This window comes from Siniperca chuatsi, linkage group LG15 (genome assembly GCF_020085105.1).
Source record: "Siniperca chuatsi isolate FFG_IHB_CAS linkage group LG15, ASM2008510v1, whole genome shotgun sequence".
Taxonomy (NCBI): Eukaryota; Metazoa; Chordata; class Actinopteri; order Centrarchiformes; family Sinipercidae; genus Siniperca; species Siniperca chuatsi.
The window spans coordinates 28,634,356-28,701,861 of NC_058056.1; the positions used below are offsets into that span (position 1 = coordinate 28,634,356).

The window sequence follows — 67,506 nt, forward strand, 5'->3', positions numbered from 1 at the left end:
TAATCGAAATAGTTGCAGTTTTCTGTCGATCAATCGATTAATGGCCTAATGGTTTCAGCCCTTGTGCTGTTAAAGTTATAATTATAAGATTTTCCTAAAGTCAAACCCCATTTTTGAGTCATTCAGCGTATTTATACTGAGTGATTATCTCTCTTTTATAGTAGCTTTTATTGGTAGTGGCGGAGTCTGCCATTCACGAAATGTCAGGAAACAACGCAGCGTGTTATCTGTCCCTGTTCACTCTCCTGCTGCCGCTTCACATTAAAACACTGGCTTTTATTGTGAAGCAGCCACAGGAAACACAGTGTGTTTGTCACTGAGCTCAGCGCTGACCACGTTTATCAAACTATCATTTTCACATTTCTGCAAAAACTAAAGTTTGCTGCCTGTCCAGATGTGTTCGTCACTAAGTGATCAAGAACTGTACTTAAGTACAAACATGAGGTACTTGTACTTTACTTGAGTCTTTTCTTTTCATGCTACTTTATACTTCTACTCCACCACATCTCAAAAAACATGAAAAGTTTATAAAATATGATGTTTTGTTATAAATTAACAGTTTATACAAGTACAAAAATATTTCACGGGGCCATATAACCGCAACGTCACCGATTTGACTCCAAGTGGCGACCTTTGTTGCACGACATGCCGCTTTCTCTCCCCCCATTTCCTGTCTCTTTACTCTCATCTGTCCATTAAAGGTGGAAAATACCCAACAAATATCTTTAAAAATCACTTCCTGGTTCTCAGATGTGCAGATCTGCTGCTTTTCGTCTGAACGACTGTAATAACTGTGATGTTTGTTAATAACGTCGAGCTTCGGACTGTCGGTCGGACACGACGACACGCTGAAGGCGTCGCTTTGGGCTCTGGGTCGTCGTGACGGCGTTTCTCACCGTTTTCACCAGTTTTCCAAACCGATCGATCGATCGACGGATCGACGGAGAAAAGAATCGGCAGATGGATCCAGAATGAAAAGCATCATCAGCTGCAGTCCGATACAAACCGGTTCAACATGAGCTCCAGCTCCACCAGCTGCAGCAGCAACATCCTGCTTTACATTAATGCACGAGGAATAATAACCTGATGATAGAATATATAACAGCACAGCAGCCACAGGGACGCTGCACTGCTTTAATGCTTTAAGGGCTTTTTCCTGATCACACTCTCACACTTTCACTGCAGCAGAGGGTTTCACAGAGTGTGTGTCAGTGCTTTTACTGCAGTACGGGATCTGAATACTTCCTCCACCTCTGGTCAGTTTCCTGTCTTTCTCTCTGGTAGATGGTGATGGAGGGAGTTCGAGGTTCTGGTATCGAGGGAGATATCGCCATCGATGATGTCACCATCGAGGAGGGCGAATGTAAAGACCCGCCCCCCAACAGTGAGTTCACTTACACTGTGATGAAGACATGGTACACAATTAATCCTCCATTTACCCTTGAAACATCCCAAACAACTTAATCCTAATGGAGGTGTTGGTATGGTAGCCAGAGATCCCTCTAAAAGGCGAAAACTAAACTTCTTAAAACGCCTTAATTTTAGATCTTAAGGGCCACGTGGCTTCCCCCTTTACTTAATTAATTTGAAACATTCGGCAAATCCATGCTTGTCTTCTTTACATTTACAGTACGTAAGATCAAACAGTACTGAACTAAAATGCGATGGTGACGATTTGGCTTTTCGGGTCTCAAACCTTCAGCCTGTTGAGGTGTTCGATCCCAGCAGGCTGTGATCATCTCACGACCCCTTTGCACGAGCCCAAACCTCACGTTGGGAACCACAGCTTTCCAGAAAACCGTCAAAAGAAAATGTGAATTAACGCTCTGATTCTTTTAAAACTTCAGCAGTATTTTCTCCTGTCTCATTAAACATGTCCTCTCGCTCTCTCTTGTTTCCCACACAGATCTAAGGTCGCTCGCCCCGCCCTCATCACCCCATATATGGCAGCTGTGCGTCACTCTGAGTCTAGCTCTGATTGGCCGGCAGAGGTGACCCCTCCTCTTTACGGGACGCCACGACCTTTGACTCTACTGCCCGTCCTCACCCATCCAATCCCATCTCTCTCCCCCTCCCCCCCCCCCCAACTACCAAAGATACAGTCAGAACTACAGAGAGACTTCCTGCCAAGATGGCTGACAGAAAAGGTCAAGAGATCACATGAAGAAGTGATGACTTAAAGGAGCAGTCCGACATTTAGTGAACTCGTCTTGTTCTCCGGCTTCTCCAGACTCCGATCTTTCAGGTGGATATCAGAGATAGTTTAGCACAAAGACTGGAAGCAGTCGGGCTAGCTGTTTCCCCCTGCTTCCACTCTTTATGCTAAGCTAACTGACTCGCAACACTTAACATATCCACCTGAACATCTCGCTCTCCTTTAACTGTAATGATTTGAAAGCTTATTTTTAGGAGCCCATTTCTGCCAAGAAAAGAAAAACATGGATTAAACGTTTGGATGATAGAAATTAAAATACTCATTGTAAGTAGTCATGAATGAAAAAGTCACACATTTGACTTACTAATTTTGGGTTAATTTCTCATTATTTTGACTTGGAATGTCCTAGTTTTATGCTAACTTTATGCTAAGCTAACCCCATCCTGACTCCGGGTACTTAACATATCCATCACAACATCTCAGAAAGAAAGAGAATGAGGAAGTTTTCCCAAAATGGTAAGCAATTTCTTTAAATGTAATAATTTGAAAAGGTCACTGTTCATGCAGGTGACGTGGTTTTCCTGTCTTACAGAACCAGCACCTGTAATAATTTAACTCTACAGAAACCAGGTGTTTACACGATGATTTCAGATTACAGCAGAAAGTTGACAACGCTGGTTACTTAAAAGCATGTAACCACGACAACAGTTAAAATAGAGACAGCGGGTTGGCTTAAAGAAGAGGTTTGTGAAAGGTAGACAAGCTACTAATCATCCGTCAGCGTTTTTAATGTTTCCAAAGGATCTTCTGAAGCTTTTCTCCAGTGAAACTTGTCGACCTTTTGTTTTCATCGCGGCGCCACAAAGCACAGAAAATCAGGCGCTTCAGTCAGAGAAAGGAGGAAATAACAGCTTGAATGTCATCTTTCCTGACCTCCCCTCCATCCCGCCATCCCCACTCATAAACCCTCCCAGCCCCCAGCGCCCCCCCCCCCGTACTCCCCCTCCACAGATCATCAGTACTGTACCGCGAGCTGGACGGACAAACGGCAGTCTCTCTTTTTCCGGGGGAGGTAACTTTTTACAGCGTGCGGACCGGCAGTTTTTAAAAAAAATACTTTTAGATCTTATTTTGACGTCTGTCTGTCTGTCTGCGTCGAACCGAGGAGGCGAGTTCACCCTCTGCCATGACATCAAGTGCCTTCAGACTCACAGAGGAAAAAGATCGCCGGGCTGAGGAACGCCGTCGTCACGGAAACAAAACAAAAAGACAAAGCGCCGGATCATTATGTCTTAATGGCCGAGGAGAAAATCACCATGAACAGAAATATCTCCCGGTCTGATTATGCAGAGAATCACTTTCTTACAGATTTTCTTCAGACCTTCTGGTTTTGTTTTTTTTTATTTTATTTTGAGAAGAAAATGTTTCTGATGACAAGAGGATTCTGGGAAAAAGGAAGCCATGTTGGATGGCGACGAAGAAGCCATGGACAGGAAGTAGACTCTGGATACAGACAGGAACTTCTTTGATTTATTTAACAGTTTAAAGAACAACATGCAATCTGTGACTTGATATTTCAAAATAAAAGACTTCCTGTTGGACGATTTTCAGCCCTAAGCCAATGGGATTTGAGCATTTGGTCTCTCCGAACTATTTTAGTATTTCAAAATAAGAGTTTTCAGAAGGAGGCGGAGACTTTGACGCTACCTGAGATCATCAGTTACCTTAAACTATAAAAACAGCCGGAGCTTTTGGAAAAAGGAGGAAGAAATATGTATCTTGGATTGTTCCTATGATATTATAAAGATGGGGGATCTTTACACTTTTATTCTCTCCCCATCTCTTTTGTTTTGTTGGTTTTAACGAGGGTGGGACTTTCAGTTCAGGTTTCTTTATTTAGCTTTTTTATTTGTGGAAAAACTCCAGGGTTAATGTTTTTGTTTTTTAACTTTAGGGAGTTGATGGTTTGAGTCAAGAGCAAATGGATTTGATACACGTCCCGCTGACAAAACATTTCTACTAAAATCCACGGTGAGGATTCATTTAAAAAAAAAAAAAAAAAGCACAAAAAGACAAAAATGTGTTTAATTAAACAGAGTCGACACATGAACAACACACCTGCACACACCTGTATGGAAACTCCTTGAGGACAAATGTTCAGGTTCATCACCTCTGCATCATGTATCATGACAAAGCTCATTTCTGCCAAGAAAAGAAAAGTTAAGATGATAGAAATTAATTGTAAGTAGTCATGAATGAAACAGTCACACACTTGACTTATATTTCGTCATATTTGTGACAGTTTTTTCGTCATTCTTAACATTTCATCCATTTAAAAAAAAAAATCTTTTTCTGGCAGAAACGGGCTTCCGTACTTCCGCTCGTATACATGCTGTCGCATGAAAAAACCATCGACTGCCGTTCTGATTCACGTGGGTTCACAGCAAAAAAATAATTTACCTTGAAAATACATTTAAAGACGGTTGACAGGTTCTGTAATATGACGAATTTGAGGTAAACAACATGTGGATGCAGCATCATTTTCAGGATTTGATTAAATTGAATTTAAATTGATCTGACTGACTGAAAGTGGATGTGACTCGGTGAGCAGGGAGTCTCCGGAGAGCCACAGTGAGATAAAGTCGAGAGCGGTTTTATATGATTCACTGTGTCTTTAAAAATGCCTTGTGAAAAAACTTTTCTATTGGATTTTTCACTACACGATAATGAGCCTGATGTCCCTCTCAGCCACTGTTACACACTAAAACTGAAACTCTGATGAGAAGTCATTCGGCAGAGGATCCATTAGATAACTCATACCCTCAGATAAATATCATTTCTTTTTAATGTTTTGTTGATTTTGTTTCCTCCCTGTGGCGACACTTTTCCTCTCAGTGTGTTCTTCCGCTGCAGCTGATAATCAGATTTTTATTAAAGCTCCTCTGGGTATCAGTTTATCCTCCGCTGCATCATTATCACATTAGCTCTGTTTGGTGGAATCACTGGGGACGATCGGTCGCCTCTGACGAATGCCACTGGGTTTATTTATTCATTTTTGCAAATGTTTTTAAAAGTGTCCAAATCCAAACTGTGCATTAGTGATTACAGTCCAGTCAAAGAAATAAGCCGCTGTAAATTCGTATGGAAGCCAATTACAGCCAGGAAAAGAAAGAAAATCAAAAGTCAAAATTATGAGACACAAAGTCAAACTAAATTGAAATCAAGTCAGAACTATAATACAAAATTAAAATGGTCACTTTTTTTTACTTATCTCATAATTTTGATTTGCCATGAGTACTTTTGTTTTTGTAATTCCTAATATTTCATCTAATTGTTTTTTATTTATCCTGGCATAAATGGGCTTCCATACGTGTGGGTCCAAACAAAGATGGCCGGGAGCTGTAGTTTTTTTTGTTTTGTTTTTTGTTGTGCCAATAGAATAATCATTGTTTAACTTTGTTTGTAGTAGATACTAATTTATCTGAACAGTAAACATCAGGAATATGTTTCCCTGATGAAAAAACGACTGTACTGAGTTACAGAAGCTAGCCAGAGTTCGGACATGGCCGTTGATTGTCTCTTCAGATTTAGAGACCACATTTCCCAGAAGCCCTTTGGATGCATTTTTAATTTATTAATTGTGGCTCTTATAAAACAAACTTTTTCCCTCTCTGTTTGCAGTAAGACCCTCAGAAATGGTCACATGTTGATTTTATATAACAGTTGAATCACTCAGGCTCCCATAGCGGAGTAAAACATCTTAATTCATCTACATTTCAAATGTTCCTTCGATGTGATAAAAGTCGTCTCCGCTGGTCAAAGCTTCGGTTGTCAACTCTCTGCAGTGGAAAAACACGTCCTGATATTTTCCCCAGAGGGCTCCGATCGCTGTGTTGTTTATATTTGGATTATTTTTTTTTTTTTTTTTTTTTGGGGGGGGGGCAATAAATAAAAGTTTTTAAAAAGCCACCAACACAACTCTGTGGACGCGTGAAGAAAGATATTTTTATAACTGTGATTATTCTCTGCAATACATTCTCAGATCAGTTGGACTGACTGAAAGTTACACTGCATTCTGGTTATTATTATTATTATTATCATTATTATTATTATTATTATTATATTAATAAATACGCTCCAAATGTAACGTTTAACGGTTTTCTGTCATGCCGTCTTCATGCTGCATTATGTGTGTGTTTGTATTCATCACCTTGTGGGGACTCGCCTCTTAGATGGTCCTCACAAGGTTACAAATTAAACTCTCGGGTACAGACAAAGCATTGTCCTCACAAGTGACAAAAACAAAAAGTGTGTGTGTGTGTGTGTGTGTGTGTGTGCCTGTACTTGTATTCATGATGTTGTGGGGACAGGCACCTGTTTACACGTTGTGAGGACTCTGCTCCTAATCAGGTCCCTTCAACACTAAACGTCACAGTAAATTGAATATCTTCAGGTTTTAGACAAAACAAGTCGCCTCTGAGAAATTGTGAATGCCGTTTTTTCACTATTGTTTGACATTTCATAGACTAAACCATCAATAATCAGCAGATTAATCAATAATGAAAATAATTGTTAGTTACAGGGCTGTGACTATGATCTGGGGGTCTGTGGGTCTGAAAGCACTTTTTTATTTGTGAAGCTAAAACTGGGCGCTCGGAATCTCTTTAATATTCAGAGTCTAATAAAACATAAAAACTTGGCTGTAAACGTCAGAGATGAGAGAAGCTGCTGCTCCTGTTTGAATTCAGTCTGCCTCCGAAAAATGGAAAATAAAAGAAAAACCGAACGTAATTTCTCTCATTTAAATAGAATGATTGACAGCTCAAAATGAAACCTATTAATGAGAGTTTGTGGAGGACGAGAGGGAACTGAATGAGAAACTTTCACCATCTGGATGGAAATTACAGATTATAAAGACCCGACTTCAAACAGACCTGCTGCGTTTCTGTTGAATGAAGTGAAGCCCCGCGTGATAAAATGACTGACAGCGCAGAATTAAACCTAATTTTAGACACATTTCCCCAAAATTCAGTCTGACATGTTCGGTATCTTTGGAAATTAAAATAAAGTTCTGAGAGTGATGACCCTGAAGACAGTTAGGAGCTGGAGACATCTCCAGAAGGAAGGGGGAGGGGGGGAGTATTCAGATCCTGATGGTAGCAGTACTGCAATACAGAGTACTCCAAGTACAGCAAGATGTACTTAAAGTATCAGCAGGCTGCTCGCAATTCAATGCATCAGTGTATAAGCGGCAGTTTAATCTACAACAGTGCATCGTATTTATATTTTGTGAGATATGTTAAATATTAATCTGTAAAGAAACTAGTGACTCCAGCTGCCAAATAAATGTAGTGAAGTAAAATTACAATATTTCCCTTTGAATTGTTGTGAAGTATAGAATGGGACAAATTGGAAACACTCAAAGTACAAGTACCTTTGTACTTAAGTAAATGTACCTAGTGACATTCCTCAGTATATTGCATTACTTTCAAATTAAACACAAAGGTCCTGTAGTTAACGTTGGCCCTGGGGCGGGGGGGGGGGCCCAGTATACCCACCACACTGCTGGTCCTGCAGAGCTGCAGAGGTTTTAACAGACTGGATCTTCTTTGTTTTCAGCTCAAAGTTTAAAGTAACGTCTCTCTTCCGCAGTGAATAAATGAGGAGTTTTTTGGAGATGAACTCTTCCTGGTTCTGGTTCTGGTTCAGGACTCTCAGGTGTCCCTCGGCGTGCTGCTGCCGCTGTGGATGATTTGTGTTTCTCCGTTAAGTTAACATTGGAAATATAATTTATAGTCTTCGGGGGTCTACTCAGAGCTGGACCATTCATCAGCTGTGACACGTTGCTGCCGGCTAACGAACGTCTCCGACGCAGCGCTCGCCTTGTTTATCGCCGGCCGTTATTTACTGAATCCAGCCCGGCGCCACAGCAGCCGAATGGCCGCCATTCATCATCCCTCAATTGATTTTCAATTGCAGCGCTGCAGCGTGTTAAGCGGATCAGAGTCGGGCCGGTCTATTTTCTGGAGTGGATATAAGTGGGTTTGTCAAAGCCCTGAGGAGAAGACTGCCGTTATGTGGTGGGTTGGAGACTTTAATGTGTTTTTGACTTTTTTTCTACCGAATCCATCCTGCACTGGCCTGGTTCGGCCCAGCACGGCACGGTTTTCAAATATTTATCACGTAGCAACACTTGCACGGTGTCGCGTTGTGATGGATCCTTAAGTTGCCTGAACATCAGAACTCCTGCCTGCCGCAGTTGAGGGTTAGATTATGATTTAAAGCCGAGATTTTCAAGTTGTGAGTTTTATTTTTCATGATCTCTAAATAAACGCACTCCCTCCCTGTCTCTCCTCCTGATGTTGCTCTTTAATTTCAAACTAGAATTAAATGAATTAACCTATTTTTAACTTACTTTGTCAATTTGTTTGTTTGTTAAACTAGACGAAATTTGGACCGGCAATCATTTGACTCGTCTGAACTCAGAATAGAGGCAGATAGTTGACCCCCACCTCACCCCTTCGGTCCGCTAGACCAGTCTAAACTTGCTTGTCCCCACATCTGAAAACATTAGAAACCTGATTTAAAGCATGTCTACCTACCTGTAAACCTGAGAGGTGATGAACTCGAGCGTTGCTTCTCAGGATTCAACCCCATCGCCAGAATACAATATAGCCATTTTACGTTTCTGCAAACCACGGATACGTTGAATCTCTACGTTTCAAACGCTGTGGATAAGGTCTGGCTGTGTTTAGGCACAAAAACCACTCGGTTAGGCAGGAAAAGATCATGATTTGGGTTAAAATACCGGTTTCGTCGCAACATGAACGGTTACAAATGTCCGGTTTTGTCAGTTGAAACAGGAAGCTGACAGTGGCGTCGAACCACAGATCACGCCATCGACTCTCCTCCACCTCCACGTATGGAAGTCTGCCCTGGAGGATGTCATCTGAACTACGTCACTTTCCGTATGAGAGGTATTGATATGATACGTATTAAAACGTAGACATTCAACGTATCTGTGGTTTGCAGAAACGTAAAAATGGCTACATTTTATTCTGGCGACTGAGCTGCAGGATTGAACGAATTCAAGAAAGGTCTCGATGTATTAAGAGAACTGGACAACATGTTCCAAGATGGCGTCCCATTCCTTCCAGTGAAAGTTGCTCACCGGGTGCAAACGCCCAAAGTAAATTTCAGGCTTCTGCATTTTTGGGCAAACCAAGTTTTATTTCCTGTTGCATCTGTACTGAGATGCCTCTTTGAGACGTTTATTGGACCCAATGGATCAAATTTTGATAATACAAAGAGTCATCTCAGGGTTACGGCCCTGTTACGTGAGAAACAGCCATTTTGGGGCAGATCCCAGAGCTGCTCCTGGGGGGGGTCGGTCTCTTCCATCAGAGTCAACACAAACCAACATTTAAAATGACGAAACTTTGTGTCAAATTCAACTCGTTCCAGCTGAATCATGTCATGTTTTGGGGGTTTTTGTCCTGTTATTTCCTGTTTTATTTTGTAATATTTTCCCTCCCTCTTGTGTCTGGTAGTTTTGCTTCCTGTCTTTGATTGCTCTCATTGTTTTTCACCTGTGTGAATTGGTTTCACCTGTGTCTGTTGTCTCCCAGAGTGCATTAAGTCTGCGTTTCCTTTGTTTGGTGTCAGATCGTCGTTGTACCGCGCGCCTGTGGTTGTCCTCACCGGTTCAGCGTCAGTCCTGTGTGTTTCCTGTTACTTACCTGGACTTCTCAGCCGCTCTAAGTTGTGTTGTTTTGCCATTTAAGTGAGCAATAAACTCATCTTTTGTTCTTCAGCCTGCATGAGTTGCATTTGGGTCTTTTGAACTGAACGTGAGAAATCACTTCACCTGCAAAGTAAATCCACACACATTCTTTGTGTCCAGCTCAACTTTTGACCCGTGAATAGTCGCTGTTAACCAATCGCATCCTGACAGAGCTGACCTCGTTTATTTTATATTCTTTTTGCATTTCTGCTTTATTGTGATAGTGACAGCTGGAGAGAGATGACGCGCAGCAAAGGGCTGGAATCAAACGCGCTGCGGTAATGACTCAGCCTTAGCGCGTGGTGCACGCTACCCGGGCGCACCACGCGCCACACTGAAGCTCCTCAGCCAGTAGAAACTGGTTCACACACAGAGACAGGAGGACTTCATGCTGACACAGCTTCAATACACTGTGGACACTATTAGCAAGCTAACACTTAGCTCGTTAGCTCAGATTACTTTACTTTCCCTGTCTAATAACTTTTTTTATTTGGAGAGAATGGTGACGGGGGAGCAAACGGCCGAGTAAAAGAGAAGCTCAGAGCTGTTGTAGCTGACGAGCGCTAGCCCAGCTGGCTAGCGTGTTAGCAGTTAGCTCGCCAGCTAGCTTACAGCAGTTCACTAACTTGCCCTGCAAATAAAAGGGAATAAATTCAACATCCTTCCTGTGACAAGTTTTATGAGCAACTACAAGGAACAGGACTGAGTCTGTCTTCCTGTAAACATGTTCTGCCTTCATGCAGCCTCATGCTGACAGGAGAAACCAGAGTCTTGACTCCGTGGTGAAAGTGTCTGCTGACGTGGGAACAATCGGCTTCCGCTTCTTTATTTCCATTTGAATAGTGAGTTCAAACGGCAGCTCGTCTCCTCGTGGCGTCGACAGATCTCTGTGAAATCCCGGTGGAGGCGGAGGGCGTCTCCTTCGCCTCGTTCAGATCAGAACAGCTTTTTACGGCAGCACAGTTCAGCTATCAGCCGAACACAAAGCTGCTCTCTGATCTGTCAGTTAACCTGAGTGAACCTGACGCTTTATAAGGCGGAGAAGGTGTGACTGTGTGAGGATCAGCTGTTCAGACAGTCTTCATTTAAACTCTGAGGCTGAAAAGACTCAAAACACTCTGAAGCCACCAGAATCCCCCTAAATCAGAGGCGGAGGAAGCACTCAGATCTTTTACTGTAGTAAATACTGTTACAAGAACTAAAAATACATAATTATTGCTGCATTGATGTTCATCGCTGTAATGTTGCAGCTGGTGAAGGTGGAGCTCGTTTTAATGACTTTATATTCAGCTGGATGGATGTAAACATCTCGATCGAGCAGCGGACGGAATATTTTTTAATCCAGATGGTTCGAAGAGTCTTTGAGGATTCAGGAAACGCCGTGAGAGCAGCAGGAAGTGTTTATAAAAGACCTCCTGGGTTTTTCAAACATCGCCGGTTAATCAGAGAAACTGATGGTTACCTCTGTGTTTACATGAGAGGCACAAAAGCTGCTTACATATATTTTTCATATTTGTTCCCAAACTGTAATTTTACTGTGTCGGTCCACTCTGTCCACACGACATCTACTTCCTGTCTGTCCGTCCTGAAGAGGGATCCCTCCTCTTCCTGAGCTGTCGAACATTTTAAACCCCTTTTTTAAAGGGTTTTTCCTGATCTGAGTCGAGGCTCTGAGGACAGACGGTAAATGTGTGACTTGTGTTATTGGGCTGAATAAATAAAACTCGACAAACTGGAGCCGACAGAAACACGTTCAAAGCCGAAAACTCAAGTCCCAACGCTGTTTGGTTTTGTTCTAATGTTTTTATAAAAATTCAACATATCAGACTTTGCAGGGACGATAAAGTCGTGGAGTTATTTCCAGCTTGTACCTGGTGTTTACACGTCAGGTGTTTTACTGCGTCATTAAAGTTACTATCCCAGGTTTGCAGCAGAGGTTTTACCATCAACATCCGGGCAGCATTTGATGACGCAGTGACGGTAAACGGCTGCATATCTGATGCCTGAAGCAGACGCCTCAGCATACTCGGCCTTTCAAAGCGTGACAGCTTCCCTTTTCCTTGGGTTTAATCCTTCCAGACAAATGTTTCCAGGCGCTGCCCGGCAGACGGCGCCATTTATGAGCGTATGAAAAGCTTCGTTTCCCGTCACTAAGCGGGATCCTGGCTTTTTCTCTTCCTGCTGCACGTGGACAGACACTCCTTTATCCATTTTAGTCGCTTTAGTATATGAATATATTCTAAAATGACAATAAATAAGGCACAAAATCCAGTAGACAATTCCAATACAATCCTGCAAGAACAGGAAAAAAGGAAGGTAAAAGACAAAACACTCATAATGAGACTCAACAAACATCTTAGAAGATGTTAAAAATCTCTTTAAGGTCGGCAGGGTCCAACAGATCCAACATGGGCCAGACGACGAGGACGAATCACAGAAACCACAAACTGCTAATGGGAAGCTTTTTTTCTGGTCAGAGAGTAAAAATCCCGGATTAAACAAAGAGACTCCCTCCGACTCGACGGGTTAAATGTTTCATTGTTTTGTGATTTCAACATTAATAAACTCCCATCACATTGTCGTTACTGCACAAGACGTTAAACTCGCCACATAATGCCTCAGCTGTCACTGACTCAGTGGATCACAGAGGATGTTTTGCATTAAACACAGTTTTAGTCCCAAAGCATCCCCCCACCGAGAGGCTGCTGCTTTCCCTGTTTGATAAAGACTAGAACATAATAACAGAAACTGTCTTCACTTTATTCTTGTAGTAAGGCTTTTGTTAATTGAACCCCCTTTGTTTTTATGTGTTTTATTTCTCTGAATGTTTACATTTATTTGTAGTCTTCTTTATTCTCCCCACGTATTTGTATAAAGTTAAATGATGGCAAATCTTTCCCCTCGTTATTCCTTTTCTTACATTCAAATAAAAGTGCTGTAATTGTTTGTGAACAAAGTTGGAAAAAAACACGCAAACTTTCTTTTAAATTGAAAACAATCAAATTACAAAAACACATGAACATGAATCGAGCGGGCTGATGCCTGTTGCTCCACTTTAGTTTGATCGGCTGTGTAACGTCGTCGTTTGCTCGCAGTAACTGTGAGTGAAAATCTGCCCGTTGAAGAGAAACCTGACATCAAACGCTTCCCTCGGTTATAACATTCACCGGTTACATTTTTCCAGAGCTTTTCACTGTATCTCATGGCCTTCTTCATTAAGCAGAAGTGACTGAGGCACAGCCAGGTGAGTGCAGAATCAGAAATCTGAATTTCAAAGCTACCAGGACTGAACTTCTTCAATACAAATTTAAAGATTTTAAGTCTGAAAATACTGGAAGGAGCCAATAAAACAGCCGCCGAGGGTCAGATTAATTAATTTACTTATTTATAACGAAGAACTGTATTTACCGTTGAAGCTGCTCAACCTGATAGTTTCATTCCTACAGAAGTTTCACCAGAAAAACTTCCCAGCAGTTTCAACTCAAAGTCAACTTTTCTTTGCGCTCCAGAAGGTGAATCAACATTTTTAATGGATTCTGGTTTGGAGAGACTGTAGAGACCAGCAGGGACACGCGGGGCAGGTCCAGGAAGTTCAGGGCCCTAAAGTGCTGTTTGCATTTCATAATTTAAAGTTAATGGGTTTTTAAAAGGCAGAAACCATTTTTAACTGTCCTGGCAGAGTAGGAAAAACTCTTTCAGTAGCAAGGCCGTCGTGTAGAGAAACTCTGGCACATAAAGTTGTTTGTAAATGAAAGATTACAGAAAATAATACAACAGTTGAAAAGATAATAAAGAAACCGTTGACTGGACTGTTATTTTCTTAATGTCTGTTCAACTGCTCCATGATGTGCCCTTAGAATAAATAACTCATCCAGATGCTAAAACATTTAAGCATATTTTACTTTTGTTTGTTTGTTTGTTTGTGGATTATTTTGGCATCTTTGCCGTTATTTGACACAGTCGCCTGCTAGAGGTCGCTGTCAGGAAAACATCCAGAAGACATTCACAAAGGCCCGAAACCTAATCGTCCCCTCACAGGACAAACTCTGAGCCGAAGCAGAGTTTGACTGGAGTCCCTGGTGGGTGATTGCTTGTTATTGTAATAATAATAATTAAATCAATTCATTAATAAAGAAGAACATCCTGTCAGTTCATCCACAGACACGTGATGCCGCCAGTTCTGCAGGCTGAACAGTTTCCATTAAACAATGTCACAAATATTGTAAATCTCAAATATTTTATTTTCATCTTCATTAATTCACCTTAGACACTGACACATACAATAATATATAATAATAATACAATATAATACTATAATATACAAGATTTATTGATCATTTTACAACATGGGGTTGAATAACGAGACTTTGATTGCAGTTCCCTTTCTGCTAGGCAGTGGAGATGGCATCCTCTGTGGATGTGTATATATATATATATATATATATATATATACAATACTACATACATTGTAGTGTATCAAGTGTTTGAGACCAGTCTTATGTAAACATAAAATAATTGGGCTCTAGAGCAACAAGTAGTCCCCTGTCTTGGACACACTCAGTTCCTCTCCATCACACTTTTCTGCAACATGTGAAAAACCTTTTGTTCTAATAAATATCCGTGAAACAGCAAACGCCGCACAGCCTGCTGCATTTTCCCCAGCGGTCTACTCTCCGTTTACCGCTCCAATATGGCGACCGCGCAGACGCACTTCAAATCGCGAGCGCAGGATCCACGTTTCTCTGCGAGCGCCAGTCTCCGGTCCGTTTACCTGCGGAAGGTTTCAAACTCGCTAGCAGAGCGTTTTTGAAAATAAGTTTTTACGTTTTTACCCGCATTCTGCTTTCCGCCATTTCTTCTTCTTCTTCAGTCGCGACCAAAGTGTAACGCGACGTTAACGGCTGTAACGTTGTAATAATAAGGTGAAGTTACTTCCGAGCAGTTTAATAACGTTACAGGAGAAGTGTTGTTTTCCTTGTTGTGACGGGCGAGCAGGCGAGTTTAAGCCCTAAAGGAAGTGAAGGGTTTGCGCCTGTTTTTAGTAGTTCAGCAACATGTTGACGTGTTTGTGAATTTCTGAAATAACTTAGTGTTTCATCTAATTTTACTTTGTGGAAACATTTAATTTTACTCTGTGGAAATGTGTGTTACTTAGGTTAACACACTGTTTAACTAAATCTACCATTTTGAGTCAAAGTGAAATTAAAGTTATTGAACCGGACCTCTGAGGTTAATGAGTAAGTTACTGTTACTGGGCTTGTATCTGCTGAATATTACAGTACTTCACCTTGAGCTGTTTATCTCGACTGCCAGCTTCTTACATGTTCTGGTCTTTTTTACAGGAATGGACTACAAACCGTCCTTTGTGTACCTGCCTGGGTCCACCCAGCTGCGGCTCCAGGCCAGCCCCGAAGCTGCCAGGGCGGCCCGGCAGAGCAGACAGGAGGCCAGCGAGCCCCTCCACCTCAAGTCCGCACAGAGGGCAGAGGCAGACGCCTGGGGGCGGGTCACGGCCCTGGGGGGGGATCCGGCTGACCGGAGACACATCCTCAGCAGGACTGAGGTGCTGTTCGGTCGGTACAGGGGCCGGACCTTCCAGTGGCTGCTGACCCACGACGTCGGCTACGCGGCGGCAGTGCTGGCTAGCCACGAGAAAGAGTGTGAGGGGGGAGACAGCAGCGGCACCCCCGTCAAGTGCAACAAGGACTCCCTGCTGGAGTACGCCCGACTCTTTCCTGCTATGGCTGCCGCCATAGCTGACAAGCAGAGGACGGACGCAGAGGGCGACCGGCTGGTGGGCTTCGGCACTTACAGATCCCTGACCTACAGGCAGCTGTATGAGACAGTGAATGCAAAGCTCAGCAAGTAAGGAAATGTGTGATGTTGGTTTTCTTCACAAGGTGTGTAGACACAGTTGATATTTAGTCGAACTCTTGTCTCTCTCAGCTACAGGAACTGGGTCCGGCAGCTGACCGTCAACGCCGGCTGCCAACTCGCGCAGCTGCAGCAGTATGTGGTGAGGAGGGACGAGGAGCCGCAGCAGTCTGTGGTCAGGAGAGACAAGAAGCTGCAGCAGTCTGTGGTCAGGAGGGACGAGGAGCTGCAGCAGTCTGTGGTCAGGAGGGACGAGGAGCCGCAGCAGTCTGTGGTCAGGAGGGACGAGGAGCTGCAGCAGTCTGTGGTCAGGAGGGACGAGGAGCTGCAGCAGTCTGTGGTCAGGAGGGACGAGGAGCCGCAGCAGTCTGTGGTCAGGAGGGACGAGGAGCCGCAGCAGTCTGTGGTCAGGAGAGACAAGAAGCTGCAGCAGTCTGACTCCGCCTCCTCAGCTGTTGCCGCCTCACCTCCATCCTCCACAGCCCGCTCCACCGGCCGGTCCCCCTCAGCCAGACCGGCATGCTCCAGCAGGGCTGTCCTTGCTCCGTCTGCACCCTCCACCTCGTCCTCCACCGCCCAGCGGGCTGCTTCACCACCTCCTCAGCGCCCCCGGTCGTCCTCGTCCACTGCGAGGAAGAGAAAGGCCAGGGTCCTGTCAAGTATGTATCCAGTCAACTTCTTCACTCAGCAGCAGCAGTTTTACTGCAGCCTGCGGTTCTCCACAGTGTTGTGTGACTGTTTTTAATTGTGGCTCCAGATTCCTCGGAGGATGAGGACGACCGGCTGGAAGCTGCAGGTGCTGAGCAGGAGACGGCTGCTCCAGGTGAGTCTGTGTTTCACACAGCTGTGCATAAGGGCAGCACCGGCGTTGCCTTTCATGTAATGTAGATAATACTGTAGGTGGTGCAGCATGTGAGCTGTGTCACGTGTGCTTGTACAATAAACAACTGTTTTATTGTTGTTACTTCAATGTGTGTAAAACAGCATCTTCTCCACCACCACTACCACCACCACCTCCTCCTGTGCCAGGAAGGGCTCCACCTCCCCCGCCTGCTCCTCCAGCTCAGGTTTGTGTTGTAGTTGTGAACATTTGGTAGCAGTGTGTCGTTTAAAGCTGCAGGTCAGTGAAGTGTGTGTTGTTGTGTGGTTACAGCTCCTCCTGCCTGCAGCTTGGAGGAGAACCCTGCCTGTAGAGCAGCAGGAGTGGGTCAGCAAGGCCCTGTTTGTTAAGGACCAGACAGGGAGGGCAGTCCTGTCTCAGGAGCTCCAGCTGTGGTACAACCCGCCTGGTCCCCAGTTGGTCTACAGCCAGCGTCCCTCCACCCCTGACGCCTTCTTCCAGCGGCCCTTCTTCTTCTGGGCCCCGTACCGCATGTGGCAGTACCACCTCAAGTGTCCAAACTGCGCTCACAAACTGACGGGCTGTGGCATCTACAAGACTGTCCGCAAAGTCCTGGACCTTGACGGCTGGTACTACATGGCCACAGAGTACCTGGAGTGCAGGTACTACTCAGTTGTCCTCAGTTGGTGTTTGAAGCTTTATTGCATTTGGCCGGGGAGAGTGTCATGCAGCATGCAATACACAACAGTCTCCAGGAAGAAATAACTACAGATTTTTATAGTTTAGGGTGAAGCTCACACACACCACTCTACACTAACTGATGACTGAGGTCACTGAGACAGAAAAGGCTCAACAGAGAAAAAGTACATAAGATACAACCATGCAGGAACAGTGTGTACACTGTCCTTTAAAATGCATTTTCTCCCACAGGTCCTGTAAGAAGAAGGTAGCCGGCTGGGCAGAGTGCGTCAGGAAACAGCTGGACGTCCACCACCAACAGCTCTTCCCTGCAGTGCTGGCGTACAAGTAAACATAATGAAGTACACAGGCCTCTGTGTGACAGTGAGGTTCAACGTAATGTTTAACTGTGAAACTGTTTTTGTGCTGCAGGATCTCGTGCGACAGGAAGGTGCTGGCTCAGATGAAGGGGCGCACACTGGGCAACAGCGTCAGCCGCCTTCGCTCGTTCCTCGTGGAGCAGCACACGGCAGAGTGGATGAGGCGGGGGACTCACTACCTGCACACCTGCTGGAATTTCAAGGTCCCTGGAGTGCAGATGCCCCGTCTTCCCGCGCTGCCGAAGATGGAGCCTGTACCCAGCAACAGCTGGCTCCTGTCCACCTACACCAGGGACTCCTTCACCAGGATTGAGGAGCTGAGGGCGAAGGTGACCTCAACCTTCGGCTCCATCCTGAAGATGAACTCCACCAAGAAAGTGAGAGGGTTTGAGTCGATTAACAACACGTTTAAAGTATATGATATTATCTGACACTGCTGGTTACATCTCCAAGCTGCGCCTTTACTGACCGATGAAATACACCTGTCCTCTGCAGGTGACCAGGAAGCTGGCCGGGGCGGACGCTGGTACCACTCAGTGGATGACCAGTGTGGGCAACGAGCTGGGGCAGGTGCTGATGTCTGTCCTGACGGCGGCCGAGGGCTACGGGCTGAGGGACATGGCGAAGGGCCTGCAGGAGCGGTACCAGCGAGCAGGGAAGGACCCTCCACATGTCCTGTACGTGAACAGCGGCTGCTGCAGCGGAGACGGAGGAACCTGTGCAGCAACCGCTCTGTTCCCAGCGTGGGCGCAGATGTCCATCAGGCTGGACATCCGGCACTTTTTGCGCAGGCTGGCGGCAGGTGTGACCTCGGAGAGCCACCCCCTCTACCCAGATTTCATGCGGAGTCTCTCTGGCTGCATCTTCGAGTGGGACCCGGAGGACCTGTCCCGCTTGAGGAGGACAAACGTGATGTCCGTCAAGGAGATGTCTCGGCATTGTCGCCGCCGCACACGTGGGGCGCAGGAGACCGAGCGTCTCCTCGATGAGACGGTGGAGGCGTTCATGGGTGCCACCGACACCATGAACATCCCACTGCTGGACCGGGACCGGATGAAGGAGATCTGGAGCACCCAGAGGAAACACATCACCTGTATCCAGGTATGGCTGCATCCCGTCTGACAGTAGATTATGTTTAAAAGTGTTTCATCTCTAGAACGTTTTAGATAAATTAACTGCAACTTGGGACTGAAGGTAATAATTAAACACAGTTAAATCCTCAGACCAAAACAATAAATTAACATTATCGCTGTACTGACTTTCTCCTCGTCACCACATCTAGGATCCTCCTGGTGTCCACCTCCACACCAGGACCGGTCAGGTGACCAAGGGTGGGGTGACTCTCCCCGTCTACCGCTGTGCCCGAGGGTCAGCGTCGCTGGAGTCGTTCCACATGCACCTCAACAGGTTCATCCCGGGTGAGTCAAACCACATGCTGTGTTTTTCACTGTGTTTCTTCTTCTTGTGTTTAAAATCCTGACGTTTCTCTCGTGTTGCAGGCACCACTGCCAGAGAATGCTACTTCCAGATATACCTGTTGGAGGGGTTGACACGGTGGAACCAGGACCGGGCCCAGGCGGCTGCGGGCGGAGCCAGCACCGGGACGAAGTGCTACAGCGGCCAGGAGCAGCACAACTTCAACAAGCTGACTCAGCACTTCTACGGGCTGCCGCTGGCTGAGAGCTACACCGAGCCGCTGGAGTACACGGGTAAGTGTGACCGTGCTCGCTTTAGCTTCACTTCATATCAAAGAGCGTAACGCCACATTGTGAACTAACTAACCGGGAAACCGTAACACTACTATACAGAGGCTGTCAGGGAGGATCCTCCAGCTCTGTGTTTGCCATTCGGAGGCAGCGACACTACAGGAGCTAACGTGGCTCACCGGGCTAAGCCGACTAGCGTGCTACAGCTGATAGACAGCAACTGGTGCTCTGCCAAAATGAATTTTGACAGTAACAGTTTGGGTCACGGGGCGCACCAATCCGAGGGAGTTGCACACCGAACCGAACGTCCTGTACCGAACGGTTCGGGGCGATTACACATACCGTTACACCCCAAGTTAGAACAGATGAACAAAGGCTGAAGGTTTCCATTCCTGTCTTTGCATAAGAAATAGTTATAACAGAAGAAAAGAAAGCAACAAAAGCTACTTTGATTTATTATTTACGTTATTTTTCTTCTTCAGGGGAGCTGATCGGGATCAGCTACCTCTACGGGCAGAGCGGACGGACGCTGCAGGACTTCCCCGACGGCAGCGAGGAGCTGAACGTTGAGGAGGAGGAGGAGGAGGAGGAGCTGCTGGACAACTTGGAGGAGGTTGTTGGTGATGAGGAGTTTGATAACTTCCGCTTAGACTGCTTAGATCCATTACAGCAGCCTCCACCCCAGCAGCAGCTGCAGCCTCCACCCCAGCAGCAGGTGGAGCCACCTCAGCCTGAGCCCTCCTCCCAGCCGACCCCCTGAATCATCTTCTGGTAGTCGGGAGGAAGCAGTCAGCAGCTCTGCGGTTTGTCCTGTTCATATTTAGTGACGCTCCGTTTTTCACCACCGTCCCGAAAGTGAATGTAAACCGTCCCAAAATCAAAATGTTGTTTCTTTACTTTGTTATCATCATCTATAGTTGTCAGTGGCAAAATAAAAACACCATTAAAATGTTGAGGAAATAAATAATTATATTTATTTTTGCTCCATTCAAAGAAATAAGAATTAAATATCCTGCCAGCGAGCCCTCTGAGGGGGTAGATGCACCAGTGGCGCAGCATGAGAAGACATTTGCTAAGTGACAGTTACACAAACATCCCTTTCGTCCCGGGGAAGATCTCAAACACGTTTTATATCGCCCCCGGGGCGACGGGACGCCGTTAGTCTCAAGCCCTGGTGACGCTTCATTCTCCCATTGATCAGGTTGTTATTGTTTGATCCTGAACTTGGAACTGATGTGTGACCTCTTATTTCTGTGTATTACAGGTCCGCGTTGGCGCTGAAGGAGCTCCTGGTTACCAGCACGTGGTCCGGCTGGCCCAGAGTCTGGTGGCGCTCTGCAAGAAGGGCTACATCACCCAGGCTGAGGTGGAGGAGATCGTTGGTCTTTGGGAGAACCTCCCCGATGCCGAGAAGGGCCCTGTGGTGTATCCGCCACGCTGTAGGGCCCAGCTGGCAAAGGGGACGATTAAGAAGTCCCAAACCTACGCTCCCAACACAGTGGCCATGCCAGGGCTGGAGAGCATGAAACGGTACGTGTTGTACGTGTTTGCAGAGACCAGCTCTGTTCGCTGTCGCTGCGTATTTTCACTCCCCTTGTCGCTCTCCTTTGTCTGGTTACAGCTGCATTGTGGGAACTGGCAGCCAGCCCGCCGTGTGGCCCGACACCAGCCGGCTGGTGGAGGCCATCTTTGTCCAGCTGTGTGGCCTCCACCCTGGCAGCAAGAAGATGAAGGGATGCCTGGTGACCCGCTGGACCCTGCTTCTGAGGGACTACAACACCATCCGGAATGTGGTCACCACCCACCCCGCCCTCAGAACCAGGACCGCCCTGCAGCTCTTCGCGGTCAACCAGGCCACCGTCTCTCAGTGGTGAGACTCTCTTCTTTATTTACGGTCGTCTCACAGACGATCAGCTTCACAGCTCTGTGTTCGCTCTGCAGGCACAAAAGGTGGACCGCCACCCAAGAGAGGACCACCCCCCCCATGCAGGCCCCTCTTCAGGCGGAGGAGACCCAGCCTACCCCGAGGACCTCCGTCTACAAGGACCTACCACCACTGGAGGGAGAGGAGGAGGCTTTTCCTATCACCACCTCTGCCCCCCCTGCTGCCACCACCTCCACAGCCTCTCACACGGACATGCAGGTGACGGCGGCTAAGAAGGGACTCTGTTAAAATCCCCTCCATCAACCGCTGCAGCCAGTGTGGCCTGAGGAGGAGTCAAGAGACGGGCCACAACCAGCTGAGGAGGGCAAGCGGCGAGAAGGTGAACTACTGTCCTGCAGCTGCCAGAGGACGGGCTGGCTCCCTGAACTGACCCCTGCATGCTGCTGCTGCCAGTCCGGAGTTCCTGTCTGGCTTCCTGACGTGACCCCTGCACGTGTTCCTGCACGTAGTTCCTGTCCGTAGTTCCTGTCTGTACTTCCTGTACGTACTTCCTGTACGTAGTTCCTGTCTGTAGTTCCTGTACGTACTTCCTGTCTGTAGTTCCTGTATGTACTTCCTGTCTGTAGTTCCTGTACGTACTTTCCTGTCTGTAGTTCCTGTCCTGTCTGTAGTTCCTGTATGTAGTTCCTGTACGTACTTCCTGCACATAGTTCCTGTTCATAGTTCATGTATGTACTTCCTGTACATTTCTGACCATTTGCACTGTCTGACTGTCTCAATGGCTGCTGGCACATACCGGCTACACTACTGCACATAGCCTTACCTGCACTACTTATACTTTCATATACCCAAACATAGTTATAGTAATGTCCATACTATATATATCTGACCTGTAGTGTCTTCATATCATACCTGCAGCTGTTTATTCTGCATATTTGCACTCTATATTTTGCTGCACATGTTCTGCTTTAATTACTGTATATATCTAGCGTACTCATATCATACTGTTCATACTGTGTATAACATTTTTTTATATATATATATTTATATAGTATTATGTCATATATTCATATATATATCTGACCAAACATTGACTGCTGTGAGTGCAAACACATCTGACCATTTAAAGACATCAGTGTCAGTGTTTCCTTTCAGGGCGACACACACGTGTCAAGTGTTATAGCGCTCTGTAAAACATTCGGATCAGACGGTTCTGGTTCTGTTCACAATCATGTTATTCATACACTGTTTTATAACTACAGACTTTTATTGATCACTGAGTCGACTCTTAATAAAGTCAGTGGCATTTTCAAAACAAGTTTTTTTCTGTCTTCTTTCATATTTATGAACCTTACAAAACACCCGTAGTTCATACTGTGTGCTAATTACAATGATGACGTATGTGAACACATACAAGGAGTTTGACTCCAGTTTAAAGTTGCTCTCAGTGTTTCACAGTTTACAGGACGACAGAAGCGTGCAGCTAAAAACAAGGTCAAAGTAGACGAAGAACTTTTATGCACATACAAAAAATGTGTGTATGTATGAATATAAATAAAAAGCACAGTGTGTGTTTTAAACTGTTTATGTAATATTTGTATGTAAGTGGGTGTTTTAGTGTTGGGTCACAGCGGAGATGGGGGGGGTTCAGGTGAAAGGTGGCTGATGATTGGATGAGAGGTGTAGGTCTTTTGAACCGTTGCTCAGCATTTCCACACTCTCACTGTAACTCGGCCGCAGCTCCATCACCTTCATACCACGTCTTCCTGTTTCTGCAGAGATGGCCGACCACTGCCCCCCCCTCACTTTAACTTTCAGGAACCGTTCTGGCCAACAGGTTAGTTGCAGTTAATCTAAACACAAATCCAGTGTTGGGGAGCAGTGAGCTACATGTGGTTCAACTACATCCACGTTTGCAAAGTCACTCAGGTGGTTCCGTCACCACGATGTGTCGTTAAAAGCTGAAACTGCGAACTGTTTTGGGCCGTGAAAGGTATTTTTATTGCTTCTCTACCGAAACTCACCGCAGCACCGTGAACAGTGCGCCGTTTTATTTTTTGGGGTTCATGCGACTTATTTTGCATATTTAGTTCTAGTTCTGCATCACATGCACATTAATCAGCTCCATCATTTGTTTACAAAGAAGTCAGAGCTACTTTTTTAGTGAATGAACCAAACTGGCACTTTATCACCTGCTAACAACAGGTGTGACCCCGCCCCCCTATGACTCCTGCTCCTCCTGCCACTCCGGACCCAGAGCGGGGACCTCCGGGGACCTCCACCCCTCCCCCCAGCTTGTGGCAAGGCCACGTGCGTACAACAGGAAGAACTTAAAACAGAACTTCCGGTCCGTCGCAAAACTCGCTCGAGATGAGGCTGCGCAGAAGCGATCGCCCGCAATGCATGCCGGTTAGATTTGTGTCCGAAAAAATGCAACAAGTTCGTAAGATCGTATTGTCCAATGAATGTTTTCCTTTAAGAAGACGAAATATTAATATAAAACAGTTCAGATGTAACTGTTTAAAACTTCCTGTCCCACCCAAAGCTAAAGAGCTTCGTTTCAAACTGTTAAATAATGTTTATCCTGCAAAGAATTTTTACATTCAACATTTAATACTGAGGACAATGTTTGAACCTTTTGTTTAGCGAACATTGAAACAGACGAGCTTCTCTTTTTCTCTCTTGTTTATTCAGAGATATTCTGGGATAGTTTCTGTATTTGGGCTCAAAACAACTTTTGATTACAATGATGTTAAATTTGGCAGCACTGAACCTTTATTTAATGTTTTTATTCATGATGTGTATCTTTAAAAGAGTCTTTGAGTGTCTGTAAATCTAAGAATGCACTCTGGCCGTGTGATAGTGTGGAAGCTCTTTCTTTGAACCCTGTATTTACGGCTTTTCTTTGTTCTTTGTTTCATTTCTATTGTTCGACCTGCTCTACTTGAAATATTGAATGTTTAATAAGCCTGTATGGTTTTTGAAATAAATAAAAAAATGTTTTTTAAAAAGCTGCTCTGCACCGCAGGGCATGATGGGAAACGCCTGGCTGTCGCTGATTGGCTCTTAGCCTTGACCACAAACACCACGTTTTGTAGAAAATCCTAATTTTCTGTATAATTGTATATTTAACGCGGGATTGTAGGAAACGAGTCTGATGTTGTTCAGTGAAGGTTTAATGTTTAGTTGCTGCTTCACTTTCCAGTGAGAAGGGGGGGGGCGGTTCTGCTCTTGTGTATCTCCGATATTAACTATTGAAATCTAGCTGCCTGACCGGTCGAGAAATATGAAATCGGACAAATTTAGAATCGTCTTGCTTTTGTCACCTCCACAAACATGAATTAGGACTTTTTTTTAAATCGGGGGTTTAGACTAAGAAATTCGGCATACAACTGATACACCAATGAGCTCTTATTTACATTAGATCGATCAGGTTTTATGGATCTATCGATCACGGAGGTGTGTTAGCATGCTAACAGCCCAGCCGTGCTAACAGCCGGCAGTACAGAGTTGAATAAAACGGTTTAAACAGCATGAACGTTAGCTGGCTAACACAAAGCAATGACAGACAGTTTATATAATAAATTCCTCACAGTAAAACTAAAGTCTGACACTTTGAGCCGTAATAAAGCTCCGCTCTAACGTTACGCTGTCTCACAAAGTGCCGTAAAAACACGTCGGTGAGCCGTGACAGATATATGACGTTTCACTGCGCCGAACCGTGATGCTACAGGAGGCGGGGCCACGGGCAGAAATCGGAACAAATCCGCTTCTCCTATTGGACGCCAAACGTTTGATTCTCGGAATTGGAACAAATCTAGCCATCTGATTGGCTGCGTGTTCTCAGCAGTTGGAACAAATACGGTGCAATGATTGGACGGCGGGACATCACCGTCCGAAGGGGGCGGGCCTCTCCTGTGTATCTGCTGCGGAGCAGAAGGTCGGCGGTTCGATCCCCGGCTGCGGCAAAGCTGGAGGAGAGCTTCAGGGGCCGTGAAGCAGTGAAACAGACAGGATGACTGATGATGATGTAGTAATACATGTAGAACAGTAAAAGGTCTCAGTAATATGTCTCATGTTTGTATTACATTATACATGAAGAGCGTATGTAGACGAAGAGCCGCAGATATGAAAGTTTATCCCTGACTGGAAACACGACTTTCACAAAAACAACCAGACTGAAAATGTCCACTGCTCGTACACACGTTTAAAACCCACCTCCTCATCATATTTACTGTTTATTTGTACATATGTAATACAAACGTGATTCATATTTACTAAGACATGACACTATTCTACAGTCATTACCACGGCGTTCACTAAGACCTCAGACCTCATTCTGTCAGACGTAAACTGCTGTTCAACGGCCGAAGCTCTTCTACATCCTTGTTCCGGCCGGGGATCGAACCGCTGACCTTCTGCTCCGCAGCAGGTTCACAAACCTAGCTGCCATGTTGTTCGCGTCACCAAGCACCAAGCACAAAGGCCGCACCCCCTTTTAGGGGAAAGAATAGGCTTCAGCAAACATGAGAAAGTACAGTGAAACTAGAAACAACCAAAGCCTTCACAGCGAGATACGACTATTTATTTTGACAAAAACATTTCATCTGATCAGTATTGATCAGGTGTGGTGTTGGAATCAGTCCTGTATCGCTGACTCAGCAGCTTGGCTAACGTCCCGGGCCGGAGGCTTTGTCCCGGAGATCCTTCAGCCTGCAGCGTCTCCAGCAGCAACACTTTCTCTGTGATAACTCGCCTCTCACACAGATGCTTCACCTGCAAACACAACATCCGCTTCACTGTCCAGTTCATGAACCAGTTACACCAGTTCACTTGTTGCTCCATCAGAGGCGGGGGCCGTTTTAAAACTCAGAGATCGAGGGTTAAAAGTTGGAATCGAGCATGTTCGCAGCAGTCGACACACTCAACACAGACAGCTGTACAGTGATCCCATATTGCATAAGACTCTTTACAACAAACATTATTCTTCACAGAAATATTAATTCAAACTCAAAATCTACACATTATTGCAATGTACATGTACTGCAAATGGAAAATGGCTGCATTTATACACAGCACTGTCCAGTTTGCCCCGACCTGCTGCTGCTGCTGGCCAGCATCAGTCGTACCTGCAGGCTGATGTACTTTGTGTTGCAGCGTTCCTCCTGCGGGCTGCAGCCGCAGAGATGCAGCACTTCCTTCATCGTCCTACGTGAACACAGAAAACAGCTTTTTTCGATTGCTAACATGCTTTGGTCAAAACTGAAGTCAAAACTGTTCACACGGCCTTCAAACAGAAGTCTCAGTGGACCAAACTGAATCATTTTTCATCGCTTTCACACAAAATGCATTCAATGACCACATTTTCCTTTCTCATTCACACTCCACCTGCAAAACATTAGGCCTCTATATTTACAGCACATTTCAAATGCTAACACACTGTTTTCAAAACGGTTAAAAACACATTCAAAGCAGAATGATAACAAATTGAATGCATTTGTGCGGTAACCATGTTGTGAAGAGCTGGGTTCAGCCCTGCAGCCGAACTCTGGGCTCTCACTGCCAACAACTGTCACAGTGAAAATGTGAGTTGCTCTTAGTACATTTATGTTTGCAGTAACTTGATACTTGAGTTATTTATTTTAAGTTAGTTAATGATTGTACATTGTGTAAATTCTTGTCAGTTACAGGGTAGCCAGATATTTGCTCCCTATGAATTAAGTTTCCTGTATGGTGATTAAGGCGCCCACACATGATGAGCAGTAAAAGGGTTAGGGGTTACTTGGCTGAAGCGCGACCCTTAGCGGGCCGCACCGCTCAAATTTGCCACCAAGCGCTGCACTCAAAGTTCAAATTATTTCAACTTTGGCCTCTGTTGCCGCTGACCTTTCAAAGCGCAACCAATGAGATAACAGCTGTGTGTTATGTAGCCGGAAGCGACAGGTGCACGCAGGGAGGTAGAGAGCGATAAAGGAAAACTGTGTTTCACAGTTCTACAACAACAGTTTACTAAATCCAATGCTAAAGTTAGCTTAGTGCACTTTTTGATGACGTATACCTGCACTGCGCTTTGGCTCTAGGGCTGGGGCGACTCATTGACGTAATCGCTTACGGAAATACATCAATTTGCATAACATGCGTCGGCGTGTCACGATGATTATGGCTGCGCCCCGTCCAAGAATGGATTCCCCCAGAGAACAACTTTTCTTGTTACGGTCATGGTTTCAGGGTTTATGTATAGTATTTCCTGTTTTGTTTTGAAATGCTCCCCTCATGTGTCTGGTAGTTTTACTTCCTGTCTTTGTTTGCTTTTCCCGCCATTTTTGATCTGCCCCGCCCTGATTAGTTTCACCTGTGTCTCGTTATCTCCCCTCACCTGAGTGTATTTAGTCTGTGTGCTTCCTTTGTTCTTTGTAAGATGCATGTTGGTAATGCAGACTGTATGAAGAGTTTTGAAAAAGTGGCTTCAGTATTGACGCTTGTTAGCAACTGAAAAAAACTAATATATGATGTATTTATTTTCTTAAACAAACACAGTTCCCTCCTACCTGCGGACCAGCCAGTTGGATTCGACATCAACCCGCTGCAGCAGGAAGTCCTTCAGCTGGGCTGAAGTCACGCCGGCGCTCTGCAGCAGCCGCAGGCAGCCAGACGCAGCTCAGCCTCCTCCTCAGTCTCCACGCAGTGCAGCAGCGTCTCCTGCACGTCTGACGATGTTAAACCCAACGCACCCACAGCTGCAACAACAACACACAAGTTTACTGGTCAGTCTGTTTATTGGTCACTTTGGTCCCAAGTTTAATATCTTGAATGTGTTGTCATGAACCCGACCACACGTGTACGGTTTTCCGTTTGTTTGATGGTCTGTTGGTTGAGCGATGCGAGAGGGGGGATGACATGCAGCAAAGGGCCCGGGCTGTTGTGGTACCGACTCAGCCTTGATACGTGGTACACCAGGTGAGCTACCGGGCGCCCCACGATGAAAATATTTTAAATGAATTCCATCAAACAAAATTTTGTTTGCTGCATTAAACTGTTTTATATTTTAAGCCTTTTAGAAAATCTGGGTTCTAAAGAGGATTTGGTTTAATATTGTGACTTTGTTTCACAAACCACTGGATTGTGTGAGATATGACGGAACACAGCATGCACCTCTGATGGCCGACAGTCGAACCTCCTGCGCCGGGTCGTTCTCCACCAGCTCCAGCAGACGACTCACAACCTGTATTCAATAACCAAGTTTAGCAAAATTTATTTGCTCGATTGATTAAAATGATTTGTTTGTTTTGTTTGAAACCAAACCACGTTGATTGTTTAGCAATCTTTGCAGTAAACATTTCGCCTCGTCCGTTCTTACCGTCTCATCCTTCAGCTGCAGAGACTCAGCCATCAGACAGGCCTGTTTCCGGACTGCAGTGAACTCATCTCCGAGGCAGCTCACAAGAGGCTCGAGCAGCGTCTTTAACTTCAGGTGGCTGATTATATCCAGAGCCTCCATCCTGTCCTGAAGACCCTGCCCCTCCTCCAGCTTCAACCTGCAGCCAATAGGAGAGCTTACACATGATCTGATCCTCATCAGCGCAGCCGCCTACCTGCAGGATACCAGTTTTTTATCGGCCATAAGAAGACCGGCTGACCACGATCACTTTTATGATAGTAACAGTACTTGATACCAACATGGTAGAAAGAGTATCACAAATAGTCACAACATTCAGACATTCTCATATCAAATGTAGAAACGCTCCTGGTTTGCCATCAGAGCCAAATGAGCAATTAGAGGACTGAAGTATTTTCATTTCAAATAATCGTCTCAGGGAAAAGTAAAGTCTATTCATGAATCCCTAACTGATCATTTGATGGTTAGCAGTTTGCTTAAGGACTTCAGTCAGAGGATGAGAGGACAAGCGGCACCCTCCTGACCATCCATGAGCATGAAGTGATAATTGTTGTGTGTATTCTACTACCTTAATTCAATGTAAACATCCTGCATCTTTCCCAGCTTCATCAGCGCCTCTGCGGCGGCGAAACGCACCTGCCAGCACTGGTCGTTCCACATCAGGTGGATCAGTTTGTGCACAACATCCTGTTACAAAACAGTGACGCAGTTTAACCCGGGCTGGGGAGGAAGCAGTGCACCCGGTCCTTTATTATCTCATTACCTTATTAGTCGGCCCTTTGAGGCTCGACAGAGTGTTACAGGACAACAGTCTGTTTCTCCACTTAGAGCTGTTCAGCTGCTCAGCCAGCAGGGAGCGCACAAGAGTCTGAAGGAGAACACAAAGTTAATATTAGACTCATTTTACCAGAAATAAAACAAAATCAACACGTCCCTAAAAACATTTGACTGCTCATAGACACAAAGTTGCACGTGTCCACAGCTGAAAAAGAAAACAGTGCACATTCAAAAACACAGTCACCGTATAAAGTACAAGCAAAATTAAATAAATAAGCCTGTGTGGACAAAATATTGCATTAACAAAATCGTGCAAAACTTAAAATCTACAATACAAAACTCTTGCAGAAAATGTGCTGCAGTGAAATTTCACAAAGCTACTAGCTGCCTGCAACACAGCGAGATCCACTGGTTCAAACTCAGGTGGTCCCGCCTCTAAGCAGGCAGACAGCGAACACATTTACAGAAACAGCAGTACGTCCTCGTATTTAAAAATGGCAGCAAACTGAAACTAACACAAAGCTCCCACTGCTGGAAGTTTGGCTGTTGGCTGTAAAATTCAGACACATTGGCGGCGCGAGGAAAAGCTCCCTCTGCCTGTCGGTCTGCTCCGATACGAACACCCACACCCAAAAACAAAACGAAACGAAAGCCCGGACCTCAGGGCCGACACGGCGTCTCCAGTACAGTTTGAATCGGTCAGCCAGGCTTCCAAAACCAGGTCGGAGAGAAAGCTGACTGCCGAGCTGCTGCAGCAGCAGGTAAACACACTGACTGAAAACTGACGAGTCGGCTCTGAGCGTCTGGCCGCTGAGTAAGGTAAGCAGTGAAACAACCAGCCGGGTGTCGGGGGGTCGGTCCTGGGCGTCGGGCCGGTGGTCCTGGCAGAGGAAGAGTTGTGCTGAAAGTCTCTGGATGAGCACCCTGCTGTGGTCCCCATCCAGGGCTGAACACTGTGCAGCCATCCAGCCGTCAGCCTCTGAACCCGCAGAACCTGCAACACAACACACGACCAGATAGTTGAAGGAGCTCCAGTTTCAAGCGTGAGCCTGACTAACACAGAATAACCTTATGTGGACACACGTGTTAGCAGCGTGTTTTACATGCATTAGGCACACAGGGAAGGTTAGCACCAGCACCAACAGTTTCATTCCTGCAGGACAGATTAGTATCGTGCACAACTTTTTAGCGTCTTTTTAGTTACTAGTACTACCCCAAACATCATGTCGGTGGCTGGTAGGGCAGGTTAGTGCCCCGCTGTACCACACAGTGCCCTTGTACGACATGTTGGTACTGCGTGGGGCAGGTTAGTACCTCACAGGACAGGTTACTTAGCCTGTTTCCAGGTCAGCTGTTGCGCTTATTGACGCCTGCATGTTGTGGAACCAAAACAATACACCATTCAGATTGTTTGTAGGCAGGATTAAGAATCTAGGCTGAAGTCGGGGTTAGCCCACTCAGATTGTGCCAGTGTGAACGCTTTCGTAGCCCCAGACTAAGAAGGTTCAGAGAATGCTTTTAAGAGCAGCGTGAAAAGCCCTCCAGATACCCGATGCTTTCTCCCACCAAGAAACATGAACGCGCCATCGGGCTGAAGGAATGAACGAAGTGTTGTTTTTCAGTCGGTCTGTCTCGCGGAGCTTCATGCACTCTGTGGGCCGTGCAGTTTCCTACCCGACTGCGGTCCCGGTCCTGTGGGGGTGGAGGAAGGGATGACTGCTGTCTGGACCTGGTCAGCGAGGTCAGTCAGGTCTCTCTTTAGGCTCCCCGTGGTGACGCTCTCTGAAACACAAAGCTGCGTTCACAACCACCTAACGACAAGCTTAGCCAACTCACGAATGAACCAATACAGCGACGGCCCAACCTACCGTTGTTGGGGTGTGCTGCCGTCTTGTCCGGGCCAGTCCATTCCTTTGGGGCCGGGGAGGACCACCTTTGCAGGTTTTTGTGGTACTTGGACGAGTTATCCGCGATGATGTGGTCGTGGTCTCGACGAGCCGCCTCATGGACTGGTTTGGCTGAACCTGAAGCCCTCTTTTCTCGATAGCGGCCAGCAGAACTGACTGCTGTCGCTCTGGTTCTACCGCGGGAACCCTGCAGCAGTTCTACCGTCTGCAGCCGAGGAGCGACTGATTCACAGACTCAAGCGACTCCAGCAAAGGCAGCGAGTCCCTGAATCGCCCCGGAGGAGCCTGCCGGCCCTCTGGCCTCGTAGCCGGTCTATGGAGTTTCCTGTCTTGTGTCTTCCTCTTGGCGGACGGTTTCAGGGCTCCGTGGGCCTGAATAACTGTCGGAAGTTGGCCTGGCCGTAGGAGATGCTGCCTGCGCCGGGGTCCACCGCGCAGTCATGGGAGAAACTGAGGCCAGCTGCAGCATCAGTCAGAAAGCTCTGGTAGAGATGCTGGGATCTCTGCATCTGGACGGAGCCCGAGACTTTAGAGCCACAACGTGACGAATCCATTTCACCTGCAGGATCTGGATGAAGAGAGAGAAATGGGCAGCGGTGGGAAGAGTACTGAAGATCTGTACTCAAGTAGAAGCACTGTCGCATCACTGAAGTATTATTGCCCGATATCAAGACAGAATTGTCTGAAAAGTCGTTACACTCCATTTCCACCTTCAGTCTGACGTTGCCTCCATTTTAACCGTTTTCAGTGGGGGAGGGGGATTCAAGTTCCCCTAACCAATCACTAGAGACCAACGTATCCGCCTGCAAAAAGGCAGATGGAAGGTTTGGTTATAATTCAAACTGTAGGGCTACTCTAGGGTAGATTACATAGTGTAATGCATACTTAAGTGAGAGTAAAATTACAGGCTTTAAAAAAAATACCCAGATCTGTGAATACCCCCAAAAAACGACTTCATTAAAATCAGGTGGGTAGTTGTAATTCGTTGCCTCCGCAGAGATGACCCTAACTGCTGCACGCCAAGGTGGTTACTCTCTTTAAAATATAATCTGACATTTTTTTAGGGTATGGCCAGGTATGCTTAGGTTTACAGGTCAAATGGTGTGACCCCAGGAAAACATTGACAATTCATCAGAATTACAAAAATGAGTATTTACTTCACGAGGCCATGTGCTTACATAGCTGTCCGTGATAATGCCTGTCAAATTTGTAATTATTTAAACGTCAAATGGTGTCACCATTGAACCCATTTGACTCCTATTACAAGCCTTTCTGCCAGAGGCCAGTTTTGTCAAATGTCAGCAGTTCACGATGCTGATTACAGACGTATTATGAACTAACTAACGAACGTGGAACTATTTTCAACTTTATTATTAAAGCTCTGTAAGGCTAGGATAAAAAATCATTTTTATCCTAGCCTTACAGAGCGTTTTTGAAAAGTTTGAATCCTACTCGTTCTGTCTCTTGATGCAATAGAATCGTTCTTTTGCGGTTACCCCACTCGACATTTTCAGGCGCATTCAGTCTTACCTTTTGTAAAAGAAAAAAAAATGGCGCAAATGTAATTTCAAATGACACGAAACCAACATGCTTTTAAAACAGGTTTTCAAAGGATTTTTAAATTGGTCATCTTGCCCACCCTTAGGCCCTGTTCACACTGCAGGCAAAAGTGGCCCAAATCCGGGGTCACGTTTTCCCGGGTTTTTGGAGTCAAGTGACCAGGTCAGACTTCTTCAGAGGTAGTGTGAACACTCAAATCTTGCCCAGATCTGATTTTTTTTCAAATCAGATTTAGACCACATACATATGTGGTCCTGAATCAGACCCAGACCTGATTTTTTTCAATGTGTGAACAACCAAGGCGGATTTGATGCGACTTTTACGTCAATCTTCGTCGACATTTGTCACAATTATGCGCCGGCGAGTTAGCCCCAGACACAACAGACGCAGACAGTAACATTAAAAACTTGATGGAGCGAGTCAGTGGAGGGAGAGTGAGGTGTTAGACCTAATTAGTACATGGGGAGATACTTCAATTCAAGCTAAACTGGAAGGATCCTACCGTAACCGCTCCGTTTTTGAAGCACATGCTCATTAATGTTACGGCTTCCATTACACAAACATTTTGAAATAAAAGCGACAATGCTTACTTCCTCCATAACCTCCCGAACTTTAGTGCAACAGCGTGCTGCGTCTGATGTCATTGTTATTGTTCTTTTGCGCATGCGGGTTAGTTTGAAACCTCAAACAGTTCACACTGGAATCAGATACAGGCCACATTTTAAAAGGTAATGTGAACAGCCAAACAAAAAATCTGATCTGAGCAAAAAATCAGAAGTGAGCATTAAGACTTGCGGTGTGAACGGGGCCTTATTTGTCTGTGACCCCATAAAGTGATGGTCTGCAGAGAGCCGTGAGACAGGAGTGGGTGGTGCAGATATGCTCCCTCGAACAGACCGTTTTAACAAGTCCTGCAGCGGCTGAGCTAGCTAGCATGCTAACTGGTAGCATGCAAGTGTGGCTTGGTGAGCTACTTTGGCATGCTAATGGTTAAACTGCCAGCCACAGCAGCGTGTGCAAGAGACCCGCAAGCAAACAAACCTAAACCGGACTGTAATGAAAGTACTAAAAATGAAAGCAGCAGTTTAAGTGGATGTTGTTCTGTCTTATAATTCAGGCTGTATAAATCAGGAGTCGCCAAAAGACAGCGGAGGTGTTTTAATTTGAAAAAGCATTTCTTCTTTGGGTGGGTGGAGAACAATGAAATTCAGTTCTCTTTTCAAATCTAAAGATGTTCGGCTTCAGTTCTAAATAAATATCTCGCTATAAAAGGCCGTGTGTGTTATTTATTCCACGTCAAACGGCTAAGCTAAGCCCTGGTGGGAGTAAGTTGAAGAGTGAAAGCGTAGCAGCAAGTTAGCGGTTGAAAAGATGCTGAAACAGCGTCTAGGCTGGGAGCAGACTGAACTCTCACTTTTCAACCTGAATCTAAACTAAACGTCTAAGCGTTTGAACAGATGATTAAAAAAAAAGCAAGTTCAAGTATAAATTCAAGCAATTTATATCTGTAATAAACTAGTATGGGAGGATCTATCTTTGTGTGAGCAGTGAAGCGGAAGCAGACTCACGTCAAGTTTTCTTCAGTGTCAGCTCATCGACCGCTGCCGCTGACCGTTGTCATGGCAACAGGCCGCGATCATCCCGCCTTCCGGGATCAGTTTTTAGCTAAGCTAAGCTAAATGCTAAAACTGCTCAAGTGAAGAGTCAAACGCACCCTCCTGCCGCTCCGGAGCGGCCTCATTTTCACAAGTTGACCGTTAACTTGCTCCGAAGCTGCGAGTCCAAATCCAGCGAGCCTCAGAGGAGGCTGAACTGTGTTTGACCTGACGCCATTTTGAGAGGGCTTCTTCCCTCACCGTCAGCACGTTCCCGCCGCTCTCCGTCTCTACCTGGGCGTCAGGAACACCGGGAAACAGCGGCGGCCAGTAACCGAGAGGCTGCAGTGTTGAACGCTGCCTGTTCTGTGGCATTGTTCCCGCTCTCTCTCTCTTGACTGCGTGGCACCGCCGCCATGGCCGTTACAGCCTCGCCGTTACGCTGATTACGTGAGCGTTAACGTGACGTCACACTGGATTGGTGATTACGTTTGTGTATAATAATAATAATAATAATAATAATGGCCACTTGGCTAAATGTTTATTTCACATTTATCGGTTAAACAATAGGCCGCAGCCCTGTAAATATCTCCGTTTATTCACGAGAGCACTGCGTCACCTTCCTGCTCAGTTGTGATTGGCAGTTGCTTATTGTTCGGGCTGTGTGATTGGCTGTTTGTCTGGGGGGGGGCGAATCCAGCGGTCAAAGTGCTTTGATGTCTCCAGCGGTGGCGGTGGACACCATTTTAGGCCTCGCAGGAGTCCGGCCTAACCCTGCCGACCCCCCCCCCCCTGCACCGCGCCCACCTGTCTGGTAAAAATTCAATTCAATTCACTTTTATTTATCCTCATAAGCTGCGACTCGTAACAGAAGTTACCTCACTGCACTTTTCCTACAGAGCCGGTCCAGACCGAACCCTTTATAATGTTATTTACAGAGACCCAACACATCAAACCACGAGCATGCGCTTGGCGACAGCGGCAAGTGCGCGCTTTATACTCAAAGAGAAACTTTATTACAGTATAATTACAACAGTTTGAATGTGTCGTGCTGTGTATTTCGGTAGATGGTTGCAGAGATAACTAAGGTTGAAAAGTTGCCGTCTTTTTATTTATTTTAAAATGTGTCCTTTTTATCTAATGAGCTCGTTGGTGTGTGGGTTGTGTGCCGAATTCCCCAGCCTAAACCCCCGATTTAAAACAACCCTAATTCACGTTTGTCGAGGTGACAAAAGCAAGACGATTCTAAATTTGTCCGATCTTATCAATGGGATTTGGTTTTGGCGATTTCTCCGCATACAACATAATGGCGTGTTCCGTGGCTGAATTATTCCTAAAAATACAACATTTACACATCCTGTTCACAGTCGGCTCTTTAATCCTTCTCAGCAAAGCGTAGTGTCAGCTGTCTGTCCTTAACTTCTTGAAGCAAAAACAATCCACTGCACACAGTTTGGACAAGACAGCTGTCTGTAGACCGGACTGATTGGGAGACCGTATGGAAAAAATATTCTCTGTGCATCAAGAAATCCAAACCATCAATTAATTAATTTCAAATTCTGTCACAGATTGTACTGGACACCAAAGAAACGCTTCCTCATTAAATGATCTGCAAACCCCCGCTGTAGTTTCTGTCCCTGCCAACAAGAGGGAACATGCATGCGTATGCTCTGGGAATGTGAGAAGGTTTATGAGTTTTGGGGGGAAAGATCTCATCAATAATGTCTGATATGATGATGAAAAGAGATACCAGTGCAACCAGTTGTGCTCCTTCTAATCTAATTCTGTGACATGACTGGACTCTCAAACCTCTGACGATCTTTGTGTTAATTTACGTATTCTAAGTTTCTCATACTGCAGACTGTATCTGTTTCGTTTTATTATTTTTATTTTATTTTATTACGCAGGTGTATATGTGAATGTTATTTTGCTTCTATTGCAATTTTATGTCAAGGATCGATGGCTTGGGGACCGCTGGGGTGGGGGGGTTCAGAGGGTCACCTCCTTGTTTATGTTTTATTCTATGGACAACTTTATACAATAATCAATAAAAAATTGATTAAAAAAATACACCATTTCCAATCCTCGAGGGCAGACAAATGCATATAAGTGAATGCAGCTGTTGTGACTCGTGCTGTGACTCGTGCTGTGACTCGTGCTGTGACTCGTGCTGTGACTCGTGTTGTGTGTGTTTCCCTCCAGGTTCTGCAGACAGACCGCGGCTGCAACAGCGCCCCTCACTCCGTGCACCGGTCGTAGGCTGACACCTGCTGGTGAGTTTGTGGAACTGCACTGACACTTTGAATTAAAAACAAAAGCAGGAAGTAATGAAGCAGGAAGAAACAGCCACAGCTAAAACAGATGTGGACGTAGAGAACAGTTTAAGCACTTGAATAAAAACGAGTCCCGGCCCGTGTTACAGAAACATCTCGACTCTGACACGCTGTGCCGTTTCAGGCACAGCTGGTGGTTTGAATGAGGTGAAAGAGCACTCCCCGTTTGCCCCTGTTTCAGTCCCGATCATGTGGAGGAGTCCAGCAGAGAGACATCCACGTCCTAAGAGCGAGAATCCACCTCCCAAAGCCAGCGTGTGTGTGATCACACCAGCCGCCCTGCGACAAAACAACATGGTGGCGAGCGCACGAAGCTCCGGCTGTATCTGCAGTCCCGGTTCCTGTCCTTCCTGTCGGGGTCGAGCTCTTCAGAAACACGCTGCAGCCCGTGTGTCTCTCTGTCTCGCCCCCACCCCCACCCCGTCTCTCTCTCTGTGTGTGTCCTCGGGGGAGGGTTGCAGCAGCTGTCTGTGGGGGGGCTGCAGGGCCTCTGGGTGGAGGAGGAGCAGTGAGTGAGTCTTTTGTTCCCCGCCCTTCAGCACACCAATCCTGGCCGCCTGACGTAAAGGCTCTTTGCATAGCTTTCCCATAAGACCTGCGAGCTCCTCGGCAGAGCAGACGGACCCGGAGCGGGTCAGACCGGGTCAGATTGGGTCTCGGCGGGTCACAGTAGGTACGGGGCTCACAGCACAGCCCCCGGGCCTCTGCTGCGCTCTGCCTGGATGAAAGCCATTGACAGGAGGTTTGGTCCCTTCCAGCCGGTGTGACAGCCCCCACCATTAGTCAGGCTGGCCCCGGGACAGAGCCCCTTATACAGCAGGCAGGGACAGGGTTCTGTTGTGTTACTCCGGTAGCACATATACTAAAATTGGAACGATACAGAGAAGATTAGCATGGCCCCTGCGCAAGGATGACACGCAAATTCGTGAAGCGTTCCTCATTTTGTCCCCTAACAAACATGGTGTTTAGGGTTGTTATCTGTGAGAAACAGCGCCCCCCCGCGGCCGAGCAGCGCTACTGCAACTCTGTTTAAACCGGGACCTTTACGACTTCACTGGACCCTAAGTACGGATCCACCATGTGTCCGGTCCCTCTGTGGCTACGGAGGTTTTACCCAGACACACTTCAGAATCAGGACCGGGTTTTACTGCAGAGCCGCTTCGGTGTATTTTGGTGCAAAGCAAGAGAAAAGCCGTCTGTGCAGCGTGAAGCATGCGGGAGCTGGGAATCCGAATCCGGCGCTAGAGAACGGAGCGTCGTGTCCCGCCGGACGGGACCGAGGAGCGGGCGGAGAAAGGAAGGAGACTCGCTGACGTGGAAAAGTCCAGACACGAAGCCCGTTAAACGGACGCGGTTCGAGGCCCGGATCCTGTTTCATCCGGCCCGCAGCGGGCAGCGCGTAACAGAGCGGGCCCGGGCCGGTCCGGTACCGCGTCCGGTACCGGCGGCAGGAGACACACACGGCCGCTCAAACGCCTCCGTCTCCGGTTACCTGCGGCCGTTAATTTCTATATCTATGTGTGTGTGTAAATATGTGTGTATGTATGTATATATGTAAATATATCTATCTATATATATCTAGATAGATATATATAATTTCTAATCATTTATTGATATATAAATGAAATGAATCGATGTGTTCCTGCTGTGTTGTGTTTCTGCAGGCTGTCCTGTGACCTGAGGGTCAAGCAAAGCAGCACCTTCAGCGGAGACTCATCCTCCCACAATGCACCACAGAGCGCCACAGGAAGTCATCAGACTCTTTAACTCCTCCCTCTAAGTGTCAGTCTGTTTGACCCGAAGTCACTAAACTGGACATTGATCATTAACATCTCTGCAATACTTGAGATAATTATACAATATCCTGTGTTTTCAGTTTAATTATTGATATTTATTCATACATTCATATTCCTGCTGGGGCGGTCCCCCCCTCGCCCTTGACGCAGCAGCACACAGCTGGAACAGATGTGCATCATCCAGATCAGAGCCGTCGTTTCACCATCCCGTTCTCTGGTTCTGGTTTCTGCACATTTTAAACGTGTGTACGAGCAGTGGACATTTTCAGTCTGGTTGTTTTTGTGAAAGTCGTGTTTCCAGTCAGGGATAAACTTTCATTTCTGTAGCTCTTCGTCTACATACGCTCTTCATGTATAATGTAATACAAACATGAGACATATTACTGAGACCTTTTACTGTTCTACATGTATTACTACATCATCATCAGTCATCCTGTCTGTTTCACTGCTTCACGGCCCCTGAAGCTCTCCTCCAGCTTTGCCGCAGCCGGGGATCGAACAGCCGACCTTCTGCTCCGCAGCAGATACACAGGAGAGGCCCGCCCCCTTCGGGACGGTGATGTCCCGCCGTCCAATCACTGCACAGTATTTGTTCCCGCTGCGGACAACACACAGCCAATCAGATGGCTCGATTTGTTCCAATTCCGAGAATCAAACGTTTGGCGCCCAATAGGAGAAGCGGATTTGTTCCGATTTCTGCCCGTGGCCCCGCCTCCTGTAGCATCAAGGTTCGGCGCAGTGAAACGTCATATATCTGTCACGGCTGACCGACGTGTTTTTACGGCACTTTGTGAGACAGCGTAACGTTAGAGCGGAGCTTTATTACGGCTCAAAGTGTCAGACTTTAGTTTTACTGTGAGGAATTTATTATATAAACTGTCTGTCATTGCTTTGTGTTAGCCAGCTAACGTTCATGCTGTTTAAACCGTTTTATTCAACTCTGTACTGCCGGCTGTTAGCACGGCTGGGCTGTTAGCATGCTAACACACCTCCGTGATCGATAGATCCATAAAACCTGATCGATCTAATGTAAATAAGAACTCATTGGTGTATCGCTTGTATGCCGAATTTCTTAGTCTAAACCCCTGATTTAAAAAAGTCCTAATTCATGTTTGTGGAGGTGACAAAAGCAAGACGATTCTAAATTTGTCCGATTTCATATTTCTCGACCGGTCAGGCAGGTTTCATGGGGAAACTGGTCGAGTTCAGACTCGAAACAGTGACTCACTGTTGAGCTGCTGGTGGATTTAAAAAAAAAAAAAAAAAAAGACAACTTTTTCACCAGTCAGCTGTTCAACCACTTAATGTAGATTTCCAATATTTAATATCGGAACATCTGTGACAACATGGCGCCGAGTAACAGTCTGATATGCAGACAGAGATCTGGTGTCTAACAGTCGTCCTGTCATATTATAGCTGCTCCTGCTGACCAATCAGAGAGCTTTCAATAAACTGCTGACTGTCACGTGATGTCATCATTTCCTGTTCCTTCCTGCTCTTGAAGCTGTCCCGCCGCCCTCTGTTTAGATCAGGTTTAGATCATGTTATAATTAAGCAACGAAAAAGTGAGGCTGCCTTACAAAAGATTCCTTTATTCAATCAAATTTCCCAAACTGTTAACCTGCCAGGGGGTCTGCAGATGGAAATCAGCCTTAGGCTATAATCTGGCATATTTAAATTTGTGTAAATGTTCATTAATATGCATTGTTTCTTTAAATAAATAAATAAATGGCAAACAAAATATGAACACTTTTTTTTTTTTTTTACCATTTATGACTTATATTAGTGAACATTTTCAGTCACATTCACTCCAAATACTGTTGGAAAGAGGTTCTTAGCATTGTGAGGACATCACAATATTGTCTTTGTGCTCCAAACATTAAGCAAAACACATCATATTAAAGTTACTGAACATCACTGAACTGTGATTTTGAGAAAAAGGCTTCCAAAGAAAGTGTCCCAGTTCGCTGCCGGTTGGTGCCTTTACATGCCTACATTTGTAGTCCGACCACCTAATTTGGTGTTTTTAAGTTCTTTTGTCTTGTTCAGTGACAGAAATCTAGTCTCTGCCGGTCTTTAACGAGTGCATCAAAGTCAGGTTGAATGATTGTTCACACATGTAGGTGGAGCCAAAGAGAACCGACATCTTCTGAGCATGTCTCCTCAGGTTTGGAAAGTCCTCCTCCTTAAGAGACGAGCAGAAATCCAGCAGAGTCCTGGTTTAAAGTGCTCTGCCAGGACTGCAGGTCAGTGAGCTCCAGCTGAACATCACTGGCTGCGGTATCCACGCTGCAGGTATGGATGCACGCAATGCTCCTAACGTGGAGTACCTGCGGAGGCGATCAGCTGATGGTGTGAGGGTTTGCATGAGAGTGAGAGTGCTGCTCTCTCATGAAAGCCTCCACCGGCCTGTGCACGTCATGGACGAAGAGGCCCTCTCCTTGCAGTTTGGTGCTCTGGGATGTCTTCGCCTTTCTCCTCACAGAACTCCCGAGCCTCTGCTTTCAGGTCCCAAACTCTTTTTAGCGCTCTGCCTGAGCCACGCGACAGCTGTGTGGACTCGCGCTCCTCTAAAAGTGCGACAAACTGTCTGTGATTCAATGCCCGTGCCCTGATGAGGTTTACTATTTTACTGACAGTAACGTGGTTATCAGAATCAGAAATCCTTTATTGATCCTGTGAGAATTAAACATTTTAATGAAGGTTGCTTGCCTATTATATTAATACCATGTTGAAACTTTTTTACACACACACACACACACACACACACACACACACACACACAGGAGGTTTAACAATTCAAAGTGTTGTCCTGCAGACTGCTGACTGCAGGGAAAAGTTGATTATCTGTTGCAAACAGACTTACATTTATACAAAGAAACAGGGAGATCAGAAAGAACATCATGTACTGAGGACAGTATGTATTGTAATGACCATGAGAGGAAAAGTATCAGTTTTGGGGAACGAAGCAGAGACTTTAGCAACTTACAAACAGAGGAAGTGCAGGATTCCTCCACTAGGGTGCTGTCTCCACACGAAGGGTGGAGGCTGGACCGGCCTGTGCACCACCGGAGGGAGAGCTCAGTCTAAACCACAGCTCCCCCCCACCTCTGTAGAAACCTATCAGATAGTTGCACATTCTCATTTAGAGTTGAAGGCAGCTTGGACAGGACCAACGAACTGAATCTGTTCTTTAACAGATTCGACACACCGGCTCCTGCTCATCCCCCCTCTAACTCAGCTGCTGTCGGCCCTCAATCTCCTCTGAGTACTCTGCTCCCCCCTCCCCATCAGGCTAACGGCCCTCTCCAGACCGACGACTCCCCCTCCCCACCTGTAACTTCTGCTGTGTGCCTGACTGCTGACCAGGTGAGAGGACAGCTGATGAGGCTCCACTCAAACAAGGCTGCAGGCCCCGATGGCGTTAGCCCCGGGGTGCTAAAAGCCTGTGCCCCCCAGCTTTGTGGAGTCCTTCAACACGTCTTTAACCTGAGCCTGAGTCTTCAAAGGGTCCCCATTCTGTGGAAGACATCTTGCCTCGTTCCTGTGCCGAAGACGCCACGTCCCAGTGGCTCCAAGGACTACAGACCGGTGGCACTGACCTCCCACATAATGAAGACCCTGGAGAGACTAGTGCTGGAACAGCTGCGGCCCATGGTCAGACCCCTCCTGGATCCTCTTCAGTTCGCCTACCAGCCCCGACTGGGAGTTGAGGACGCCATCATCTACCTGCTTAACCGCATCCACACCCACCTGGACAGGCCGGCGAGCACGGTGAGGATCATGTTTTTTGACTTCTCCAGTGCTTTCAACACCATCCGGCCTGCCCTGCTGGGGGAGAAGCTGGCAGCGATGCAGGTGGATGCCCCCCTTGTGTCCTGGATTGTGGACTACCTGACTGGCAGGCCACAGCACGTGCGCCTGCAGCACTGTGTGTCAGACAGCGTGGTCAGCAACACTGGGGCCCCTCAGGGGACTGTCCTCTCTCCCTTCCTCTTCACCATCTACACCACAGACTTCAGCCACCACACAGAGTCCTGCCACCTTCAGACGTTTTCTGATGACTCTGCTGTGGTGGGATGTATCAGCGGTGGTGGGGAACTTTGTTTCATGGTGCGAGCAGAACCATCTGCAGCTCAATGCGACAAAGTCAAAGGAGCTGGTTGTAGATCTACGGAGGGCCAAGGCACCAGTGACCCCGGTTTCCATCCAGGGGGTCAGTGTGGACATGGTGGAGGACTACAAGTACCTGGGAGTACACTTAGACAACAAACTGGACTGGACCAAGAACACTCAGGCTGTTTATAGGAAGGGCCAGAGCCGCACCACAGAGCGCCACAGGAAGTCATTCCTGCCTGTGGCCATCAAACTATTTAACTCCTCCCTCTAAGGGTTAGTCTGTTTGACCCGAAGTCACTAAACTGGACATTGAGCATTACATCTCCGCCATAATTAATAAATTGTGCAAAATGGTTAATTTCATGCTCAGAATCACACGTTGCAAACTAAACCCCCAAAACTGATTTTCAAAATACAATAATAAACTAACACATTATACACTGCGTCTAACAAAACACTGCAGACATGTTTTACAATCAAATAATTATTGGAAACACTAACACATGTTCTCTTCCAACAGGAACATTTAGTCAGTCGTAACACAGTGACAGAGAAACACTATCAGCAGCTGAGACGACAGAAACTGCAGTGTTGTGTGAGTCAGGTCTGCCCTGATACAGCAGACAGCTGTTATTGATCACAGATTGAGTTTCTTCTGAAGCCTCTACATCGTTGTTTCGTTGGGTTTAGTAAATGCAGGCATTTTGTTTCCTTTTGCTGCAGAAATTCAATACAAAAAATGAACGACCGTCTCAGAGTAGCTTTATAAAATGTCCAGTTTATGTAAAAAAATAAATAAATACAGACACAGAACTGCTGCAGTGAAGACTTTATTTGCAAAAGGACATTACTGCAAGATATAAAACAGAAAAAGAACCGGATTATAATAACAAAAACTAAGTAATCTTCTGATCTGCCCGCTCTTCTGCATCACACCTGATACCTTCTGCAAGGCATCATGGGAAGAATCTGTTGGCGTGCCTTATCCGCCTCCGGCAGTGATCAGCTGCGATTTATATATTTGCATAACTGCAATCAGCTGTTTCTCATTAGCAGTGGGATAAAACACAGGCAATATATTTGTGTTTGCAGCTGTTCGCTTTGACTTCAGCCTGTAGAAGTCACGTTCAGAACACGATGTTCTCCGTTAATCTGACGGTAGAGTTGTTTTGGTCGAGCTCGTGTGTAAAAGGAGTTCAAGCAAGTGTTCAAGTGTTCAGCCTCCAAAGACGGATGCTGCGCTAACGCGTTAAGAGTTTAGGAAACTTGTTAAATGTGTTGAAAAAAACTGTCACATCCCGTCTGTCGCTCTCTGCTCCGGCAGGATTTAGTCATACAGACTCAAACGATTAGTTCAAACATCCATCTGGTTTTTAATAAGAACAGTGACGTCATCGGCGTGAGCCACAGCGTGTCCGCAAAATCGGATTTTATTATAAAAGCCATCAAGTCTGTAATATCTGACACACAATAATAATCATCATCATCATCATAACTGCAGTAAATACAAAGTTCCTGTTCGTCCAACAAGACGACGTCCTGTCCATCCAGGAGGAGGAGGAGGAGGAAGGTCAGGGGTCGTCATGCAGAGCTGTCACTCAGCCTGCTGCTGCGGACTTCCTTCCACTGCAGAACCTGATTGGACAAAGTCTCCACCTGCGCCACCTGAGCCAGTAACTGGGCCAGAGACGTATTCTGATACAGAGAGAGACGGCGAGTTTAGATGAAGAAGAATAAAAACACGCCAACGTGAGACAGAAAGAAAACATTTAGACTCGAGTGTTTTTATTTTTATCATTCAGAAATGTTTTTTTTTCCTGGCAGAAATGGGCCTCCATACAGTCGTGTGGTATGACCGCACGAGGGCGTGTTATTGGTTTACAGTGATGTCATGTGACTGACCAGCTGAGCGAGGCGGTCTCTGGCGGTGGGGCGGCAGCGGACCGAGCTCAGCTTCTCCTCCAGAGTCTCTATGAAGTCCAGCAGCATCTTCACGGCGTCCACCACAAACCTGAAGCACAACAAACATCTACAGCACAGACCGGGACACACGGGTCTCCTGTGCAGCCCTGGACCCAGTCTGGGTCAGACCCAGTCTGGGTCGGACCCAGGATCAGCCAGAATCTCTCCAGGCTGAACCGCAGGCAGACGTCTGCACCCTGATCAGTTTAAAAGGTGAACCCAACCAAACTACACTCAAAAAACCCCTCATTTACTCCGTTGGCTCCATCCAGCAGATCCGTTTCTTTGACCTCTAACAGAACATGTGATCAACAAACAGCTGATCACAGGAAGTGCGGTTTGTGTCTGAGCACAAGGAGCCAGTTTGAGATCAGAGCTAGACTGACGTGACAGAAGTATCTGGTCTGACAGAACTGTTTCAGCTCAGGAACAGAGTCTCCATCAGTTCATCTGCGTCACAGATAAACAAAAGATTGTTTAAAATAATTACAGGATATTTCGGCCGTGAATGTGGCTGAGGCTTTGTGACAGGAGTTACCTGTGCAGGTGAGCCTGAACGGGCAGGTTGGTGCGACCCAGCGGTCTCATCAGTCTCTGCCTCAGGCTGTTCTGATCCTTCAGGAGGTCCTGCAGGTGACCGCAGAACACCTGCAACATCTGGAACCTGCGAGCTGCAGGAGCAGAGACACAAACTAAAGTTCAGTCGGACTCTGTAATCAGATGTTCAGTGTTTCTCTTCATCGCCTCATCATCAGATCTCACGTTCGGACTCAAACCAGCAACACGTCGGTCCGTCTCTCAGTACCGTCTCACTTCCTGTCTGCGGCGCTCAGCTGCAAGCCCATTGGTTCCTGCTGAAGACGTAAATCTTTAAAATATCTAGTTTCCTGTTAAAAAGGCTCAGTAGTTTCCTCAAACAGCTGCTCGCTGTAGTTTTTATCAGACCAACAGGAGGAAACAGAGCGTCTGTTGGGGACTATTTCCAGCGGCGGATGAATCCACATGTGGTGCTGTAGTGAGTGTTTGGGGCAGCAGGACGGTGTGTGTGGGGCGGAGGCAGAATAAACTACAGTGTGTGTGTTCGTGGTGATGAAGGAACAACAGAGCGGCTCGCTGATGTGTTTTAATAGTTTCTGGACAACAATGGAGGCCGTGATTCACACACACACACACCTGTTACCTGTTCAGCGCCGGTCTGAGTCTGAACGTGTTGGCAGGAAGATCTGACTGATCCTGACATTTGAATGCCTGAAACAAATCAAACACTCACCGAGGTGGAATCTGTGTGCGACGTCGGCGCTCTCCCTCTCCGTCTTCAGCAGCTCCAACTCCAGCTGCAGCTGCAACCAACACACGAAACTTCAAACCAGAAGAAAGATCAACTCTAATAATCTAACAGTCCAGTTCATCCGGACAAATCCAGGAAGTCACACGGCTTTTCTGAATAAACTATTAAAAAGGGGCAGAAAGAAGAAAAAAGCAGAACATTTTAATGTTTCTGGCTGAATATTCCAGCACATTTCCAGCTCTATCGTTTTATTCTGGGACTCCACTCGAGTCACAGTTCAAACGGTCCTGAATGCGGCCTCACTTCAGCCTGCACCGGTCAGCACATGGCAGGAAATCAGGGAACGCATAAAAAGGTCCCGTTCAATGTTTGAGATCATTTAGAAACGTGTCGCTGTGACACACTTTGAATAAGAATCAATAAATCGTGGCTTATGTCTCGTTATCTGAAGTCCAGTATAAACAACAGTTTTTTAATAAAACAAATATGATGTTAATTATTTCAAGGCCTGGAAAAAGACTCATTCCAGACTTTTCCAGGCACTCGGATAAACAGGAAGTGACATCACACCGAAGCCTACCTCGTCCAGCCGTCTCTGCGTTCTGATTCGCTGTTCAGCCTCGTGCAGGTGAGAAGAGAAGGCGGGACTCAGCCTGGAAGAGGCGGAGTCTATTTGCTCCTGAGGACAGGTAGAGAGGAACAGCGTCAGAGGAACACGCGTCTCATCACCTGATACAGAAGCAGAACTAAAGTTATCTTCATCCAGAGTTTACAGGAACGGACAGGACTGGGCGGCCATGTTGGAACATGGATGACAGAATAAGCTCAGACCTGCGACACGACTCCTCTGCAGACACATCTGGCCAACAGGCTGGCAGCCGGAGTCACGGGGCACAGGGACAAATCCCACGGGTGCATCTGAAACAGACAGGGACAACGTGAACCACGGGGACAACGTGAACCACGGGGACAACGTGAAGCACGGGGACAACGTGAACCACAGGGACAACGTGAACCACAGGGACAACATGGACCACACAGAGACAGGGACAACGTGAACCACAGGGACAACATGGACCACACAGAGACAGGGACAACGTGAAGCACACAGAGACAGAAACAATGTGAACCACGGGGACAACGTGAACCACACAGAGACAGAAACAATGTGAACCACGGGGACAACGTGAACCACGGGGACAATGTGAACCACGGGGACAATGTGAACCACAGGGACAATGTGAACCACAGGGACAATGTGAAGCACAGGGACAACGTGAAGCACACAGAGACAGGGACAACGTGAACCACGGGGACAACGTGAACCACAGGGACAACGTGAACCACACAGAGACAGAAACAATGTGAACCACGGGGACAATGTGAACCACAGGGACAATGTGAACCACAGGGACAACGTGAAGCACACAGAGACAGGGACAACGTGAACCACAGGGACAACATGGACCACACAGAGACAGGGACAACGTGAACCACAGGGACAACATGGACCACACAGAGACAGAAACAATGTGAACCACAGGGACAACGTGAACCAGGGGGACAATGTGAACCACAGGGACAATGTGAAGCACAGGGACAACGTGAAGCACACAGAGACAGGGACAACGTGAACCACAGGGACAACATGGACCACACAGAGACAGGGACAACGTGAACCACGGGGACAACGTGAACCACAGGGACAACGTGAAGCACACAGAGACAGAAACAATGTGAACCACAGGGACAACGTGAACCAGGGGGGACAATGTGAACCACAGGGACAATGTGAAGCACAGGGACAACGTGAAGCACACAGAGACAGGGACAACGTGAACCACAGGGACAACATGGACCACACAGAGACAGGGACAACGTGAAGCACAGGGACAACATGGACCACACAGAGACAGGGACAACGTGAACCACAGGGACAACGTGAACCACAGGGACAACGTGAACCACAGGGACAACATGGACCACACAGAGACAGAAACAATGTGAACCACAGAGAGACAGAAACAATGTGAACCACAGCTGTTCGGTACATTCGGATGTTTTTGTCAGTAAACTTCAATATCAGTTTACCCAGAAAGATAGCGGTGCTTGTAGCTTAGCCGCTGGCCTTCCAGCATGAGCTAAGCGTTAAGACTCCAGTAACAGAAGAACATGTATATAAACCAGAACTTAATCTACGCAGTTGATCTGTGTTGTGCTGTACATAAGCCGAACTGAAGAGTGGGTCCTAAAGACACCAAATCCTGCTGTACTTTCTTCCGGCAGCTCTCTGAGTTTAACAGGAAACAAGATAAGTTTAGACTTAAAATGTTTAAATGCGGGTTTGCGAGGAAACGGCGCGGGTAACAGTTGCCTTCTGTCGCCGGAAACAACCGGAAAGTGGAGTTTTTTTTACGGTAACACTGGCTCCGTTAGCAGACTAGTAGCTGCACGCTGAACCACAAAGAGTTTAGTAAGAGTTTGGTGTTTCTTCTTACCGTTTATAAAGCAGAGTCTCCTGAAAAACAACAACAACGGCTCCAACTGAACCCGCCCGATCATTTGTCTTCTTCTTCTTCTTCTTCTTCTTCTTCTTCTTCTTCTTCTTCGAGGTTTAACGGCAGCTGGCATCCTCAGCGTCGCGTTGCTGCCCCCTTCTGGAGTTAGTTAACTCCTACAGTTTCCGGTATCATGTGACGTGTGGAAAGTAACGAAGTACATTTACTCAAGTACTTGTACTTTATTTGAGTATTTCCGTTTCCTGCTACTTTCTACTTTTGATAACTTTAGTTACTTTGCAGATTCAGATGAATAATATGAAATATAATCAACAAATAAATGATGTATCATTACAGGTTAGAGCTAAACTTTATTGATCCGCAGGGTAAATTCACAAAGTGATGAACACATTAATTAGAATCCAATAATATAATATATATTATTCTGAGTACTTTGGCACTTTAAGTACATTTTGATGCTGATACTTTTGTACTTTCACTGAAGTAACGTTTTGACTGCAGGACTTTACTTGTAGCAGAGTATTTCTTCACGTGGTGTCAGTAAAAGAGGTTTGATGAGCCGCAGTCTCCATTTGGCTGCAGCGAAGACATGATCCTGACATTCCCGGTCACCAATCCGTTTATTATTCACACCTGTACTCTCTGTCTGCCACGTGATCAGAAAACTCTGACAGCCCAGAACCAGGACCCAGAGCTGCGACCACGTCACACCTGGTTCAGCCTCTTTACATCGGCTCCCTGTTTGTTTCAGGATCGACTTTAAGATCTTGTTGATTACTTTTAAGGCTCTTCATGGCTCCAGACTATATTTTAGACCTTGTAATCCCTCATGAACCTTCACGTAGTCTGAGATCTTCAGGCAGGGGTCTCCTGTCTGTTCCTGAGTCCAGGATGGAAACTAAGGGGGACAGAGCTTTGGCCATCAGGGCCCCGAGGCTCTGGATCAACCTGCCCGAAGACATCAGGCTGTCTGAGTCAGAGTCTTCGTTTAAGTCTCGTCTCAAAACACATTTTTATCTGAAAGCAGATCCTGATTTTACCTGAACTGGTTATTTTATTGTTTATTTTATTGTTTTTATTTTATTTCTTAATATTTCGTCATTCACTGTGGTGTTTTCTTTTTCTTGTTGTGAAGCACTTTGTACTCTGTTTTGATAAGTGCTGTATAAATAAAGTTTTATTATTATTATTATTATGTTCCTTTGGCAGTCTGTATTCTCTTCAAACTAAATGGTCGACAAACAAACTCATTATCTATTTTTCAAAACTATTGATAAATGGCAGAATAAAAACTACTTAAACCTGTAAGAAATACAATCTGTTAAAAGTTAAAAGGTTTCTTTCTGTAACTTTTATTGATTTAAACTTTTCTTTGTTTCTTCCTGTCTGCGTAGACCGACCATGTGAAAAGTGCGCATGCCCAGAAGAAGTGACGTAGCGTCTCTCCGCTGGTCCCATTGGCTGTCCCAGCTCCCGCAGCCGTCCCGTCCTCACGGAATCAGCGCGTCTGCGCTTCAATCTTCATCTTTTAGTTTTATTCACACATTTGATCCGATAATATTTAGATTTATATTTCGGACGGAAATATTATTAATACCATTTTAATGTTCGCTTCAAAGTAAGTAAAACCGCCCCGTTACCTGTTTGCTAAGCTGTTTCTACGGAGGCTAGCTGTTAGCACGCTAACGCTACTGAGCTAACGTAGCTCTGGATTCACGCTGTGTTGCTGTGTGTTAGCTTCTTAAACAGATTAGCTAGCTTACTGACGAGCTAATGTAGCTAGCTGTTCCAGCCTGTTGCTTGTTGTAGATGACTCTGTCCTCTGCAGGGACATCAGCTGATCCCGTCACACCGAGAGGAAGAGGAGCGCCGCCGCCAGCTGATCCCAGGACGGAGAGCGAGCACATCCTGTCTGACATGAACTCTGCCATTAGCTTCACCTTAGCTCGAGTTTTTCTGCTGTAGATCGATACAGGAGCTGGTCTACAGGAGCTGGTCTACAAGAGCTGGTCTGCAGGAGCTGGTCTGCAGGAGCTGGTCTGCAGGAGCTGGTCTGCAGGGTGCCGGTCCTCAGGAAGGCCCGTCAGGTGGAGCTGCAGTGACTGACAGAGGGCTGCCCGGCTGCACGTCCACATGGGGAACAGTGCACTGAAGTCTCACCTGGAAACCTCCCAGAAGACCGGGGTGTTCCAGCTGACAGCGAAGGGGCTGCAGGAGGTGAGACCTGTTGACAGTTAAACACTGATCTGATCTTCTCTGACGGAGCTGATCCAGGCACAGAAACAATCCGCCGTTTTCACCAAAAACACAGGCGTCGAAGTCACGACAGGTCGTGTAACTTCGCTCGATTTGATCTGTCTCGAACGGCAGGGCCGTGAGACGGTCAGAGACCAGCAGCAGAAACGGGACAACGCGTCGGCGGGTCACTGGAGGTGCGACACGGGTTTGGCTCTAAAACAGTCGGCGAAGCGATTCGCTGGTCGGTTCAAATCAGCAGCAGCTTCATTCACAGCAGGCTAATTGTGAAAGTAAGAAGAAGCTTCGCGGCTTCAAACTCGGCAGCTCGGTGACCCTGGAGCCGAAGCCCCCCCCCCCCTCGCCCCCGATCGATGAGTTTAGCTGCCAGACGTGACGTCGTCGGCCCTGAACCGGTGAACAGGCCTTCTCTGTTCGCTGATTAATAATCAGATCGATCCACAGTGAAACGGGATCGCTAGCTGCGTCGTCGACGCCTTCGAACCAGAAACCGTAGCCGCTGCGCTCTCTCCTAACCGCTGTCTGTCTGTGTGTGTGTGTGTGTGTGTGTGGTCAGAGGTCAGGGGTCAGAGGTCAGGGGTCAGAGGTCAGGGGTCAGAGGTCACGCTGTGAGGTTTCCTCCTCTGTTTCAGTTTCCAGAGGAGCTGCAGAGACTCACCGGAAACCTGCGGACGGTGGATCTGTCGGGGAACAAGATCGAGGTTCTTCCTGCCGCCATCGGGAACTTCCTGCAGCTCAAGAGTCTGACGCTCAACTCCAACCGGCTCAGTGAGTGCTCGGTACCTGACGGTGCCGACGTGTTGACTGCTGATCATTATTACCGATCGGTAGTCTCCGTCAGTCGACTCATCGTTTTGTCTCTGGTGGAAATAAGTGATTTGTGTCATTAAGGTCAGAAGTTATTGATCACGTTTCATGAAGGAGGAGTCGCCGTGATGTATCCGATCATCTGATCAATACATCCAGGAAGCACCGACACCAGCACCTGGACTCCTCACGGTCCTAAAGCTCGCTTCCTTTAGCCGAGCGAGGCTACAGGCGCGAGAAATCACCGACGCTGTGCTGCGTCCAATAAGGACAAAGTTAGACTGTAACATGCATGAAGAACGTGGATCCAGCAGCAGACCTGAGTCACATGACGTCCTCTCCACCACGGAGACAGAGACGGACACAGAGAGACGGACACAGACACGGGGAGACGGACACAGAGAGTCAGAGACGGACACAGGGAGACAGAGACGGACACAGAGAGACGGACACAGGGACACAGAGAGACAGAGACGGACACAGGGAGACGGACACAGACACAGGGAGACGGACACAGACACAGGGAGACTGACACAGAGAGACAGAGACGGACACAGGTAGACGGACACAGGGACACAGAGAGACGGACACAGAGAGACAGAGACGGACACAGGTAGACGGACACAGGGACACAGAGAGACGGACACAGAGAGACAGAGACGGACACGGGGAGACGGACACGGGGAGACGGACACAGACACAGGGAGACTGACACAGAGAGACAGAGACGGACACAGGGAGACGGACACAGGGAGACAGACACAGAGACACAGAGAGACAGAGACGGACACAGGGAGACAGACACAGAGACACAGAGACGGACACAGGGAGACGGACACAGGGAGACAGACACAGAGACACAGAGAGACAGAGACGGACACAGGGAGACAGAGACGGACACAGGGAGACGGACACAGGGAGACGGACACAGAGACACAGAGAGACAGAGACGGACACAGGGAGACAGAGACGGACACAGAGAGACGGACACAGGGACACAGAGAGACAGAGACGGACACAGGGAGACGGACACAGACACAGGGAGACTGACACAGAGAGACAGAGACGGACACAGGTAGACGGACACAGGGACACAGAGAGACGGACACAGAGAGACAGAGACGGACACGGGGAGACGGACACGGGGAGACAGAGACGGACACAGACACAGGGAGACTGACACAGAGAGACAGAGACGGACACAGGGAGACGGACACAGGGAGACAGACACAGAGACACAGAGAGACAGAGACGGACACAGGGAGACAGACACAGAGACACAGAGACGGACACAGGGAGACGGACACAGGGAGACAGACACAGAGACACAGAGAGACAGAGAGACGGACACAGGGAGACAGAGACGGACACAGAGAGACGGACACAGGGACACAGAGAGACAGAGACGGACACAGGGAGACGGACACAGAGAGACAGAGACGGACACAGGTAGACGGACACAGAGAGACGGACACACAGACACAGGGAGACGGACACAGGGACACAGAGACGGACACAGAGAGACAGAGACGGACACAGGGAGACAGAGACGGACACGGGAGACGGACACGGGAGACGGACACGGGAGACGGACACAGACACAGGGAGACTGACACAGAGAGACAGAGACGGACACAGGGAGACGGACACAGAGACACAGAGAGACAGAGACGGACACAGGGAGACAGACACAGAGAGACAGACACAGAGAGACAGACACAGAGACACAGAGACGGACACAGGGAGACGGACACAGGGAGACAGACACAGAGACACAGAGAGACAGAGACGGACACAGGGAGACAGACACAGAGAGACAGAGACGGACACGGGGAGACGGACACAGACACAGGGAGACTGACACAGAGAGACAGAGACGGACACAGGGAGACAGACACAGGGAGACTGACACAGAGAGACAGAGACGGACACAGGGAGACAGACACAGAGAGACAGACACAGAGAGACAGACACAGAGACACAGAGACGGACACAGGGAGACGGACACAGGGAGACAGACACAGAGACACAGAGAGACAGAGACGGACACAGGGAGACAGACACAGAGAGACAGAGACGGACACGGGGAGACGGACACGGGGAGACGGACACAGACACAGGGAGACTGACACAGAGAGACAGAGACGGACACAGGGAGACAGACACAGGGAGACTGACACAGAGAGACAGAGACGGACACAGGGAGACGGACACAGGGAGACAGAGACGGACACAGGGAGACGGACACAGAGACACAGAGAGACAGAGACGGACACAGGGAGACAGACACAGAGAGACAGACACAGAGACACAGACACAGAGAGACAGAGATGGACACAGGGAGACAGAGACGGACACAGAGAGACAGAGACGGACACAGGGAGACACAGACGCTCCTGCGTCCGCTGGCCTCCACGTTTAGTTGGGTGAGATCTTTAAAACCTGAAGAGGACAGATCTGGTGTTGGTGTCTTCCAGCTCGCCGTCCTCTCAGAACCAGCACAGCAGAGTGAAACACGCATTAACATCCAGGTGTCTGCTGTGTCTCTGTCCTCAGGCTGCGTCCCTGCTGAGATCTCCAGGCTGAAGAAGCTGGAGACTCTGAGTCTGAATGGGAACCGGATCCAGCAGCTGCCCCCCACTCTGGGCCAGCTCAAAGCCCTGCGGACCCTCAACCTGTCCGGGAACCAGATCTCAGAGTTCCCCTCCGGACTGGGAACCCTGAGGCATCTGGACCTGCTGGACCTGTCCCGCAACCAGATCCACCTCGTCCCCGCAGAGGTTTCGGAGCTGCAGGCCATCGAGATCAACCTCAACCAGAACCAGGTACCGCAGGTCTCGCATTCCGAATCAGAGGACCGAGAAACACCGAACGCGGCACGTTAGCAGAACGGCAAAGTGAACCTGGGTCTGACCGCGGGCCCGGAGGTCCGAGCGCCCCCCGTCTGTGAGAGCAGGGCTCATTTTCACACAAACAGAACCAGAACCAGAACCGTCTCCTCAGCACTCGTCACGTGTGTGTCCAAATCTAGTTTCAACCCTCAAACTGGATTTCTATCGAACGAATGTCTCCGTCAGCTGATCCAGGTTTCGGTCCGGTCTGGATGTTGTTTTGTTTGCTCTTCTCTCCTTCATCCTCCTCCTCTTCCTCCTCCTCCTCTTCCTCCAGATCTCCGTGCTGTCGGCGGAGGTGTCTCGGTGTCCCCGTCTGAAGGTCCTCCGTCTGGAGGAGAACTGTCTGGAGCTGTCCTCCATCCCTCAGTCCGTCCTGAAGGACTCCCAGGTGTCTCTGTTCTCTCTGGAGGGAAACCTGTTCGAGGTGAAGAATCTCAGAGACCTGGAGGGATACGACAAGGTCAGGACTACTTCCTGTCACGCAGCGAGACACCATATCATATTAAATCCAGCGACAGTAACTAGAGTCTCTGGTGGTCTGTAATGGTCTCTGGTGGTCTGTTGTGGTCTGTAATGGTCTCTGGTGGTCTGTAATGGTCTCTGTTGTTTCCTCCTCAGTACATGGAGCGTTTCACGGCCACCAAGAAGAAGTTCGCCTGAAGACGCTCGACGGCGAGTCTGGACCCCAGAGCACCACCTGGAGGCGGGGTCAGCTGAGACTCCGCCCACCACCGTTGCTTCTTCTTCTTCTTCTGCTGCTAAAAACGGGCCTCACACAGCCGGGCCAGACCTCCTCGCGGCCCCCCCAGGCTGCCGGACCGCAGACTGAGACAGGCAGACGGCGTTAACACGAGAGAAGAAGAGAAGCGACACGTCTGAACGTTATTCACAGATTCTCCGATCTTTAACTTTTACTGTTCGTCTCTTTCAATGATTCTTTAAGCCTCAGCGCGGCTGATTCCCAGCATGCAGTTCGCCGCCGCGGTTAAACGTCCGGAGCTCGTTTCCACCAGCAGGACGAAGAAATGAATCTCTGGCGGTTTTCAGTCTCTGGGATTTGGACAAAAATCAAGAAGTGGCAGATTAATCGATATGAAAATGATTATTAGAAGTAAAAATACTCAAATTCAAAATGAAGTAAGTGAAAATCTGACTTGGTGTTTGATAATAGTTCTGTTTTGCAGTAATCGGTAAATATTGCGATATCGATCCGTTTTCTGGGAGATCGGTTGAGAAATGATTGGTGGATCATTATTGAACCTGACGGGCGCGATGAGCAGATTCAGTCTTTCAGATAATCGATAGCAGCTGTCGTCGTTTCTCAGCCAGCGAGCGATTCTCTTCCAGACGAATGGACGGAGCTCCTGCGTGAGATGAAACGCGAGATCTGGTGGAAATGAGTTTCTGGATCCGAACCCTTCGCGGGGAAACGTCCGATTTGAGCCGCAGTCAAAGTGAAGTCATCGACCGGCCGCAGACTGCGGGAGTCGGAGAGTCGGAGAGTCGGTTTGTGCTTCTCGTCTTTAAACGCAGCGAACGATGAACAGAGTTTGGTCCGGAGCAGAGCTCTGATGATTGTACTTCCTGTCCCGTTTAACGAGCACCGACTGCAGTTCAGACTGTTCGCTCTCACCTCCTGCTCGAAAGAAATCAGCTGTTTGTGTTTTTGTCCCTTTTGCACTTATTTTAACAAACTAAACAAACTGAAAGCTGAAACTGACGGATTCTGCAGATACGCAAGTTATTAGCAGCAGCAGCATTCAGTCTTTCATTTCTCTTGTATTTATTATCTGTTGCTGAGTGTTGGTAGTTTCATCTGCAGCAATAAATGTTTTAAAAACTGATCACGTGTTTAACGTTTCGACCCTTCGTCTGGAAAATAACTGCAGCTTCAGATGAAGGAGGAAGAATTTCGCAGCATGGATGAAGAAGAAGTCTGTACCTGAGCTCTGATGTCACGCCACCAGGTGGCGGTCATGCGCACTGAGTCCTCCGTCCTTCTCTCCCCCACAACACACACACACACACACACATTCACTACACACACAACACAGTTCCTAAGCAACAGCAACTAGTGTCAAGCTAGACGGAATGTGAACTACACTTCCGGTTCCTCAAATAAATAAAAATATAAATATATATATATATATTATATATATATATATATATATATATATATATAAAAATATAAATGTTTAATAGTAATTTGATTTATAGAATAAAAGCACAACATGTATGAAACAAACGTTTAACTGCGTCTTGTTTGTGGCAGTTAGTCAGCTAAAGCTTCCTGTTGAAAATAAAAATTAAGTTTTAAAAATGTGTGTAAATTGATGTGTTTATGTATAAAAGAAAATAAAGTTAAATTAAATATAAACCGCCCTGTAATAGCCCTAAAAATACTGATGTATTACTAAATAAGAAGATAAATTTCTATAAATGTGTGTAGCGTGAAGGGGCAACAACTTTAGTTTCATTGTGTTGTAGAATGACAAGAAATGTACCTTGAACTTTGATAAACTTTTGTTTTTTTTTGTAAACTATAATAAATGACACCTGGAAGACAAAATGTATGTAAAAGGTCAAAAACTTAAAAACGACGCTGGTTTTATTTTGAAGGCAGTTCCGCATCGTTTCCGGTGCGATCGTGTTTGAATGCGCGCAGCTTCACGCAGCTTCACGCCCGCAGAGCAGCGGCGCACTGAGGGAGCGTTTCATAACAAACTTCCATGAACTTTCTGCGTTTTCATCTCCTGCGGGAACAAAAACACGACTCCTATCAGTTTTCAAACTGTTGGTTTTTGATCCGCTCCTCTGAGACGGATCCTCCTCTGTGAAATTAGCGTTTTTAACTCCGAATCTGCCTCCAATCTCGCGCTTTTCTCCGGTGGAAATCCTGTTTGTCCAGCTGGAAATGAGGCTTCAGTGAAGGAGGGGAGACCGAGCCGAGCCGAGCCAACCCGGTTAACGCGAATGACGGTTCAAAAGATCCACATACAGAAACAATGAGAAGATGAAGCCGGTTCTGTGGATTCTGCTGTTTTTCCTACGGAGTCATGAAGGGACGTGTGGAGCTGGTGAGTGTTAATGAACCGAACAAAGCTCGGAGATAAATCGCTGGTTCGGTTACATCAAAGTCGCTGTGCGCTAAAAAGGCTACTTTTTCTTTTTGTGTGAAGTTGACGAGGCCGAACTCCATTCGAAAGATTTCTAATTTTGAAGTTTTGTAACTTTTCGGCAAATATTCCCGTCTGATTAAAGTAATCTAAAGATCTTAAGTAAACCTTCGCGAGCCTCCAGTCTGCTCGGCGGACGTCCAACACACCGAGCACCTGCCCGGTGAGCAGCCTGCATGAGATTAGATTCAACTTTATTGTCGTTACACATGTTCAAGTACAAGGCAACGAAATGCAGTTTAGGTCGAACCAGAAGCGCAATAAAATAAACAAGTGCAGGATTAGCAAAAACCTCAAAATCTAAGTGAAATAAGTTGCTTATTGGTTCGTTGTATGTGTGCCGAATTAACCGGGAGACTCGTGCTAAAATGAAAGAGGTCCAAGATGTGTCTCTGCCTGCATGTAAGCGAGCTAACAAGTAAAAGTATCTTAATTTTCACCATTTTCGAATGGAGTTCAGCGTGAGGACCCAGTCAAACAGCAGCCACTGGGCATTTATGCAGTGGCACTGTTTATCACACTCACATCTCACCGCGACCTTTAACAGCACACTTCTGAACTCATTCTTTGATAAGTAAATACTTAATAAATAAGTAATATTTAATAAAATGCTAAACTTCATTGTGTTTTTGCAGCAGAAAATAAAGAAGAACAGATTAAGTGTCGAATCAGTGGTTAACTGCAATAACAACATCATCACCCAGAGTTCAGATCTGCCAACTTTCCACCTGAGAGCTTTAAACTTCCTTCCTCCATGTGACCCGTGAGCTCAGACCCTGGATCAGCTGTACAGACAGAGGTCAGAGGTCACGTGATGCTGACCTCTGACGCTGATTTGTAGAAACATTTAAAGGAAGAAAACACAAAAACAAAACAATGAAATCAGTGTGACGAAGCTGTGAGGGCTCTGTGTGTGTGTGTGTGTGTGTGTGTGTGTGTGTGTGTGTGTGTGAGAGAGATAACAGCTACACACACACACTCACACTCACACACACACACACTCACACACACACTCTCTCGCTCTGTGCAGCTGCAGTTCAGTCTGTGTTTTCAGACTGAACACTGGATTGCGAGGGAGCCGTTGATGGACGCTACTGTCCCACAATGCAGTGCACACAGGAAATGGAGGAGCAACAAGATGTTGAATAAACGGCGGCGTGTTGACGGCGTGTTGACGGTGGAGAGCGAGTTACGGTCAAACCTTAAATTCATCTGCAGGTTCAGCCGCTACGAGCTTAACGCACCAACCTGCGAGGACGAAGAAGAGTGCGGAATAGAAAAGACGATGTCTCTGGTTCTGCTGGAGTCACAGGACAGACATGATGGACCTGTGGAGGACTGGGGGGACTGGTCAGACTGGTCAGACTGGGGGAACTGGTCAGGCTGGTCAGACTGGGGGAACTGGTCAGACTGGGGCAACTGGTCTGGCTGGGGGAACTGGTCAGACTGGAGGAACTGGTCTGGCTGGGGGAACTGGTCTGGCTGGTCAGACTGGGGGAACTGGTCAGACTGGGGGAACTGGTCAGACTGGAGGAACTGGTCAGGCTGGTCAGACTGGGGGAACTGGTCAGACTGGGGGAACTGGTCAGGCTGGTCAGACTGGGGGAACTGGTCAGACTGGGGGAACTGGTCTGGCTGGGGAACTGGTCTGGCTGGTCAGACTGGTCAGACTGGGGGAACTGGTCAGACTGGGGGAACTGGTCAGACTGGGGGAACTGGTCTGGCTGGTCAGACTGGTCAGACTGGGGGAACTGGTCAGACTGGGGGAACTGGTCAGACTGGAGGAACTGGAGGACGGAGACGAGCAGCGAGTCACGTTTTCTCTTCATGAGTTTCTGGAAGCTTCGTTTGGATGAAACTTGACTTTTCAGAAATACTTTATTGATCCCCGTAGGAATCAAAAGTTCCAGATGCAGCTGTAACTTCTTGTGAGAGCTGCTAAACACAGTCCTGTTCTCCTCCTCCTCCTCCTCCTCCTCCTCCCTCTCTCATTTGTCGATCTCTCGTCCTTCCTGCAGGTGTGTTGTTCACGAAGCATCCGTCCAATCAGACGGTGTCTCAGGGGAACGCGGCGAGGCTGGGCTGTGCGGTTCAGGGTCTGACGGAGCCGGACATCGTGTGGATGAAGGACGGAGAGAAGCTCTACAGCACCGACCAGATGTTCATCACACTGGGAGAGCAGCACTGGGAGACCTACCACAGGTAACCAGTCAGCCAGTCAACCAGCCAGTCATGACGATCTTAAAACAGTTGAAAACATCATGAAGTCTGGTGGTGGTCAGAGTGCTGGGCGGGTGTTGTGTTGGTGTCTCTGCTGTTTGATGGTTAAACAGCACATCAGCAGTAAATACAGGCCGCTCGGCTCCTCTTCCTCCTCCCTCTTCCTCCTCCCTCCCTTTCTGTCGTTCCCTCCTGCTTTATCTCGTTCAGACAGACAGACTGAAATAAATCCACAGCGTCTTTTCGTTTAACAAACTTCTCAAATGCATCAGTGTTATTTAACACAAATAAACCAGAACGTCCTCTCAGTTAAATCCAGCTTAAAATGAGGAAAAATTCAAATGCACTTCTGAAGAATCTGAATATTTAATATGCATGTTTAATCTTTTGAAACTTGACGGTTTCACTCGGTGCCAGTGTTTGATATTGAAGTTCGAAGCTGTACTTGTACAAGTCGAGTGAGATTTTCCTTCAGTGGGTCGCTTGTTCACCATAACCTGCGTTTAGAAAGCTTCCTTCTACGCGCTGCAGCTCTGTAAGTGTGGAACCTGCTTCCTGCTCGGCGCTGCAGCGAGCTTAGGTCGGTCGACCCTGAGGAATCCAGCAGCCGGGCTCACAGCTTTGGCTGATCTGAGATCAGGAGTCTTTACTCTGAGAGTGTGTGAACGGCCTGAGTGTTGCCTCGGAGACTGACCTCAGGTCTGTCCGGCTCAGCGAGCGGCGGCCGGTTAATCGGCTTTACGCTCAGATTCCTGGACAGACAGAAAAAAACCAGTGAAGGTCAGAAACAACAGAAACGTCACAGCCGCTCCGATCTGAGCCCGTAAAGATCCTGAACTCGTTTTCCTGAGGCAAGGATACGCTGAGGTGACAGGGACAGGTGCATGCAGGTGATGTCACAGCAGGAAGTCAGTCATTGTAGTTTATCAGCAGGTGGAGCTGCAGCAGTGACTCACAGCTGATGGAGGAGATTAAGATGCTTTAAAACAGAGACAGAGTCATGATCTGAGTCAGAGACCTGCTCCTCCTCAGAGTCGTAACTCCGTCAGGTCTGAACTCACAGACATGAAACTCACATCGAGTCGTTCAGCGCGACTCACACTTCCAGAGGACGTCATCGTCTCTGACGTCCGTCCAGAATAAACCTCCAGAAACCAGCTGAGACGCCAGAGAAGAAAGCGGCTGCAGAACCTGCCTGAGAATCCTGCTGTTTCTAAGTTTCCTTCAGTCTCGCAGTGATCCAGAGACGGCTGTCTGTCCGTCCACGGGTCCACTGCAGACAGGAGCTGCTGACTGCTGGTTCGGCTGCTCTGATGGGACAGTCTGACCGCATGTCAACACATACAGGCTGAAAGACTCACAGCTAACTCACTGTCTCCATGGCAACATTATATTTGGTGTGACCAGGCCACCGTTTCCATTTTTAAATGAACCTTTTTTTTTTATTTTTAACTCGAAAGACCAAAATAATGATCCGTTTATTCAGAAGTGTAGTTTGGGATGTCTCTTGGCTTCTTCAGGCAGGCGCAGAATGTTTTTGGAATCGCCGTAAAAAACACAAAATGGCTGATTAACAAACCTTTAAACACACGATAACAACAACTTCATTTTTTTACAGCGCGTCATCACGTCCACAGCGCACGTTAGGTGACTTCTGAAGCAGCTCCGAGTAGCGTTCATCACGAAGAGCTGCTCAGGGCGCACATGCAGCCAGTCAGTCGAATAATACACACCTCGGTCTCGGTCCAGTCCAGTTTCTGGGTCCAGTCTAGTTTCTGGGTCCAGTTGAGGTTCTACTGTTCTGTGTGTTCTTGTTTCCAGTGTGAAGTCGGTCCAGCAGCAGGATGCGGGTCAGTACTGGTGTGAGGTTGAGTTCCACGGCCTGACGTTCTCCTCTGAACGGGCCTGGATCACAGTGGAAGGTGAGGACCCCGAACGCACCGTCTGTTTACAGCGTGTGGAGTCAGTGAACGCCTCCCGGTCCTCCAGCTGTTTCAGCAGCCTGACAGATGTTTAAAACAGCAGGTGTCTGTGTTTTCCTGCTGTGTGCTGTGACCCTGAACACATCGCGGTGTTTCCCGTCTCCTGCAGGCGTCCCTCACTTCGTCCAGGAGCCGCAGGACGTGGCCACGCTCCCCAACGTTCCCTTCAACCTCACCTGCGCTGCCGTCGGCCCCCCCGAGCCCGTGGAGGTGCTGTGGTGGCTGGGGGGGGTCCAGGAGGGACAGCCCAGACCGTCCCCCTCCGTCCTTCACGTCCAAGGTCAGAAAATCTTCTGCTTTCAAGTGTGTGGAGTTTGAAAGACGAGCGTGTTAAGCAGGCGCAGCGTGCGTCACACACGACACGTGAGCGAAACAAAACGAGACACGAACACGTTCATCAGAAATCCATCGCCTGCTGCGAGAACGGGCGGGTCTGAAGTTCGCCTCCTAAAGACGACACAGGTGAGGCAGTTTGTCCCAGAGAGTCGGCGCGGAGCAACTGAACGCACCGTCACCAGATGTCCTGCTGATCGTGGGTCAGTTAGCAGACCGGGGTCTGATGGTGCGGGGCTCTGGGGGTTAGTTAGCAGACCGGGGGGCTGATGGTGCCGGGGCTCTGGGGTCAGTTAGCAGACCGGGTCAGTTAGCAGACCGGGGTCTGATGGTGCGGGGGCTCTGGAGGGTCAGTTAGCAGACCGGGGTCAGTTAGCAGACCGGGGTCTGATGGTGCCGGGACTCTGGAGGGTCAGCTAGCAAACCGGGGTCTGATGGTGCGGGGCTCTGGGGGGTCAGTTAGCAGACCGGGGTCTGATGGTGCGGGGCTCTGGGGGGTCAGTTAGCATACCGGGGTCTGATGGTGCGGGGGCTCTGGAGGTCTGATGGTGCGGGGCTCTGGAGGGTCAGTTAGCAGACCGGGGTCTGATGGTGCGGGCTCTGGGGGTCAGTTCGCAGACCGAGGTCAGCTAGCAAACCGGGGTCTGATGGTGCCGGGCTCTGGGGGTCAGTTAGCAGACCGGGGTCTGATGGTGCCGGGACTCTGGAGGGTCAGATAGCACACTGGGGTCTGATGGTGCGGGGCTCTGGGGTCAGTTAGCAGACCGAGGTCAGTTAGCAGACCGGGGTCTGATGGTGCGGGGCTCTGGAGGTCTGATGGTGCGGGGGCTCTGGAGGGTCAGTTAGCAGACCGGGGTCTGATGGTGCGGGGCTCTGGGGGTCAGTTAGCAGACCGGGTCTGATGGTGCGGGGCTCTGGGGTTAGTTAGCAGACCGGGGTCTGATGGTGCCGGGACTCTGGAGGGTCAGCTAGCACACTGGGGTCTGATGGTGCGGGGCTCTGGGGGTCAGTTAGCAGACCGAGGTCAGTTAGCAGACCGGGGTCTGATGGTGCGGGGCTCTGGGGTTAGTTAGCAGACCGGGGTCTGATGGTGCCGGGACTCTGGAGGGTCAGCTAGCACACTGGGGTCTGATGGTGCGGGGCTCTGGGGTCAGTTAGCAGACCGAGGTCAGTTAGCAGACCGGGGTCTGATGGTGCGGGGGCTCTGGAGGTCTGATGGTGCGGGGGCTCTGGAGGGTCAGTTAGCAGACCGGGGTCTGATGGTGCGGGCTCTGGGGTCAGTTAGCAGACCGGGGTCTGATGGTGCGGGGCTCTGGGGTTAGTTAGCAGATCGGGGTCTGATGGTGCGGGGGCTCTGGGGGTCAGTTAGCAGACCGGGGTCTGATGGTGCGGGGCTCTGGAGGTCTGATGGTGCGGGGCTCTGGAGGGTCAGTTAGCAGACCGGGGTCTGATGGTGCGGGGCTCTGGGGTCAGTTAGCAGACCGAGGTCAGCTAGCAAACCGGGTCTGATGGTGCCGGGGCTCTGGGGGGTCAGTTAGCAGACCGGGGTCTGATGGTGCCGGGACTCTGGAGGGTCAGCTAGCACACTGGGGTCTGATGGTGCGGGGCTCTGGGGGTCAGTTAGCAGACCGAGGTCAGTTAGCAGACCGGGGTCTGATGGTGCGGGGCTCTGGAGGTCTGATGGTGCGGGGGCTCTGGAGGGTCAGTTAGCAGACCGGGGTCTGATGGTGCGGGGCTCTGGGGTCAGTTAGCAGACCGGGGTCTGATGGTGCCGGGGCTCTGGAGGGTCAGTTAGCAGACCGGGGTCTGATGGTGCGGGGGCTCTGGGGGTCAGTTAGCAGACCGGGGTCTGATGGTGCGGGGCTCTGGGGGTTAGTTAGCAGACCGGGGTCTGATGGTGCCGGGACTCTGGAGGGTCAGCTAGCAAACCGGGGTCTGATGGTGCCGGGGCTCTGGGGGGTCAGTTAGCAGACCGGGGTCAGTTAGCAGACCGGGGTCTGATGGTGCGGGGGCTCTGGAGGGTCAGTTAGCAGACCGGGGTCAGTTAGCAGACCGGGGTCTGATGGTGCCGGAACTCTGGTGGGTCAGCTAGCAAACCGGGGTCTGATGGTGCGGGGCTCTGGAGGTCAGTTAGCAGACCGGGGTCTGATGGTGCCGGGGGCTCTGGAGGTCTGATGGTGCGGGGGCTCTGGAGGGTCAGTTAGCAGACCGGGGTCTGATGGTGCGCGGGGCTCTGGAGGTCTGATGGTGCGGGGGCTCTGGAGGGTCAGTTAGCAGACCGGGGTCTGATGGTGCGGGGCTCTGGGGGTCAGTTAGCAGACCGGGTCTGATGGTGCGGGGCTCTGGAGGTCTGATGGTGCGGGGCTCTGGAGGGTCAGTTAGCAGACCGGGGTCTGATGGTGCGGGGGCTCTGGGGGGTCAGTTAGCAGACCGGGGTCTGATGGTGCGGGGCTCTGGAGGTCTGATGGTGCGGGGCTCTGGAGGGTCAGTTAGCAGACCGGGGTCTGATGGTGCGGGGCTCTGGGGTCAGTTAGCAGACCGGGGTCTGATGGTGCGGGGCTCTGGAGGTCTGATGGTGCGGGGGCTCTGGAGGGTCAGTTAGCAGACCGGGTCTGATGGTGCGGGGGCTCTGGAGGGTCAGTTAGCAGACCGGGGTCAGTTAGCAGACCGGGGTCTGATGGTGCCGGGACTCTGGTGGGTCAGCTAGCAAACCGGGGTCTGATGGTGCGGGGCTCTGGAGGTCAGTTAGCAGACCGGGGTCTGATGGTGCGGGGCTCTGGGGTCAGTTAGCAGACCGGGTCTGATGGTGCGGGGGCTCTGGAGGTCTGATGGTGCGGGGGCTCTGGAGGGTCAGTTAGCAGACCGGGGTCTGATGGTGCGGGCTCTGGGGTCAGTTCGCAGACCGAGGTCAGCTAGCAAACCGGGGTCTGATGGTGCCGGGCTCTGGGGTCAGTTAGCAGACCGGGGTCTGATGGTGCCGGGACTCTGGAGGGTCAGCTAGCACACTGGGGTCTGATGGTGCGGGGCTCTGGGGGTCAGTTAGCAGACCGAGGTCAGTTAGCAGACCGGGGTCTGATGGTGCGGGGCTCTGGAGGTCTGATGGTGCGGGGCTCTGGAGGGTCAGTTAGCAGACCGGGTCTGATGGTGCGGGGGCTCTGGGGTCAGTTAGCAGACCGGGGTCTGATGGTGCGGGGCTCTGGGGTTAGTTAGCAGACCGGGGGTCTGATGGTGCCGAGACTCTGGAGGGTCAGCTAGCACACTGGGGTCTGATGGTGCGGGGCTCTGGGGGTCAGTTAGCAGACCGAGGTCAGTTAGCAGACCGGGGTCTGATGGTGCGGGGGCTCTGGGGGTTAGTTAGCAGACCGGGGTCTGATGGTGCCGGGACTCTGGAGGGTCAGCTAGCACACTGGGGTCTGATGGTGCGGGGCTCTGGGGGTCAGTTAGCAGACCGAGGTCAGTTAGCAGACCGGGGTCTGATGGTGCGGGGCTCTGGAGGTCTGATGGTGCGGGGGCTCTGGAGGGTCAGTTAGCAGACCGGGGTCTGATGGTGCGGGGCTCTGGGGTCAGTTAGCAGACCGGGGTCTGATGGTGCGGGGCTCTGGGGTTAGTTAGCAGATCGGGGTCTGATGGTGCGGGGGCTCTGGGGGTCAGTTAGCAGACCGGGGTCTGATGGTGCGGGGCTCTGGAGGTCTGATGGTGCGGGGGCTCTGGAGGGTCAGTTAGCAGACCGGGGTCTGATGGTGCGGGCTCTGGGGTCAGTTAGCAGACCGAGGTCAGCTAGCAAACCGGGTCTGATGGTGCCGGGGCTCTGGGGTCAGTTAGCAGACCGGGGTCTGATGGTGCCGGGACTCTGGAGGGTCAGCTAGCACACTGGGGTCTGATGGTGCGGGGCTCTGGGGGTCAGTTAGCAGACCGAGGTCAGTTAGCAGACCGGGGTCTGATGGTGCGGGGCTCTGGAGGTCTGATGGTGCGGGGCTCTGGAGGGTCAGTTAGCAGACCGGGGTCTGATGGTGCGGGGCTCTGGGGTCAGTTAGCAGACCGGGGTCTGATGGTGCCGGGGCTCTGGAGGGTCAGTTAGCAGACCGGGGTCTGATGGTGCGGGGCTCTGGGGGTCAGTTAGCAGACCGGGGTCTGATGGTGCGGGGCTCTGGGGTTAGTTAGCAGACCGGGGTCTGATGGTGCGGGACTCTGGAGGGTCAGCTAGCAAACCGGGGTCTGATGGTGCCGGGCTCTGGGGTCAGTTAGCAGACCGGGGTCAGTTAGCAGACCGGGGGTCTGATGGTGCGGGGGCTCTGGAGGGTCAGTTAGCAGACCGGGGTCAGTTAGCAGACCGGGGTCTGATGGTGCCGAACTCTGGTGGGTCAGCTAGCAAACCGGGTCTGATGGTGCGGGGCTCGAGGTCAGTTAGCAGACCGGGGTCTGATGGTGCCGGGGCTCTGGAGGTCTGATGGTGCGGGGCTCTGGAGGGTCAGTTAGCAGACCGGGGTCTGATGGTGCGGGGCTCTGGAGGTCTGATGGTGCGGGGCTCTGGAGGGTCAGTTAGCAGACCGGGGTCTGATGGTGCGGGGGCTCTGGGGGTCAGTTAGCAGACCGGGGTCTGATGGTGCGGGGCTCTGGAGGTCTGATGGTGCGGGGCTCTGGAGGGTCAGTTAGCAGACCGGGGTCTGATGGTGCGGGGGCTCTGGGGTCAGTTAGCAGACCGGGGTCTGATGGTGCGGGGGCTCTGGAGGTCTGATGGTGCGGGGCTCTGGAGGGTCAGTTAGCAGACCGGGGTCTGATGGTGCGGGGCTCTGGGGGGTCAGTTAGCAGACCGGGGTCTGATGGTGCGGGGGCTCTGGAGGTCTGATGGTGCGGGGGCTCTGGAGGGTCAGTTAGCAGACCGGGGTCTGATGGTGCGGGGCTCTGGGGGGTCAGTTAGCAGACCGGGGTCTGATGGTGCGGGGGCTCTGGAGGTCTGATGGTGCGGGGGCTCTGGAGGGTCAGTTAGCAGACCGGGGTCTGATGGTGCGGGGCTCTGGGGGGTCAGTTAGCAGACCGGGGTCTGATGGTGCCGGGACTCTGGAGGGTCAGCTAGCACACTGGGGTCTGATGGTGCGGGGCTCTGGGGGGTCAGTTAGCAGACCGAGGTCAGTTAGCAGACCGGGGTCTGATGGTGCGGGGGCTCTGGGGGGTCGGTTAGCAGACCGGGGTCTGATGGTGTTCTTCAGCGCCGTACTGAGGCTTCTGGTTCTACTTGTAATGCGGCTCGTGAAGTTTCTGACCTGCTCACTGGGTTTCAGAGACA

At 48.5% G+C, this 67,506-nt stretch overlaps 7 protein-coding genes, 1 long non-coding RNA gene and 1 other non-coding gene across 30 annotated transcripts in view; 7 read left to right on the forward strand and 2 right to left on the reverse strand.

Annotated features, from left to right (window-relative positions):
• The window catches only part of LOC122861716 (MAM domain-containing glycosylphosphatidylinositol anchor protein 2-like), a 106,373-nt gene extending 100,064 nt beyond the window's left edge, over positions 1-6,309 (forward strand). For both annotated transcript variants that reach the window (XM_044166528.1, XM_044166529.1), the window contains 2 exons: positions 1,285-1,384; positions 1,907-6,309. In XM_044166528.1, coding sequence (XP_044022463.1) covers positions 1,285-1,384; positions 1,907-1,995 — 189 coding nt within the window. In that variant the 3' untranslated portion in view covers positions 1,996-6,309. The remainder of the gene's footprint in view (positions 1-1,284; positions 1,385-1,906) is intronic.
• An 8,142-nt stretch (positions 6,310-14,451) lies between these two features.
• LOC122862134 lies at positions 14,452-20,819 on the forward strand. Of its 4 annotated transcripts, none has more exons than XM_044167400.1 (14): positions 14,873-15,175; positions 15,281-15,803; positions 15,885-15,987; positions 16,087-16,471; positions 16,570-16,635; positions 16,797-16,879; positions 16,966-17,315; positions 17,584-17,679; positions 17,764-18,088; positions 18,207-18,812; positions 18,994-19,129; positions 19,211-19,420; positions 19,900-20,220; positions 20,682-20,819. In XM_044167400.1, the coding sequence occupies exons 1-13, from the start codon at positions 15,172-15,174 to the stop codon at positions 20,175-20,177; spliced, it is 3,165 nt and encodes a 1,054-aa protein (XP_044023335.1). In that variant the 5' UTR covers positions 14,873-15,171; the 3' UTR covers positions 20,178-20,220; positions 20,682-20,819. The 4 variants fall into 4 exon arrangements, with proteins under 4 accessions (XP_044023334.1, XP_044023335.1, XP_044023336.1 ...); XM_044167401.1 differs by having other exon boundaries at positions 15,885-15,954; positions 16,153-16,471; XM_044167399.1 differs by lacking the exon at positions 14,873-15,175 and adding an exon at positions 14,452-14,860 and having other exon boundaries at positions 15,885-16,471.
• Positions 20,475-21,743, forward strand: LOC122862246. The gene is made up of 4 exons (XM_044167593.1): positions 20,475-20,561; positions 20,682-20,947; positions 21,039-21,287; positions 21,359-21,743. Exons 1-4 carry the CDS (start codon positions 20,475-20,477, stop codon positions 21,588-21,590), a joined length of 834 nt encoding a protein of 277 aa, XP_044023528.1. The 3' UTR covers positions 21,591-21,743.
• Positions 21,744-25,865: 4,122 nt separating this feature from the next.
• Positions 25,866-35,008, reverse strand: heatr4 (HEAT repeat containing 4). Of its 7 annotated transcripts, none has more exons than XM_044167057.1 (12): positions 34,657-35,007; positions 32,093-32,185; positions 31,344-31,950; positions 31,150-31,257; positions 30,312-30,469; positions 29,462-29,566; positions 29,267-29,385; positions 28,660-28,837; positions 28,455-28,524; positions 27,851-28,039; positions 26,432-26,510; positions 25,866-26,078 (listed from the first exon to the last, which is right to left on the reverse strand). In XM_044167057.1, the coding sequence occupies exons 5-10, from the start codon at positions 30,438-30,440 to the stop codon at positions 27,918-27,920; spliced, it is 723 nt and encodes a 240-aa protein (XP_044022992.1). In that variant the 5' UTR covers positions 30,441-30,469; positions 31,150-31,257; positions 31,344-31,950; positions 32,093-32,185; positions 34,657-35,007; the 3' UTR covers positions 25,866-26,078; positions 26,432-26,510; positions 27,851-27,917. The 7 variants fall into 7 exon arrangements, with proteins under 7 accessions (XP_044022992.1, XP_044022989.1, XP_044022991.1 ...); XM_044167054.1 differs by having other exon boundaries at positions 34,511-35,007; XM_044167056.1 differs by having other exon boundaries at positions 31,344-32,185; positions 34,799-35,007.
• Positions 35,009-36,610: 1,602 nt separating this feature from the next.
• LOC122861949 lies at positions 36,611-40,131 on the forward strand. 4 transcript variants are annotated; one of them, XR_006374600.1, is made up of 2 exons: positions 36,611-38,412; positions 38,535-40,131. It is a non-coding gene; the product is annotated as an uncharacterized LOC122861949 (long non-coding RNA). The 4 variants fall into 4 exon arrangements; XR_006374601.1 differs by having other exon boundaries at positions 36,611-38,408; XR_006374602.1 differs by having other exon boundaries at positions 36,611-38,392.
• LOC122862525 lies at positions 37,710-37,815 on the forward strand. The gene has a single exon (XR_006374758.1). It is a non-coding gene; the product is annotated as a U6 spliceosomal RNA (small nuclear RNA).
• A 3,468-nt stretch (positions 40,132-43,599) lies between the features above and the next one.
• On the reverse strand, positions 43,600-48,685 carry haus2 (HAUS augmin like complex subunit 2). 4 transcript variants are annotated; one of them, XM_044167096.1, is made up of 7 exons: positions 48,534-48,685; positions 46,867-46,953; positions 46,616-46,714; positions 46,018-46,087; positions 45,286-45,418; positions 44,688-44,796; positions 43,600-44,480 (listed from the first exon to the last, which is right to left on the reverse strand). In XM_044167096.1, the coding sequence occupies exons 2-7, from the start codon at positions 46,951-46,953 to the stop codon at positions 44,367-44,369; spliced, it is 612 nt and encodes a 203-aa protein (XP_044023031.1). In that variant the 5' UTR covers positions 48,534-48,685; the 3' UTR covers positions 43,600-44,366. The 4 variants fall into 4 exon arrangements, with proteins under 4 accessions (XP_044023031.1, XP_044023030.1, XP_044023033.1 ...); XM_044167095.1 differs by having other exon boundaries at positions 46,616-46,764; positions 48,534-48,612; XM_044167098.1 differs by lacking the exon at positions 48,534-48,685 and adding an exon at positions 48,127-48,288 and having other exon boundaries at positions 46,616-46,764.
• A 1,291-nt stretch (positions 48,686-49,976) lies between these two features.
• On the forward strand, positions 49,977-56,355 carry lrrc57 (leucine rich repeat containing 57). Of its 4 annotated transcripts, none has more exons than XM_044167065.1 (6): positions 49,977-50,172; positions 50,383-50,771; positions 51,443-51,578; positions 54,174-54,442; positions 54,786-55,047; positions 55,078-56,355. In XM_044167065.1, exons 2-6 carry the CDS (start codon positions 50,688-50,690, stop codon positions 55,083-55,085), a joined length of 759 nt encoding a protein of 252 aa, XP_044023000.1. In that variant the 5' UTR covers positions 49,977-50,172; positions 50,383-50,687; the 3' UTR covers positions 55,086-56,355. The 4 variants fall into 4 exon arrangements, with proteins under 4 accessions (XP_044023000.1, XP_044023001.1, XP_044023003.1 ...); XM_044167066.1 differs by having other exon boundaries at positions 50,520-50,771; XM_044167068.1 differs by having other exon boundaries at positions 49,983-50,172; positions 54,786-54,971; positions 55,130-56,355.
• A 755-nt stretch (positions 56,356-57,110) lies between these two features.
• tyro3 (TYRO3 protein tyrosine kinase) overlaps positions 57,111-67,506 on the forward strand; it is a 27,301-nt gene continuing 16,905 nt past the window's right edge. Inside the window, exons 1-4 of one of the 3 annotated variants that reach the window (XM_044167064.1) lie at positions 57,111-57,588; positions 59,706-59,889; positions 61,729-61,829; positions 61,999-62,169. In XM_044167064.1, the coding sequence (XP_044022999.1) occupies positions 57,525-57,588; positions 59,706-59,889; positions 61,729-61,829; positions 61,999-62,169 (520 nt within the window). In that variant the 5' untranslated portion in view covers positions 57,111-57,524. The remainder of the gene's footprint in view (positions 57,589-59,705; positions 59,890-61,728; positions 61,830-61,998; positions 62,170-67,506) is intronic. The other 2 variants (XM_044167063.1, XM_044167062.1) reach the window with 2 other exon arrangements.

Excerpts from the sequence above, each read along its gene's own strand:
- LOC122862134 (XM_044167398.1), top strand. Across the intron at positions 16,636-16,796 it reads GCAGGAGACGGCTGCTCCAG|CATCTTCTCCACCACCACTA; the intron begins GTGAGTCTGTGT and ends TGTGTAAAACAG. Across the intron at positions 17,680-17,763 it reads CCTGCAGTGCTGGCGTACAA|GATCTCGTGCGACAGGAAGG; the intron begins GTAAACATAATG and ends TTTGTGCTGCAG.
- LOC122862246 (XM_044167593.1), top strand. The coding sequence starts at position 20,475 with ATGAGAAGACATTTGCTAAGTGACAGTTACACAAACATCCCTTTCGTC. Across the intron at positions 20,562-20,681 it reads CGTTTTATATCGCCCCCGGG|GTCCGCGTTGGCGCTGAAGG; the intron begins GCGACGGGACGC and ends TGTGTATTACAG. Across the intron at positions 21,288-21,358 it reads CAGGCCACCGTCTCTCAGTG|GCACAAAAGGTGGACCGCCA; the intron begins GTGAGACTCTCT and ends TTCGCTCTGCAG.
- heatr4 (XM_044167059.1), bottom strand. The coding sequence starts at position 30,440 with ATGGCTGCACAGTGTTCAGCCCTGGATGGGGACCACAGCAGGGTGCTC. Across the intron at positions 29,567-30,311 it reads GACCCCCCGACACCCGGCTG|ACTCTTGTGCGCTCCCTGCT; the intron begins GTTGTTTCACTG and ends GTTCTCCTTCAG. Across the intron at positions 29,386-29,461 it reads TCAAAGGGCCGACTAATAAG|GATGTTGTGCACAAACTGAT; the intron begins GTAATGAGATAA and ends GTTTTGTAACAG.
- haus2 (XM_044167095.1), bottom strand. The coding sequence starts at position 48,597 with ATGATCGGGCGGGTTCAGTTGGAGCCGTTGTTGTTGTTTTTCAGGAGA. Across the intron at positions 46,765-46,866 it reads GCAGAGGAGTCGTGTCGCAG|GTGATGAGACGCGTGTTCCT; the intron begins GTCTGAGCTTAT and ends CTTCTGTATCAG. Across the intron at positions 44,481-44,687 it reads GAGACCGCCTCGCTCAGCTG|AATACGTCTCTGGCCCAGTT; the intron begins GTCAGTCACATG and ends TCTCTGTATCAG.
- lrrc57 (XM_044167065.1), top strand. The coding sequence starts at position 50,688 with ATGGGGAACAGTGCACTGAAGTCTCACCTGGAAACCTCCCAGAAGACC. Across the intron at positions 50,772-51,442 it reads CAGCGAAGGGGCTGCAGGAG|TTTCCAGAGGAGCTGCAGAG; the intron begins GTGAGACCTGTT and ends CCTCTGTTTCAG. Across the intron at positions 51,579-54,173 it reads GCTCAACTCCAACCGGCTCA|GCTGCGTCCCTGCTGAGATC; the intron begins GTGAGTGCTCGG and ends CTCTGTCCTCAG.